Source organism: Durio zibethinus, chromosome 19 (assembly GCF_047325235.1).
Source record: "Durio zibethinus cultivar Kanyao isolate XHJ-2024 chromosome 19, ASM4732523v1, whole genome shotgun sequence".
Classification (NCBI taxonomy): domain Eukaryota; kingdom Viridiplantae; phylum Streptophyta; class Magnoliopsida; order Malvales; family Malvaceae; genus Durio; species Durio zibethinus.
Window position 1 is genome coordinate 21,763,546 of NC_143180.1, and position 72,089 is coordinate 21,835,634.

The 72,089-nt window shown below is 29.4% G+C and overlaps 2 protein-coding genes and 2 pseudogenes across 2 annotated transcripts; all 4 read right to left on the reverse strand.

Annotated features, from left to right (window-relative positions):
* Positions 1 to 12,602: 12,602 nt before the first annotated feature.
* Positions 12,603 to 21,487, reverse strand: LOC149513539 (MDIS1-interacting receptor like kinase 2 pseudogene; annotated as a pseudogene).
* A 12,738-nt stretch (positions 21,488 to 34,225) lies between these two features.
* LOC111309379 (uncharacterized) lies at positions 34,226 to 38,738 on the reverse strand. The gene is made up of 2 exons (XM_089748205.1): positions 35,203 to 38,738; positions 34,226 to 34,701 (listed from the first exon to the last, which is right to left on the reverse strand). The coding sequence occupies exons 1-2, from the start codon at positions 38,714 to 38,716 to the stop codon at positions 34,298 to 34,300; spliced, it is 3,918 nt and encodes a 1,305-aa protein (XP_089604331.1). The 5' UTR covers positions 38,717 to 38,738; the 3' UTR covers positions 34,226 to 34,297.
* A 6,781-nt stretch (positions 38,739 to 45,519) lies between these two features.
* Positions 45,520 to 45,972, reverse strand: LOC149513540 (MDIS1-interacting receptor like kinase 2 pseudogene; annotated as a pseudogene).
* Positions 45,973 to 55,605: 9,633 nt separating this feature from the next.
* On the reverse strand, positions 55,606 to 60,081 carry LOC111275480 (uncharacterized). The gene is made up of 2 exons (XM_089748206.1): positions 56,672 to 60,081; positions 55,606 to 56,167 (listed from the first exon to the last, which is right to left on the reverse strand). Exon 1 carries the CDS (start codon positions 60,039 to 60,041, stop codon positions 56,808 to 56,810), a length of 3,234 nt encoding a protein of 1,077 aa, XP_089604332.1. The 5' UTR covers positions 60,042 to 60,081; the 3' UTR covers positions 55,606 to 56,167; positions 56,672 to 56,807.
* Positions 60,082 to 72,089: the final 12,008 nt, after the last annotated feature.

The window sequence follows — 72,089 nt, forward strand, 5'->3', positions numbered from 1 at the left end:
AATGAAATGCATTGACTTGCCTTTATTAAAATGATAACAAGTGAAGTCATATTGCAAAAAGAAATCTAACATTATTTGAAAAGAAATCTTAAAATGATAAAAAAAAACCTTCAACCCGCCTTATCTCCATTAAAAATTAGCCCCCTATATGATCAGGTGAAGAAATCCCCATTGACATCTTGCGCCTCAATCATTGTGACTCTCCGGCCCCTTTCTGTTCTTGACTTTCACTCAGGGCGCTAACATTGGATGTTGTTGTTTTTCCTTGATCAAAACTTACCATTCCATCATTGATCAACCGTTGCACCTTATACTTTAAAGCAGTGCAATTTTCAGTAGAATGGCCAGTAATTCCATAGTGATAGTCACAGTGGGCTGTAGGATCATACCACTTTGGATAGGGTGGTTTAAGAGGTTCCACATGGCTGGGGGCAATCAAGTGGCTATTATAGAGTTCTCGATATAACTCTGTATAAGTCATAGGGATTGGATCAAATACAGATTTTTCTCGAGTAGTCCGTTGTTCTCGCGAGCCACTGGCTGGGTTAGTAGGGCGAATTTGGGTTCTTACAGGAGCTTGAATGTTAAGGCGATAAGTGGATGAATAAGATGGTTGAGGAGCTAGCTGGTATGGGTAGGATGAGGCATTATTCACAGCGGGATAGTATGGAGAGTAGCCTTGGGATGGATAGGGTTGATAACCCCTGAATTGTTGTCTATCAAAGCTCACAGCTTGAGCTTGAGCTTCTTTCTTTTCTGATGCCTTCTTGATTTCTCCTCCTTTCAACTTACCATTTTTTATGGCACTTTCAATAATTTCTCCAGAGATCACCATGTCAGCAAAATTCTTTGTCGCATTTCCTATCATCTTTTCATAATAGGGAGGTTTCAAAGTGCTAACAAACAGCACTGTGGTCTCTTTTTCTGTCAGGGGAGGTTGTACCTATGAAGCTATATCTCTCCATCTCTGGACGTATTCTTTAAAAGACTCGTTTGCCTTTTTCTCCAGATTCTGCAAAGACAAACGATCAGGAGCCAAATCGATAATGTGTCGATATTGACTGATGAAGTCGTGTGCCATATCGCTCCAAGAGCGAATGCGAGTCCTATCCAGCTGAACATACCATCTGGCCGCTGAGCCTGTAAGGCTATCCTGAAAGACATGCATCAAAAGTTTTTCATCATGAGCATGAGCTGCCATCTTCCTACAGTACATGGTGATGTGGGTTTTGGGGCATTTTGTACCGTCGTATTTTTTAAATTTCGGTACTTTGAACTTATAGGGGATAACCACATCAGGAACTAGGCAGAGCCCTGCAGCATCTACTGACCCATAAAAGCTAAATCCTTCCACAGCCCTTAGCCTTTGTTCTAGCATGTTAATCTTGGAATTTTCTTCAACTTCTACTCTCATCTTTTCCTTTTCCTTCTCTTTTAGATCATCCAGATCAAGAATTGGTTCTACTGCCTTTTCAGTGAAGACAGGATTTATATAGCTGTTATACTGCCCTGGGTTGAAGGATGATGGCATTCCAGGATATGCAAAGTGTTGTGGCGGGACCTCTTGAGCAGACTGAGCCTGAGGTGGGCCAAAACCTGGAGGGTACAAAGGGTCAGCCACTTCTTGTAATGGGGGAATTTGCTGGCTTGTATTTCCTTCAACTCCTTTCCCCTTATTCATGCTATTTAGAGCCTCCAGAATCTTGCTTAGCTCACTTTCAATCTTCTCTTGTGCTTTTTCTAGCTTTTCAAATCTATGGGAATTTTCCTCCTCCATTTGCCTTGCTCTGGATCTTGTGTTGTATGGATGAGTAGGATTTTCACTAGATGGAGCTATTCTGGGACCTTGAGTACCATACTTATGATTAGAAATGTCATGCTGTGCCTTATGTATGATGCTTTGATACACAAATGAAATGTACATTTTTCTGAATGAAATTTAGTATGAAATGAATGCAAATGATTGTGTTAAAACATGGTCATGAAAGTAATGCGGATGCATACAATCAGACAAACAACATAGTTAGTTCCATGGATGAAATGAAAGTGATGCTGATGCATAACATTACAAAAAATAATACACAAAGTTAAGCAATCAAAATGATTAGATAAACACCCTTTTTGTGTCCTAATTTCAGGGCATATCTATCATTGGGTAGAAAGGGCTCTATCCTAGGTGTAGGCACTCTTAAGGTTCACTACATGCGGTTTTAAGGTCAAAGTCTAAAGGCCCTCAAATTGTTCCTTACATCCTTGTCCATCACAGACTAGTAAAGCACCCTAATCCTCACCCATTACAGGCTACAAGCGGAAAATGTTCAATTTGAGTGGGAGTATTTCGCTAGCCACTGCGGAGGTATTAGACCTCACGAAAGCAATAGGTACTTTACTCCCTCCTAGAGGGACGGAGCTCGGGTATAGAGCTCATGTTATGCACATGCACATGAATGACATAATTAACATGGTAAATAAACATGACTAAAAAAAATTACACATATATACAACAAGGTTCAATTTTATTAGGCTTTTGGATAACACAAATTATTTGCTGGCCTGACTCTCAAAGTCCCCAGCGGAGTCGCCAAGCTGTCATAACGTCTAGATCCGGGGATCTATCGCTCGACATTGACTTTAGGGAGTCGCCACCAATCTTTTTTATCTAGGTGCGATTGGCCACCTAAGGAATCTGTCCTTTTAGGGAACACCTAAGTTTAAGAGTCCCCAAAAGAATAGGTTCAGGTCTACTAACCAGAACAGGGTTCGGGAGTTCGGTTACGTGTGAGGAAGGTTATAGCACCCTCACAACGCCCATCAAAAGATGGTACCAGCTTAAATTTGTGTTATCCAAAAGCCTTAAAATTTTACCAAGTAATTAGTTGTTGGAAATGATTCTCAATTGACTCTAATACTTTTAGCAGAAAATTGAGAAAATTCCCTCACCTCAGGAGTATGCAAGAAAAACTACTGTTTCACTTGCAGGGGCTCCGTCGTCGGATTTATTAAAGAAAAAACAAAATCATCCAATTAATTATTGGAAATTATTCTCAATTAACTCTAATACTTTTAGCAGAAAATTGAGAAAATTCCCTCACCTCAAGAGTATGCAAGAAAAACTACTGTTTCACTTGCAGAGGCTCCGTCGTCGGATTAATTAAAGAAAAATCAAAATCATCCAATTAATTATTGGAAATTATTCTCAATTGACTCTAATACTTTTAGCAGAAAATTGAGAAAATTCCCTCACCTCAGGAGTATGCAAGAAAAACTACTGTTTTTACTTGTAGAGGCTCCGTCGTCGGATTAATTAAAGAAAAAAGAAAAAAAAATCAAGATCAAAATCAAAGTCAAATAAAAAAAAATTCAAAAAAAAAAAAAAAAAAAAACCTGGAGCGGCTCGGATCGCGGCTCGGCTCGGCTCGGCTCAAGGAAGAGAAAACGGCTCGGGGGAGCGGCTTGGCGGCTTGGCTCGGCTCGGAGGGGTGGCACGCGCGGGTCAGAAAGCGGGTCGACGCCCGGGTCGGGTCGGGTTCGGCAAAACGCGCGGATCCTCTGAGTTACTTAAGGCCAAAACGACGTCGTTTTGGGAGGGTATAAAAGGCAATCCCCTTCGTTTTTTCGGCAGAATGCTCCTCCCTCTCTCTCTCTTCTTCCCTTTTTCTCTTCCTTCTCTCTAAAAACCGAAGAACACCGGTGCCGGATTCTGGGAAATTTGGCCGGAATCTGGAAATTTCGCCGGAAGTTGGCCGGAAGATCGCCGGTTTCTGGGATTTTTCGTCGGAAACTGGGTTGGTCGCCGGAAACTTCAATGTTCGTCGGAATTGTTGCCGGAAAATTCAAATTTCGCCGGAATTTTCGCCGGATTCTGGAAATTTCCCAGAAATTTCCAGAAAAATTTTTCGCCAAAAATTTTCTAGAAATTTTTTTCTCACTCCCAGAGCACTCCTAAACCTTTTTTAGCTTCCTATACGCCTCCTTTTCTTTCAAATCAGTAGCTTTGCTTACTGTTTTCTGTCTTTCATTCTGTTCCAGGAGGTGCTTTATATAGGGATTGATCAGGAGTTTCTGATCAATCCCAACTCCTCCTTGGATGGGGATTCAGTCTTTGAATCCAATTGGACTCTTTAGATTGAATCCCCACTCCCAGTAGGATTCTTCAGCTTCAATCTCAACCTTCCAAAAAAAATCAAATAAATATAAAAAAATAATAGATAATTAGAACAGATAAATAAAAAAAATAGATATATTATAGGATAAATAAAAAAATAACAGATATATAATTAGATAAATAAAAATACAAAAATAAATAAAATAAAAATAATAATAATAATATAATAATAAATATATAACTATATACATATAAATCTATTCTAAATAAAAAAAATAAATAAATACATATATACATATATTAATACATAATAATAATAAATATAAAAATACATAAAATATAAAAGAAAGAAAAAGAAAAGAAAAAAAAATACAGGATTGAAATGGGCCTTACCCATTTGGGCCAGGCCCAATTGATCTGGGCCCGGACCCAATTGGGTGTCTACACTTGACATTACAGATTTTTTAGTATTGAGCTAGCAAAGTTCTAGGTAATTAATCCTAACGCTATTCAATGTAAATCTAATATAAGTTATTTTTTACGTTTATGTGATTTGTTATGGCTTTAAATGAAAAATCTCTCTTCATCGTAAATTTTTTAGTACAAAAAATCGATGTTGATTTAATCAATGAATTAAAAATTTAAAGAAAGAAAAGTGAAAACATTAAAAATATGTAAATATGTTTTTTTTAATGTATATTTTGATAAGAAAATTTTAAAAATAGATAAAAAAATAGTTTTATTTATTTTTTAATAAGTATATTCTTTAATTTGTAAGCTAAATCGAGATATAACACATGCAGTAAAAAAAAGTTAAAATTAAATTTATTCCATATATGATTTGAAGTTTTGATTCTTATGATATTTTATTTAATATCTTGGTATCAAGTTATTTGGTAATTAAAACTAAATTATAACTTTAAAATACATATAGATTTTTAAAATATAAATAAATTGCTTAAAAGTTTTTGATCAAATTATTAATTTTAACACTAACTTAGTAAAAATATATCAAATTTGACTTGTAAATTCTTAAGTCAAGAAAAATTGATGGTTAAATTAGATTATTTTAAGTTTAAATTTTAAAAATTAAATAGTTCCAAATTTAAGTCATTTTATAGATTCAATATTATCTAGAAGAGTTAAAATTCTATAAGGATTTACAATTCTACAAGGATTTACATAAAAACAAAATCTTTGAACTAAGCATATTCTTTGAACTTATTCTATCATATTTTTTGAACTAATCAAACATATTAATACAAGTTCCTTCTTTGATCTATTATAATAATAAAATTTCACAAATACATATTTTATTCTATTCCTTTTATTTTTTATTCTCACAAAATACAAATCCTATTCCTCCTTTATTTCATTCTGCAAACCAAATGTGCCATGAGTTCTTAGATTTTTGACAATCCATAACTTAAGGTATGAGCTAGACTCATGTTTGGAAATCATATTCATACCCATTATGATATTCACAACAAATAAATTCGTTTTCGGATTTGGTTTTGTATGTTAATTTTAGCTACTTATTATATTAATACATGTATGTTTGTGTGACAACTATAGTCAAATTGCAACAATTTTAAATGATTAATTTAAGTTATTTATATGAATATATAAACAATTATTGATCAAATTTATAAACTTGTCCTTCAAAAGCATAAAAAATCTTTCAAAAATTTCTAAATTCACCAATAATATACATTTCCAAATTTTTAATAACTTTTAAATGATTAATATCTAAACGATAAATTTTGATAATGTACAGCCTTTCTTTAAGGTGCCACATGTCATTCATCTCTTTTTCTTTTTTTATTTAATAAATATTTTTATTTAATTTGTTTGTGTGTGGACTCGTAATCTAGAAGGCTTAGATTGGTGATGCTTCTAGCCTTATCGCAGGCAATTCCAACCCAATTGTAATGGCTGTCTCCAACGCACAAAGAAGAGAGCAAAGTTTGGGTGTTGTCGTCAACTCTAGCTTTCCATTTTAGACTATTTAACTTTCTACGAGACATTCATGGAAAAATGCAACTTTAATACCAGCGGGTCTTATACGTTTAAATTAATTTCGTTGAATTTTTTTATAAAAAATTTATAACATAAAAAATTTTAAATATTGATATTTAAATTAAGTAAATTAAATTTTAAATTCTCTTATAAATATTGATTATTGGTTTTTTTTCTATTTTTTATAATAAAAAATTTTCTAATTTAGTTCGTGCTTTTTTTTAATCAAAAGAATGGGTTATAAAATTTACATGATAAATTTTTTAAAATGAAAATTATATGATACATCATTCTAAATTTTAAACTTGATAAATGAGTTTATAAGATTATTACATATCATTAGGTCATAATTAAAAAATTAAGTACATAGACAAATTAATGAATTAAAAATTATCTGATACAATTTTTTTTTCAAATTTTATAAAGAAAATTAAAAAATTGACATTTATTTTATAATAATATATTTATAAAAATTAATAAATTTTTAAAAGCTCTATCATATACATATATATAATAATAAATCAATTATTAAATGAAGATACCAATCCTATAGACCATAAATCAACAATAAAGTCAATTTATAAAGTAACAATTTGAAAATATATATAAATTTTTATTCATTTAACTTGGTTTAAACCTATCTTTTATTCAATATGGAGTCTTATCCAATTCTTTTGGCCTCTCATTTCTAACGTGTTCATGGTGCTAATTAAATTATAGGTTGAAGGATATGCAAAAGTTAGTCAACTCTGAATAGAAAAGATTTTAAATGAATTAAGTGAAATTCTGTAAGTAAAGATTTAAAATCATATACATCTTCGTCTTTATCTCTTAAATTTAATAAAATTGTTTATTTTCGTTCAAATAAAAAATCAAATTTTTATCAAATTTGGATAAAATTGACATCTCTAGTATAATGAAAATGATTTAGAATTCATTTGAATGGATGATAAAATTAACTTTTGTGATATTAAAAACAGCGATTAGATTAGGCACTATATCAATTAGATTAAAATCAATTGTCAAAACATGTATTTCCTTGCAAACAAGAGATAGAAGTGAGGTAAATTATAATTAAAAAAGAAATCAACATTAAATGTAATAAGAGTTTTAAATTATTTAACATTTTATAAAATTAATAAATTATTTAAAAATTAATAAATTATTTTTATGTAAAATAATAATTTTTTTATAAAAAATTAAAAACTAATAAAAATAATAATGTATCAAATGATATTTTTCTTTAATTTTTTTATTAATGATGTAGTTATCTATTTTTAGTTAAAATAATAATATAATATAATAATAAATTTTATTTTTAGTTAATTAATTTTTTTATAAAATAATAATTTTTAGTTCATAATATAGTTATAATTTTATTTATTTATAAGTTTATTATATAACAAAAAATTTCATTATATTAAATTAAAATATTATTTCATAATTTATTAATTAAAAAGTAAGAAAAAAAAGAGAGCAAAAATGTTTAAAGTGTCAAAAGTATGGTGTGGTGGAGCCACGTAAACATAGTCATACCGTGTCTTCACTATCTAAACAACAAAGCACGTTACAATTGCAACAAAAAGGTACTTAAAACACATTGAATAGTAGCATCAATTCATTCTAAATGAAACTTTAGATAAAATTTGGTAAATGAAATTTGTGAAGTTTTTTATTGAAAATATTAAATAAAATTGATAAAATAAAAAAATCTTATTACATCAATCAAATTAAGCATTTAAAAGAAAATCATAAAAGCATAAAATAAAGAAATTTTTTAGAAGGCATCCGATTTAAAAATAATTGACCTTAAATAAAGAGTTTTTCATAATAAAATAAATTGTTGTGTTATGTGGTATTAATAAAAATAATAATAGCTACTAAATACAAAAATATACAATATGAATTGTATGACTTATAATTTTATAATAATATTTGTTTGAAATTTATAAATTATAACAATAATATAATTTATAATTGATTTAATGACATAAAATTATTATCAATTTCAACAAATGCAATATAATACATAAAATTGCTGGTAATAGAAAACCAAAACAAAGTGCAGCCTTACCATTAAATTTATTGAGCGCTGAGCTAGCAAAATTTTAGCTAACTAATCCTAACGCTATTCAATGTAAATCCAATATAAATTATCTTTGACTTCTGCGATCTGTTTTGATTTTGAATGAAAAACTTATTTTCATCAAAGATTTTTTGTTTAAAAAAAATCAATGTTGATTTAATCAATGGATTAAAATTTCAAGGGGAGAAAGTGAAAACATTACAAATATGTTATTTTTTAATGTGTGTTTGATAAGAAAACTTGAAAAATAAATAAAATATACATTATTTTCATTTATTATTTGATAAATTTAATATGTAAGCTAAATAGAGATAAGATGAAGTGAAAAAGTTAAAAGTTGAATTTATTTCAAATAACATTTGAAGCATTGATTCTTATAGTATTTTATTTAATATCTTTGAATCAAGTTATTTGATAATTAAAATGAAATTATAACTTTAAAATCCATATTAAATTTCAAAATATAAATAAATGGATTGACAATTTTTAATCAAACTATTAATTTTAACACTGAAATAAATGTTATGGTTGAAATTTACACCACTTGCAACTTAGCAATTAATTTGTTTTTGCGTCACCTCCCTCACTTTGTATTTACATTGTAAAGTGAACTGCAATTAAGAGTATATCTCTAATAGGGTTTAGGAAATTCCTATACACGGCAATTAATTAATTATTTTTGTTTTTTAAATTATAAATTTATTTTATTTTCATTTGAAGGATCATTATTTGTATACATTTAAGTAATTGTAATCAATTTAATTAATAGAGAAGTATTATAATGTCAATGTCTCTGAACAGTAAGTAAGAATTAAATATACCTATATAATAATTTATGGAGAGGAGTTAACTTACACCACTGTAAAACTAAAAAGTTAAAATGATTTAATCTTATCCTTTGGATCTATTAAAATTAATAATTAAAAAAAGTTAAAAAAAGTAGTAATTATAAAAGAAAGATAATTATTTCAAAATATTAATTTTTAAAACAAAAACAACTATAAAAAATTAAATTAATTTAAAAATGGATAAATAGATAATTTTAAAATTTAATTCACAATTAAATATTATAATCAATTTTAATTTTTATTTATGCAATTCTTTTGACACATAAATAGTATGCAAAGCTATTTAATTATATAAAAATAAATAAATTTTCGTGGAAAAATCATTTTCATTATAAAGAAAAAACTTTTTAAAAAATTACATTTGACAAATCTGTCATTTCAACCTATTAAAAAAAGTAAGTAAATAATAATAATCTAGAAATTAAAAAATCACGTCATACTTTCCCCACAAGCTAAAAACAAAAAATAAAAGGAAAAAACTCACTCATCACTATTCTTTTTCTATCACCAAAAAAAAACCCCCAAAACTTATACTTTTCCTCTCTTAAACCCCATTTTCTTGCAACGAAATTTTGACTTGATGGCAAAAAGAGATTTTGTGGATATCACGTCATACTTTGAATTCAATTACACATTTGAAATTTGCCAAAATTTTGAAATTCCTTCTTCTTTTTAGCAAAATAAATGAATTTTATTTTTTGACTTTTGAAAAGCCTGCTTGAAATATATTACAACCTTCAAATACTTCATCCAACCATAGCCTAGAAGAAGAAATTTAGTAAGGGCTTGATCCCAGTTTCAGCAAGAAATAGAGGGTGATATTGCTTTCATAAAATCATGCAGAGAAATATTAGTGTTTTCACATTTAGATTCTTTTAATTCTTTTACCCATAACTTATGCTTAACACTCATTGGTTTAGAAATAAAAAAGAAGCCAACATTTCAAAAAATAAAAAATAAAGAAAAAGTAGATAGAATGATGCATTTTCAAAAGAAAAGGAGATAAAAGATAAATCAATTGCTTTAAGAAATGCAGACTTTCCAACTTTTAGAAACTTTGCATCATAATCATATTTTTTCTAAAGGCGTTTGATTCAAAAGAAAGAAGATTATTAATCATATTTTTATTTTCGATTATTTGATTATTACATTTAGTTATACAATATTTTTGAGCATTAGTAATATAAAAATTAGGCTTCAATATCAAATAAATTACATACTAAATCAATACCCAAAAATATCTTAGCCACAAACCTTTTTTGACACCTAACTATGTTCATAGTTAAATTTCTTTGTTTTTTCTTTTTTAGGAAAATAGATTCAAATTTTTTTTTAAAGAAGAAATAATACATCATTCAACTTAATAAAATATTTTAATAATTTTTATTTTTCTTGCTTTGCATACCCTTTTAAATGCACTCTGATAACCAAAAATACAATATGCATGAATCCAAATAAATTTGTTTTGCCAAAATAGGTAAAAACTTTGATTTTAGAAAAAAAAATCATAGTCTAATATAAAAAAAACTATAACTTAAAAAAAAAATCGTAATCTAATGGTAAAAAACCGTAATTGTTAAATTATTTTTCAAGTACCCTAGCTGCTCCCAATCAACCGTGTTTCTTTTTTTCCACCACAATAAAGAAATGAAAAGAAAAAAAAAAAGGTTAGAAACATCTCAATTGACACCAACGTCAATTGGAGGAAGACTTCATAAGTCTTTTGGGAAGTCTTTTAAAATTAGTATAAGAGTAATATATATACCACTAACACCCTACCTGCTCCCACCTAGTTAGCTGCCTTTCTACGTAAAAAAGAAAAAAAAAACGTAAGAAAGGAAAAGAGAAGAGAAAGTAGAAATATCTAAAATCGACGCCAATGTCAATTGGAGGAATAAATACCTAACCATTCGTGCTAGTCAATGTAATTTATACTTAAATAATTAATAAAATATATATTCCTTTGAACTATCCAAATCAGGGCTTCTTTCTTAATATCATTTCAAGTTTCGTTGTTTTTCGTGCTTGTGTAGGTTCGGTCATCTTATGTTTATCTAAATGAAATCATAAAATATTATTTTTATGAAATCATAAAATATTATTATTTTTTATTTAATTAAACCTTATTTTACATAAAAACTTAAGGAAATTTCAACATTTCACACACTCAAACTAAAATTTTAATATTTTAAATATAGTAGGTTCATTGTTAGTGTTAATTTACACAATTCCTTTATTTAGGATTATTACACAATTTTAATATATGATTTCAAGAAACAAAACTTTTGAACATGAACATTTAGCTAATAATCACTGACCTACCTCCAATTCAAGAAAGAAAAAAACAAAAACAAAAAATGTTCGATACAAATGGGAAAGAAGCTTTTAACCAAAAGTTTCCATACAACAATGTTACCATCCAACAATACTGTGAAACTAAAGCTAAAAAAAAAATCCCTAATCTCTCTTTTTATGTTAATTTCTGATTAAATTCTCCCTCTACTATATTTAAGTAATTTGCTTTTATTTAACCCATTGACCTTACATATGTAAGAAGTAATTTATTTTTAAAGATTTAACTAATTTTGATTTTATTTATTAATGAAATGTCACCATTAGTGAATCAAATATTTAACTACATATTTATAAGATTGCTTAAACATTTGAATACAAAGGAGAGAAAGAAGGAGATTGAGAAAGCAAATTATACTCGTACCAAGAATTATTATCCAAATTGTTAGCACCTAATTAGCCACAAACTCCATGACCAACAGTTCTCCCAATTCGATGATCGTGAAAAGATTGGGACATGGAAACTATTGACTGGTAATGGCTTGAGCAGCCTATTGCGTGGTTGACCAAAGTTGGGGTTTGTCATTCAATCATGCAAATACTATCTTTCTAGTAAATACTACATCCTCTGCAACTTGGTTTTCTGGTGGTGAGAGACATTGGTCTATTGCATCTTTAAGTAAAATCTATAGGTCATTAGATACCAATGCCGACGTCGATGCCAACGCTGATGATGATAAACATGATAAAAGATCACCAGGATGTCTTCCCATAAGAACTTCCATTGTTAGAATCCCAAAACTATATACATTGCATTACTCATCTACCTTCATTGTATAAGCGAACTTTACTTGAAGAAATATATCTAATCAATGTGCTCTGTTAAGCAACAAATATATCTAACCAATACACGATTATCTAAGAATATTGAAAAGATTATAAAATACATGTTGAAAAGAAATTGTGAATGTTTAGAAGATTACTCGAAAATTGAAATTCAAAGGTTCATATAAAATTTTGCATTTAGTTTATCAGTTTGATATATTGAATATTGAAAAATTAAGTGTTAAACTTTAAAAATTAATTACACATTTGATACTTGAATTATAGTCAAATTCTTAATTTGATACTTAAATTTTGAAAAGTTACAATCATAATACTACTTGAACTTTGTTTTAACGCATCAATTTGCACACAAAACCAACACTTTTAATTCAATGATTACATGTTTAAAACATCTTAAAAAAAGAGATCAATATATACCTGAAACTATGTACCCAAAAGTGCCAGCAAGTAAAGTCCAATTGGAGGAGTCGGGCTTTAAAAGCTTGGCTGTGCCAAAATCTGAGACATGAGCCTCATAGTCCAAATCCAGAAGAAAATTATTGCTGGAAATGTCTCGATGAATTATAGGTGGTGAATGGTCATGATGCAAATAAGACAACGCATTGGCCACTCTTTTTACAACATTTAGCCTCCTCTCCCAATCCAATTCCATTGCCTTATCCTTGTTGCTTAACACCATTCTCAAACTTCCCCTTTCTACAAACTCATAAACAAAAAATGAGTACTTTGGATGTGAACAAAAGCCATACAGCTTCACAATGTTACGACGTCTGATTTCTGATAAAGCATGAATCTCGCTTTCAAAGGCTTTCAAGTTGTTGGAAATTATGTTATTTTCAGATTGGTGAAGTTTCTTCACCGCAACCACCTCAGCAATGGGTAGCACAGCTTTATAAACAGCTCCGTAGCCTCCTGAATGCAATTGCTAGAACTGAAATCTCCAGTGCCTTCAATAATGTTCTCATAGAGTATTCTTCCATTATATCCCCACAATGTGAAAAATCTCCAAGTTTTGCCTCCATTGACTCAGATTTTCTAGTTCGATTCTTTTGGTAAAGAATAAAGAAACTTCCAGCCATGATACAGAGTAAAAGAATAGACCAAACAGTGAAAGCACAATGAAAATGATGACCTTGGTGCTTTTTCTATGACCGACGTTGTTGCTAGCAGCAACGACGACACAATGCATTAGTCCAGTGGCATTACCACATAGGCCCTTATTGTTTCTTAAGGCATCAAATGAAGCCTCATGAAATGACTTAATGTTGGTGTCATAACATCTAGATCCGGGGATCTATCGCTACATTTAACAAATGAATGGAGTTGTCACCAATCTTTTTTTTTAGGTGTGATTGGTCACCTAAAAAATCTATCGTCTTAAAGATCTCCTAAGCTTGACTAAGGATCCCTAAAAGAATAGGTTCGGGTCTACTAACCAAAACTGGGTTTGGGAGTTCAGTTACATGTGGGGAAGGTTATAGCACCCTCACATGCCCATCTGAAAGATGGTACCATATTATTTTAAATTTATCCTATGGTCTTAGTTCTAATTGTTTTATATTTTATGTTAAATATTGAAAATAATTTTTAAGATTCTTCATCAATCTGGTAAAACTCTTAAAAAAATATTTTCTCACCTCAAGAGTATTCAAAAATCCCATTTGATATCTTGAAGAGGCTCCGTCATCGGAAGATTTTAGTTAGCTTTATTTTTTTGTTGAAAATATATCTAATTATTCCACCATTTGGGCCAAATTAAAAATATTTTTTCTTTCTTTGAATTTCTAAAATTTTCACCATTTGAGCCTATTTAAAAATTCTTTTTATTTCTTTATTTGGTAAGAAAATAATATGACAATTATTTTTATTGAAATTCCACCTAAATTATTCCTCCATTTGGGCCAAATTTAGAGAAAATTTTTTACCTAGAGATTACTTAGGAATTTACTATTTGAAATTTCTAAGAATCTCATCATTGGATAATTATCACATTTTTTCAACCAAAACTTTATTTGGAAAAGAATACAATTACTTTTATTGAAATTTCATCTAAATTATTCTACCATTTGGGCTAAATTTAGATATAATTTCTCACATAGAGAATTCTTAGAAAATTTACTATTTGAAATTTCTATGAATCTCATGATTGGGTAATTTGTATTTAATTCAAAAAAAAATTTACATTTTTATATTTTTCATTTTTTACTATTTTTTTGCTGGAAAATAAATATTAATTATTGTTATTAAAATTTTATCTAAATTATTCCACTATTTGGGATAAATGTGGATAAAATTTTTCACCTAAAAATTTTATAAAAATTTACCATTTAAAATTTATATAAATTCCATCATTGGATAAATAATATTTATTTCTAAAATATTATTTTTATTATTTTACCTTCTTTATTTTTATTCTTATTAAATTAAATCATGCAAAAATACTCCTAAAATAAACAAACACAAAAAAATAATAATTTAAAAAAATTAAAATTAAAAATACTAAAAAAATGAAAATGGCTCGACTTATAACTGGGAACGGCTCGGCTCCAGAAAGAAAAATGGCTCAAAAACATGACTCGGGAGTGCGCGGCTCGGCTCAGCTCGGCTCCAAAGATTGACTGGCATGGGGGTTAGTGAATCGGGTCGCGATCGGGTCGAGTTAACCCAGACAAAAACGCGTGGATCCTAGGAACTTACTAACGCTAAAACGACGTCGTTTTGCCCTGGTATAAAAGCCTAAGTCCAGTCTTTTCCTTCAGAATTCTTCTTTCTTGCTCTCTCTCTTCCCCTCTTTTCTCTCCCTCTCTTTATTAGAACCTAGAATCCAGTTGAAGTTTGTCGGATTCTAGAAAATCACGTCGGAATCTGAACTAGAAAATTTAAGTTTCGCCAGAAAAGTCATCGAAAAATTGATCTGATTCTGGAAAATTTCTAGAAATTTTCTAGAAAAAAGACCAAAAAAAGTTGAAAAAAAATCCTAAACTGCTTTTACGATCGCTACTAACCCCTTTGAGTATTTTGCCTCTGTTTTCTTCTTTTCATGTGTTGTTTGATCCTATTTAAGCCTATATTTATAGGCATTGATCAGAAAGATTTCTGATCAATTCCTATTCCTTATTTGACTGGGATTCAATCCTTGAATCCCAGTCCAATCCTACCACTTCACCTTTTAAAAGGAAAATAGAAATTAAAACCCAATTTCGGACTAAGAAACCAAAAAAAAAAACCAAAAAAAAAGAAAATAAAATAAAATAGAAAACCAATAATAAAAAAAATAAAAAAAACTAAAATCGGGCCAATCTACCCATATTTAGACTCGATCTGAGCTAAGCTCAATGGACTTAGACCCAGCTCCTATCGAACCAGGCCCAATGGGCCTAGGCTTGGGCAAATTATGGTGTCTACAGCTACCCCTCTTTGTACTTTCTTGTGCAACAAGCATTGCGCAAAGATATAGACACCCTGTATGTGTCCATCTCAACAAATTAATGCTTTTTTTTTTAGTAAACAAAGCTTTTCTAAATAGAGGTGAAACATCTTTGGAAAAATAAATTGCTCCTCTGAATAGAGGCAACTGAACTTTGAAAAAATAAATTGCTCCTCTGAATAGAGGCAACAAACTTTGAGAAAATAAATTGCTCTTCTAAATAGAGGCAAAAAGGCAATGAACTTTGAGAAAATAAATGGCTCCTCTGAATAAAGGCAACGAACTTTGGGAAAATAAATGACTCATTGACAATCATGTCCAGCAAAGTTGTAGATCAGATCTGATGAAATTTGTAATGGGAACTCAAAGATTCGCAATTTGAGTTTGAAAATCAAAGGTTCAGATTCACAAAAACCTTTCAACTTTGTAAAAAATTCATTGAAATTTGATTCTCAAAATTTCAATTTCACAAGAATTTGATTTGCAAGATTTCAAGATTTGTATTTGCAAATTGCAAGACTTGCATCCACATTCAAAGAGTCTCATTTGAATTTTGGAGATTCACATCCAAAAGTTCAAAGTTTTTCATTCAAGTTCAAAGGCTCACATGCCATAGAGTTTCACATCTAAGTTCAAAGGTTCTCACTCAAAAACTTAAAGATTCGTATCCAAAGATTGAGTTCAAAGCTTTTCGTTTGAATTTTCATGATTCACATCCAAAGTTCAAAACTTATCATTCTAGTTTAAAGATTCACATTCGACAAACTTTAGGGTTTCACACCTTGAAGATTCTCATTTAAGTTCAAAGACTCCCATTTGGGAACTCAAAAATTCTCATCAAAAGATTCACAATTTGTTTTTCAAGTGACTCAAAATTTTGTATGCAATGAATGTCATGATAAATGATGCAAATATTTTCTTAATAATGCAAATGCAACAACCTAGATTCTCATTTGAAACTCAAAAATTCTCATTTGAGTTTAAAGGATCACTTTTAAAAAGTCTTAGAGTTTGACATCTCAAATATTCTCATTTGAAACTTCAAGATTTTTCTTTGAAATTCAAAAATTCTCATTTAAAATTCAAAGATCAAAAGGTTCATAATTTCTTTTCAGGTGACCCAAAATTTTGCATGAATGAATGTCATGATCAAAGATGCAAATGCCTTCTTAATGATGCAAATGCAACAACCTAGTTCTCATAATGTCATGCATGTCCAAACATTAAATTATGTGCATGTACTATTCAAACAACGATGCCAACGCAATGCATGGAATGAGAACATTAATAATGTCATGAGATCTTGTGGTACTCAAGCTTCTCAAGTCTTTTCCTTGGGCCCTAAATCCCCTTCAACCTTCGAGTGCTGCGGCCAAATCAAAGTAACTCTAGATCATTTCTCCTATTTAATTCTCATCTTCTCTTTTTTGAGAAATTCAATATCCATGTTAGGAACTGAACAATTCAAATTTGCCTTTATCGATCTTAACCTTTCCATTGTAGTGTAACAATATTTCAGGCTATTATTCATTTATCAATCATTATTTCAATCTCAAAAAGTAAGAATGTAGTCATACATTTCCCCATTGTAAGGTATTGAAAATAAATGAATAAAAATGGCTAAGAAATAATCAACATAAGAGACACCTGAAGAATGAAATTGAATGTCTTTTATTAGAATGATAGCAAACTTTGGTCAATTGGCAAAAAAAGAATTACAAAGACGGGTATAAGGACAAGGCCCAAAAATAAACTATCAAACAATCATGATAACATATCTTGAAGTCTTTTTCAAAAAGTTCAACCACCTAATACACTCAACAACTTAGAGCTTTTCAGAACTTGTTAGCTTTTTACCAAGGAATGTTCAAATCTGATGCTGTATTCTTCTTATCTAAGCTGCCTTTTCAGGTTTTAAACTTAGATAAACCCCCTTTGTGACTCAAATCACCCTCTCAGGGTTTTCACCTTGAGTCCTCATTTTTCTTTTCCTTCTTTTTTTTCTTTTTCATTTTTTCATTTTCATTTTTTTATTTTTCCTTTTTTCTTTTTTTTTCCTTTTTTTCCTTTTTTTGCTTTTTTTTTTGAAACATAGTACTTCTTCACAGCATCAAAATTTATAGGATGAGGTAGATCATTTCCATCCATCTCAGCTAATATCAATGCTCCACTAAAGAAAGCTCATTTCATGACATATGGCCTTTCCCAATTCAGAGTCTATTTCCCTCTATTATCGTGTTGACTTGGGAGAATTCTTTTTAAGATCAACTCACCTTCTCGAAAACACTGAGGTCGAACTTTTTTATCATGAGCCCTCATCATCCTTCTTTGATATAACTGGTCATGGCATAATGCTGTCAGTCTTTTTTTTTCAATAAGATTTAACTATTCATAGCATTTTCGAATCCATTCAACCTCTTCTAGTTTAACTTCTTTTAGAATCCTCAAAGATGAGATTTTTACATCTACTGGTAATACAGCTTCTATTCCACAAACAAAAAAAAATAGGGTTGCCCTAGTAGAGGTGTGCACCGATATTCGATATGCATGCAATGCAAATGGTAACTTCTCATGCCAGTCCTTATAGGTCTCAGTCATCTTTTCAAGAATTTTTTTTATATTCTTGTTTTTCGCCTCAACTACCCAATTCATTTTCGGACGGTATGGTGCTGAATTATGGTGCTTAATCTTATACTAGGCACATATCTCTTGCATTATCTTGTTATTTAAATTCTTGGCATTATCTAAAATAATTCTCTCTGGAAGTCTATATCTACTGATGGTTTTTCTCTTAATAAACTTGTAGACCATAAATCATGTCACACTTTCAAAAGATGCTACTTCCACCCATTTTGTGAAGTAATCTATCATCACGAAAATAAACCTATGCCCATTAGAAGCTTTCAGGGTAATAGGGCCAATGACATCCATGCCCCACATAAACAATGGCTAGGGTGGTGCTAAAACATATAAAGCAGATGGCGGAGCATGAATCTTGTCAGCATAAATCTAGCATTTATGACATTTTCAAGTGTAGTCAATGCAATCACTCTCCATTGTCAACCAATAATATCTTGCTCTCATGATTTGCCTTGCCATCATATGTCCATTGGCATGTCCCCCACATATCCCATCATGTACCTCTTTAATAATCTTCTTAGTCTCAACCTTATTTACACACCTTAACAATACTTAGTCATGGCTCCTTTTGTATAAAACATCTTCATCCAAGAAAAAGCTCATAGCTAATCTTCGGATGACCTTTTTATCATTCTCTATTACTCGGACAAGTTATTGTTGATTTTTAATGTACTGTAAGATATTATAATACCAGGGTCTCCTATCCTCTTCCTTTTCTACATTAGAATAATGAGCTGGCATATCTTTGACATCTAACTTGATAGGCTGAATGTTAGCACTATCATTAATTCGAACCATTGCTGCTAAAATAGCTAAAGCATCAGCAATTAGATTCTCCTCTCGAGGCAAATGATCAAATTGAATATCTTCAAACTACTTGATCAACTCTAGGATATACTTGTAGTATAGGATGAGTTTTGAATCTCTCATCTCCCATTCTCTTCTCAACTGATATATGACTAGAGTTGAGTCTCCAAATACTTTTAATGCTTTAACTTTTCTATTTAAAGTAGCTTGTAGACCCATGGCGCATGCCTCATATTCAATGATATTATTTGTGCAATTGAAATTCAACCTCGCTGTTATAGGATAATATTATTCCTCTGGAGAGATTAAGATTGCCCTAATTCCATGTCCCAAGGCATTGGTAGCTCCATCAAAATACATTTTCCAAAGGTTCGCTTCTTGCTCTTCCTCTTTTAGCTAGGACACAGCCATCAAATCTTTATCAAGGAATTCCAATCTCATCAGCTCATAATCTTTCATAGCACAATCTACGAGAAATTCAGCTATGGCACTCTCTTTTATTACCTTCTGATTTACATATATGATATCATATTTCGAGAGCATTACTTGCCATCTAGCAATTCTTCCAGACAGAGAAGGTTTCTCGAAAATATATTTAATTGGATCCAATTTTGCTATGAGCCAGGTGGTATGATAGAGTATGTATTGTCTAAGTCTTTTATTGGTCTAAGCTAATGCACAACATATTTTCTCCAAAGAAGAATACTTAGATTCATATTCTATGAATTTTTTACTCAGATAATAAATAGCCCTTTTTTTTTGCTAGACTCATCTTGCTACCCTGGTACACATCCCTTTGAATTCTTGTATATCGTGAGGAATAGGATTAATGGTATCTCTTAAATAGATGGCACTAATACTAGATGATTGGATAAGTATTGCTTAATTTTATCAAAAGCCATTTGGCATTCCTTATTCCATTCTCCAAGGTTATTTTTACGGAGAAGCTTAAATATAGGTCACACTTGTAGGTCATCTGAGATATGAATTGAGAAATGTAGTTCAATCTACTTAGAAATCCTTGAACTTCTTTTGGCATGCTGGGAGGTGACAAATTTTGCATGGCTCATATTTTATCAAGGTCGACTTCAATCCCTTTTTCACTGACCACAAAGCCTAGCAACTTCCCTGACATTGCCCTGAAGGTGCACTTGGCTGGGTTCAACTTGAGTTAGAATTTTTTCAACCTCTCAAATAGCTTTCTGAAGTTGGTGACATGATCTTCACCTTCTTGAGACTTTGCAATCATATCGTCTACATACACCTCAATCTCCTTGTGCATCATATCATGAAAAAGTGTAACCATAGCTCTTTGGTATGTTGCCCCAGCATTCTTTAGACCAAAAGGCATGACTTTGTAGCAAAATATTCCCCACATGGTCACGAAAGTGGTTGTTTCCATATCGTCCACAGCCATCTTTATTTGGTTATACCCTGAGAACCCATTTATAAAAGAGAACGTTGAATGTTTAGTCCTATTGTCCACCAGTGTGTCGATATTAGGTAAAGAAAAGTTATCCTTTGGGCTAGCCTTATTCAAAACACAATAATCTATGCACATTCGTACGTTTCATCCTTTTTAAGAACTTGTACAATGTTAGCTACCCACTATGGATACTTAGCCACTTGCAAAAAACTTGCATTAAATTGTTTTTTCACCTCTTCTTTGATCTTTAGTAGCATTTTAGGCTTCATTCGCCTCAGTTTCTATTAGACTGGCTTACATTTTGGCTTTAGGGGCAGTCTATGCTCTACTATCTCCATACTAAGCCCTGGCATATCCTGCTAAGACCAAGCAAACATGTCTATAAATTCTCAAAGTAGATCTTCCAAACGTTGCCTATCTCTCAATAAAAGTGAAATGCCAATTCTGACCTCTTTTTTATTCTCCTCATCTCCTAGATTCACCAAGTCAATTGTCTCTTGATGAGGCTCAATGGGTTTACTTTTTTGCTCAACCAATCTCATTAGGTCCGGAGGGATAACACATTTTTCATAATCATCTTCATTACCAAGTGCATCAGTGTTAATTGATTTTTCAAAATTAACCCTTTGAGTATTATCATGATTATTTTTCTGTTTATTTAAAGACTTGAAATTGAATGAAATGGGATGTGTTGGCGAAATATATGGAAACAACAAAAGAAAGTACTAGAAGAAATGAATAAAAATGCATCCTTCCTAATTTATTAAAATAATAATAGATAAATGGCCCAAACAAGAAAGACCATCCTAAGGCCTTGGGCATAAGCTATTGGGATATTTAATTACATTGAATCGATCTTAAGGATAGCAGGCATTTCAATAATGCTCCAATTGTTCAGCTCATAACCTGGTGGGCAAGGATAAACCCATGTTTCTAGCTTACACCCACTTCCAATTGCATGAATGGACAACTCAGCAAATATCTTCTCCATGCTTTATTCCAAATCTTCTTCTATAATTAGGTAGATGAATCCTTTAGGCCTAAAAGTCTCATATAAGTGTGGGATGATCCTTATTGTCTTGATGGCTTGTCTCCCTTTAATTCCTCAGTTTTCAATTTCATAACCAAGGCCCAGTCTTTCCCTATTATCTATCATCGTTAGAGGCTCCCTTATCCCTTGTAAATTTTTGCCCAATCCTACTCTGAGATACCACCCTCTATTGATAACCTGACACATTACTATCTTTGAACATTATTTTCTTTTGGGTCCCTTGCCTACATAGTTGACCAACTCAAAGGACTGATAAGAGCATTTCGTTGCTTTCTCAGTAGCTTTCACATATGGAGCATTCAAAGGCTGAGTTACTAACATGTCTTCTTCTCCAAACACCACTATCAACTGCCTTTCCACATTGAACTTGATCTTTTAGTATAGGGTAGAAGGAACAGCACCTACCATGTGAATCTGTGGTCTTTCCAACAAGCAGCTATAAGATAGGGAGATGTTCATCACTTGAAATTTTACTTTCAAAGTACAGGGCCTAATTTGTAAGGGCATCTTTATATCTCCTAGAACTTTTTGCATAGTCCTATCAAATGCTCGAATAACCATTTAGCTATCTTTCATATGTGAGTAATCAACAGGTAGCCTTACCAAGGCTGACATAGGCATGACGTTAATAGCAGAACTTTTGTTAATGAGGATTTTAGCTATAATATGGCTCTTGCATTTGACAGTGATATGTAGAGCCTTAGTGTTTCCCCCTCTTTTTAAAGGAATCTCATCGTCACTAAAGGATATTTGATTTGGCATGACCAAGTTTGCAGCCAAGTGATTCACATATTCAACTAACATATTATTTGGCATATATGCCTGGTTTAATACTTTCAACAAGGCATTTTGATAGGGTTTTGAATTCAATAGTAATGAAAATAATGAGATTCTTGTCGGCATCTTATTTAATTGTTCCACCACTGAATATTCACTTTGTTTTATTAATTTTAAAAATTTACATGCCTCTTGTTCGAACATCGACTTTGGACAGTACTCTTCAGGTACCACTTTTGGGTTATTTCGTTCTTCGCCTACCTTGGTCTTTTTTTTTCTAGCTTTTTCTAGCATTTTTGGAGTGTAGCACTTTTCATCTCGAGTAATGCCCCTTACACCAGTTATATTGGTAGCATTAGTTTGGGAGACATTATTTTCTTACCACAGGACTATTGTGTCACAACCATATTTTCATGACACAGCCCTATTGCTCTTTTAAGGGAATGGAGCAAGGACTTTAAAAGTTACTGGCTTAGGGGCAAACTAGTCCACGATTGGCCTTAGCTTATTCCTATAATAAATTGTTAATGGTCTTGGGAATAACTTCGATGATTGGTTGATCATAGACACTTTAGCATTCTTTGAACCATACCTTTCTTTGTAGAATTCAATCTGGTATGAATCCATGAGCTTTTGCACCTCATTATGAAATTGTTCATAAGTTTCAACGGAATGGCCAGATGCCCCACTTTGATATTTACAGCTTTCACCTTCTACATATGTTCCATGATAAAATATATAGACTGATTGGCTGTATCATGTCAGCTTTTTACAAAACATCAAATAGCTGACTAAGAGGGGTCTTGACCTCTGCTACCTTTTTCTTCAAATAATGCTCTCGTTTTTCACTGAGAGCATTCACATGATGATTCGGTAAAGGATTACCACTAACATTTGGTGTATTTTCTCTCCTTATATCAAAATTGAGCATTCCATTATTTATCAATCGCACTTTGTGTTTAAGGGCTATGCAATTTTTGGTGGAATGACCAACAACCCCTTAATGATAGTTATAATGGACTGTAGAATCATACCATTTTGGGGTATGGTGGCTTGGGTGGCTTTACTCAGCTAGGAGCAATTAGATGATTATTATAGAGCTCTTGATACAACTCCGTATATGTCATGGGAATTGGATGAATATCAATTTTTCACAAGTAGTTCGTTGCTCTCGTGTACCACTCGTAGGATTAGCCAATCGGATTTGAGGTTTAGGAAAAGGTTGAGTGTTGTGGTCATATATGGCAATCTGTGATCTAAAAAGAGATCGATAAGTTTAGGGGTAAAGTTACTACGAATTTGGTTGGTACTGGTAAGCATTATTCACAGTGAAATAATTTTGAGAATAGCTCTGTGGTGTGTAGGGATGATATCCCCTGAATTATTGTTTACCAAAGCACATAGCTTGAGCTTCAGTCTCTTTTTTTCTTGGGGCTCTTTTAGTGGACACCTCTTATTTTTTTAACTTGCCATTCTTGATGGCACTCTTAATAATTTCGCCAGAGATTACCATGTCGGCAAAATTCTTGGTTGCATTCCCTATCATCTTTTCATAATAGGGTAATTTCAGAGTGCTGACAAACAACACTGTAGTTTTTTTCTCAGTTAGAGGAGATTGCACTTGAGAGGCTACATCCCTCTACCTTTAGGCATATTCTTTAAAGGACTTATTTGCCTTCTTTTTCATATTCTACAAAGATAATTGATCATGAGCCAAATCCATAATATGTCGGTATTGACTGATGAAATCATGAGCCATATCACTCCATGAATAGATGTGGGTTCTATCTAACTGGACATACCACCTAGCGACGAAGCCAGTAAAGCTATCTTAGAAAACATGCATTAATAGCTTTTCATTGTGAACATAGGCTGTCATTTTCCTACAGTACATGATAATATGAGTATTTAGGTATTTTGTACCATCATATTTCTCAAACTTTAGTACCTTAAACTTATAGGAATAACCACATTTGGGATCAGATAAAGCCAAGCAGTATCAATAGAACCATAAAAACCAATTCCTTCCACAGCTCGCAACCTTTGTTAAAGCATACTAATCTTTGAGTCTTTCTGAGATTCAACCACATTTGCCTTTTTTTTTATTTTTTTTTCATGTTATCCAGATTAGGAACTTGAATTGTTTCAACTACCTTTTCAGTAAAAATAAGATTCACATAGCTATGGTAATGCCTTGGATAAGGCTGATGGCATTCCAAGATATGTAGGATATGTGAATTATTATGGTGGTACCTTTTATGTAGACTGGGTTTGATGTGGACCAAAACCAGGTGGATATAAAGGGTCAGCCACTTCTTGTGATGGAAGACCCTATTGGCTAGTATTCTCTTCTACTCTTTTCCCTTTGTCTAACTTGTTGAGAGCATCTAAAATTTTACTCAACTCATTCTCAATCTTTTCCTATGCTTTTTCCAATTTTTCAAATCGATGAGAATTTTCTTGCTCCATTTGTCTAGCTCTAGCTCTGGTGTTGTATGGATGAGTGGGATTTCTACTGGATGGAGCTATCCTTGAACTTTGAGTATCACAATTATATGGATATTAGAAATTATGCGTTCTATGTTTAGATGTGCAGATGCATGTATGAAATGTACTAATATTCACCACATCACCATTATTGATAAAAGAAATCTCTATCTGAAACTTTATTTCATAAAATTTCAAAATTACATATAATAAAGTCAAAACAATACTCTAAAATCCTAAACATCATCATTTCTTCTTTTAATGCCTCCTAACAAATTTCCTAGTTTGCTAGTAATGATTTTGTGCCTCGTCTAGGAAATCAAGCAATTGTCTCCTATGGGCTCCCACTGGTTGCACCATAGCCTTCAAATCTTTCATTTTTTCTTCCATTTATGATGTTTTATCCATGACAATGCATAACTGATAAAAAAAATGCCTTAAATGCAGTTGTTTTTTTGTGTACATGTCTTTCCATAGCTCATTGTGCCTAGCTTACCTTCTGCATTCATCAGACAAGGCTTCTACTTATGCCTTGCATCGATCCACTACTTCTTGTAGCATCTGACTATGTCTGTGTGCCCTAGCAATAGCCTTTTGTTCTTCTTCTATCTTTGTTTTTAGCAATTCATTTTTCTTTAAAAGTTAAGCAAGCTCGAGTGTGACTGACGAATGTGTCATATCTAGATCATTAAATAAGGCTCTCCACTAATTTTTTTGCTCAATGAGGCTCTGGATTTTCAGCTCTTGAAGTCATGAACACTCTTCCATTTCTATCTTCAATCATTTTTTTCTTGTTCCAACTCGTCTTTTTTAGACTGGAGTTTTCTCTTAACTGTTTCCATTTAAGCAAATGATCTTGAAGAATGGGTTTTAGGGAGTGCCCTAGCTGTTCACTGGGGATCACAATGTCTTTTCCCCTCTTCACATGCTATACACTATACTCTACATTGACGTCATAAGTAAGCCTCTCTTGGTTAACTCTGGTGGTTTGCTTTCATGCCTTTTTAACCTTTTCGACCATTCCATATGCCCCTTAATCAGTGAAAGAGAATTCCCACTAATTAAGTTCATAAGTTTTTGGAATGAACTGCTTACATCCAGATTGTCTTCTTACTAAAGTTAGGGCATAAGTAACAACACCCCATAAGCCTAATAGGAAAACCCATGGCTGATCTCCACAACTGTATAGCATTGTATCATGATGCATCCAAAGTGCTCTCCAAACTATTCTTTGACTATCGAGGGCTCAAAAGTAAGAAACCCATTCTTCTTTTGACTTTGTTTGAGGCCATGTGTTGCAACAAAACTCCTTGATTAGGATACTAGAGTGAAGGTATGGTTTATGGAACTGACTTTCTTTACATTCTGTATGACTCTTCATTCAAACATAAAGCAACGTTAAGCACCCATTGAATCGACCTTTATCATTTTTAAGACAAAAGTTTAGAAAACGAATGGTTTCTACTAAAATGGTTGGTACTGCAATGACCTGGTATGCTAACTGATCCATAAAACATCAACATACCTGATGACTTTTGAGAAGATCACTAGTCCATATAAAGCTATAGCCATAGCCACTAACGCCTGATCATCATCTATATGTCCCTGGATTAAATCTCATAGAAAACTCCATGGAATAGCCTTACTTTCACCTTTTATCTTGACACATGCATCGACTTAAGACAGGTTAAGTCCAAACATTTGCACTAACTTTTTATGATAGCCCACCTTATTTGACCAATAGATCTTATCTGGGATTGGCAAGTTGAAGTGAAGTAAGACTATATACTCTTCGATTGTGGGTACCATATCTGCTTCATTAAAGACAAACATTTATAAGAAGGATCCCAGAACTGGATGAGGGCCCTAATCAAATTATTGTCCATATCCACTTGAAGTAGAGAAGCTATGTCTCCATATCTGCTCTCGAATGCCTTTTACCTTGTCTTACTCATGCATCCCCATACACTGCTTAAGTCTGCTAGATCATTTTACTGTAGCTTGAGATAAACTTTCTCGGGCAATGATGAGATAAACCCTTCAATAAAATAATTTCCTTATTTTTTTTGACCCTCCTCTAACTTGATTTTCAATTGATGAGTAGACTCATAATGAACTGATGCGACTTTGATTACGTTTGGCCTTCCATAGATGTATGTGGGAGATCTAATTTATCAATAACTGATAAGTGGCAAATACTTCTTACATGATAATGATGCAAATGATAATATGAACACGAGAATGATGCATAGAATGAAATGATGATATGGAAATGTTGCAGATGCACAGAATCAAACAAACAGAAGGGTTAGATAAGCAATATACAAATTGTTCCTTCTTATGTCCTATTTTTGGGTTGTATCTATGGATAAGGAGGAATGGTTCTATCTTAAAGTTGGCCACTTAAGAATGAACTATATGCAGGGTTAGGTGATTTTGACTATTAAAGGTTCCCAAATTGTTCCTTACATTATATTTCATCATAAACTAATAAAGCAGTCCAATCCTCACCCATTACAAGGTACTAATGGAAAGGATTCAATTTGAATGGGAGTATTTCACTAGCCATTACGTAGATTATTATCTCACGAGAGCATAGGTACTTTACTCCCTCGTAGGAGGGTCGGAGCTCGGGTGTAGAGCTCATGTAATGTAAATGCATGTGATAATGTGTGTGAAGGAACACATAAGTTTCATGCCCCAAAATCCAAATAAAAGACAAAAAAGGAAATATGTTAGTAAACACAAATCATTAAAACCATTAGACGAAAGGGTAAGATAAATTCAAAAATTATGGCTTGACTCTCTCGCAGTCCCCAATGGTGTCACCAAACTATCATAACGTCTAGATCCAAGGATCTATCGCTAGATTTAACAAATGAATGGAGTCGCCACCAATCTTTTTTTTCTAGGTGTGATTGGTCATCTAAAGAATCTATCCTCTTAAAGATCTCCTAAGCTTGACTAAAGATTCCTAAAAGAATAGGTTCGGGTCTACTAACCAAAACTGGATTCAAGAGTTCGGTTACATGTGGGAAGGTTATAGCACCCCCACATGCCCATCTAAAGAATGGTACCATATTATTTTAAATTTATCCTATAGTCTTAGTTCTAATGGTTTTTATATTTTATGTTAAATATTAAAAATAATTTTTAAGATTCTCCATCAATCTAGTAGAACTCTTAAAAAAATACTTCCTCACCTCAAGAGTATTCAAGAATCCCATTTGATATCTTGAAGAGGCTCCGTCGTCGAAAGATTTTTGTTAGCTTTATTTTTTTTTGTTGAAAATATTTCTAATTATTCCACCATTTTGGCCAAATTAAAAATATTTTTTCTTTCTTTGAATTTCTAAAATTTTCACAATTTGGGCCTATTTAGAAATTCTTTTTATTTCTTTATTTTGGTAAGAAAATAATATGACAATTATTTTTATTGAAATTTCACCTAAATTATTCCACCATTTAGGCCAAATTTAGAGAAAATTTCTCACCTAGATATTTCTTAGGAATTTACCATTTAAAATTTCTAAGAATCTCATCATTTGATAATTATCACATTTTTTCAACCAAAACTTTATTTGGAAAAGAATACAATTACTCTTATTGAAATTTCATCTAAATTATTCTACCGTTTGGACTAAATTTAGATAAAATTTTTCACTTAGAGAATTCTTAAAAAATTTACCATTTGAAATTTCTAAGAATCTTATCATTGGGTAATTTGTATTTAATTCAAAAAAATTTTACATTTTTATATTTTTCATTTTTTACTATTTTTTTGCTAGAAAATAAATATTAATTATTGTTATTAAAATTTTATCTAAATTATTCCACCATTTGAGACAAATTTAGACAAAATTTCTCACCTAGGAATTTTATAGAAATTTACCATTTAAAATTTCTATAAATTTCATCATTGGATAAATAATATTTATTCCCAAAATATTATTTTTATTATTTTACCTTCTTTATTTTTATTCTTATTAAATTAAATCATGAAAAAATACTCCTAAAATAAACAAACACAAAAATAATAATAATAATTTTAAAAAAATAAAATTAAAAATACCAAAAAAATGGAAACGGCTCGGCTTACAATTGGGAGTGGCTCGACTCCAGAAAGAAAAACGGCTCAAAAACACTGCTTGGGAGCGCGCGGCCTGGCTTAGCTCATCTCCAGAGATCGATTGGCACAAGGGTTAGCGAATCGGGTCACGATCGAGTCAGGTTGACCCAGACAAAAACACGCGGACCTGGGAACTTACTAATGCTAAAACGACGTTGTTTTGCCCTGATATAAAAGCCTAAATCTAGTCTTTTCTTTCAGAATTCTTCTTTCCTGCTCTCTCTCTTCCCCTCTTTTTTCTCCCTTTCACTCTCTATCAGAACCCAAAATCTGGTTAAATTTTCACCGGATTTTAGAAAATCATGTTGGAATCTGGAAAAACCTGTCGAAAAATACAAGTTTCGTCAAAAAAGTCATCGAAAAATTGATCAGATCTGGAAAATTTTTGAAAATTTTCTAGAAAAAAAACCAAAAAAATTCAAAAAAAAATCCTAAACTACTTCTACGATCGCTACTAACCCCTTTGAGTTTTTTGCCTCTATTTTCTTCTTTTCGTGTGTTGTTTGATCCGGTTTAAGCCTATATTTATAGGCATTGATCAGAAAGGTTTTTGATCGATTCCTATTGCTTATTTGACTAGGATTCAATCTTACCACTCCACCTTCTAGAAGGAAAACAGAAATTAAAACCTAATTTCGGACCAAGAAACCAAAAAAAATAAAAAACCAAAAATAAGAAGATAAAATAAAAAATAGAAAACCAAAAATAAATAATAATAATAATAAAAACTAAAATTGGGCCATTCTGCTCCTATTTAGACCCAATCTAAGCTAAGTTCAATGGACTTAGACCCAGCTCTTATCAAACCAGGCCTAATAGGTCTGGGCCCGGGCAAATTATGGTGTCTACAGTTGGGAATAGGACCTTCTAATTGATTGTAAGAGATATTCACAACAGTCAATCTTTACAAACCATTAAAAGAAATTGCGATGGAACCATTAAGCATATTGTGAGAAAGGTCCAATATTTCCAAGGAAAGTAATTTTGCAAGCTGTTGTGGTATCTCCCCGATAAGTAAATTCTGACTTAAAATCTAGATTTTCAAGACCGTATATGCAGCTTATTGAAATTGGAATGCTTTCTCCAAGTCTATTCTTGCCCAAATTCAGGTTCAATAACTTAGAGTATTTTCCAAGTCGATTAGGAATTGATCCACTTAAGTTGTTTGTTGCCAAGTTAAGATGTCGTAGGTTTGAAAGAACTCCAATCTCTGGTGGAATTTTGCCTGAAAGTTGGTTACCACTTAACAAAAGATTGAACATCAATGTCAATGCTCCCAATTCCCTGGGAATCTCAACCATGAGATGATTTGAAGAGACATCGAGTTCTTGTAATTGAGTTGCATGTTTCAGCTCAGGTGGTATCTTTCCGGAAATGTTATTATTGGAGATTCATGGGCTTGTTAGACAATGGCATTGCCCCCAGTTTGGCGAAAATCCTCCATAAAATTTGTGGTTGCTTAATGCAATATAATTCAAATTAGGATATATACCAAAAGCTTCTGATATATTTCTTGTCAACTGCTTTCCTTCAAGCCTAACTCTGTAAAAGCTTTTGCAGTTTCTTAAACTTGATGGGATCAGACCTGTCAAATTGTTGTTGATAGCCCCAAGATATAAGAGTTGTCCACCGAGGCATACATTCTCGGGTAATGGACCACCGAGACGGTTGCCTGACATTTGGAATGATTCCAAATGAATAAGATTGCTGAACGAAGTCCCTGATAAATGATTAAATAGAAGACTTATAAAGGTTTTGATGAAAGTTTTGGATTCTGGAGTAAAAAAAAATCGACGAATATAGAAGATTAAAACCTAATTAATTTGTTTTTGCATCACCTCCCTTCCTTTGTATTTACAATGCAAATCGAACTCCAATTAGGAGTATATTTCTAATAGGGTTTAGGAAATTGTTATATGCAGCAATTAGCTAATAATTTTTGTTTTTTAAATAAAATATTTATATCATTTTTATAAGCATTTAAGTAATTCTCATAAATTTTATTAAAAGAGAAGTATTATAATGTCAATGTCTCTGAGCAATATGTAAGAATTAAATATACATATATATTGCTATAAATGCAAAGTTTTGATTTTTTTTATAAAATAAAGTTTGAATTGCTAATTTTAAACCAAAGCAAAGGAATAAATATATACACATATACATAGGGAACTTTGGTGCTAATTTTAATATAAATGGTTATTTATTAATATATATATATAATTCCTATACAGTTATTCAATTAAAATTACAATAGAAATATACAGTAATGTATTTAAACTGATAAAGAAATTAAAAAGTTCATAAAATTATTTAAAAGAAAGTAATTTTCATCAATTAATCATCATTACTGTTATCTCTTTATAAATCTAATAACAAAAATATTATTGTTTAAACTTTTAATTACCTTTATTTGATGAATACTCTAATATCTATTTTATTTTAATATGCCAAACATGTTTTTATTTGTTCAAAGAAATTATAGTCATTTACCATGGGGGTATTAAATTACAATATCTATGTAGATTGTACACATATATTCATAATTAAACCAATATTCAATTATATATTCATGTACCAATTTACTATATAAACATATATTTATTGAAATTAAACCAATTTTTCAAGTTAAAGTTTGGAACAACATTATCTAAAAGTGAATATCAACTTATTGATTATTTAATTACTTCTTATTGCAGGCTATAAGGGTTATTGGACTGGAACTTGAGCTTAAATGAATAAATGCGGGCCATGTTAGTAGGCTATATTTCTTACAGGCCTATTTAGTTTTATTTGTTTCTTTCATTAAATATGTTATTATTGTTATACTAGACGAGGAGAGAGAGAGAATTATGACCTGCAATGTCCGATGTTTACGGATTACGGTTATGTTGAGTATTCTGCTAAGAATTACAAATGATGAAAAGGAGCATTGTATACGATTTTGTCGAGAAATATCAGCAGTTATTCTCTCTTCTAGAAATCTTTCTTCTTTTTTCTTTCTCCTTCTTTCTCTTCTTTTTTTTCTTCTGCGATCTATCCGTTGTCGTTACTTTGGAAATTTAAGCTGTGTCATTTTCGTATCAAAGCATCGACTTGGCAATCATGGCGGATGGAGTCTCTACCAGGATGCAAAAGGAAATCCAACAAAATGAAGAGGAAATTGCTAAGCTTTAGAATGAAATCTAGTAGATCGATGTCAAGATGGAGAAGAAATTTGGGGAGATAGATGTCAAGATGGAACAAATGTTTGGAGTGATGCAAAATAAGGTACTAGAATATTTGAAAGAGTTGTTGGAGATGGCTCCTAATGATGGTAGCTGGATGCCCAACAAGCAAGAGGAAGACTTAGTCTCTGTTTGCAAAACACAGAGGAAGCAGGGAATAGAGCCTGTTTCTGATTGTGATACAGACAAACCTTCCTCTGATGGAATGGTACTCAACAGTTCTTCACATTCAGATCAACCCCGGTACCTGTTTTCTAATTCATGTAAGCTGTTTAATGGTCATGATTTCAACAGTTGGGTTTTGAAACTAGAATAGCACTTTGAAGTTGACAGAATACCTGCGATTATATTGACTAACAAAGTTTTTTAAAAAATTAACACTTGTCTTATTAGAGTATATTTATAAAAAAATTAACAAATTGATTAATTATTTAAATAGCTATACTGAATTCTTAAAAAATACTGTATAAAATAATAATCCAAATATTAAATGGATATAACAATTTTAAAAATAATTTGTCTAATAAAAAATTATCATAGTAATTCTAAAATGTGTATAATTTTTTTAGTATTGTGTAGAGTTCATAAAAAAATTATGTAGAGCTCACACTTTTAAATGACGGATTCTTACACAAATTTTTTTAATTGGCTAATTACAAAATTGCAATAAAAATTATAGGGGTAATTAGCCTTTTTTTGTGCAATTAATTTTGTTCAAAGCCTATCGTTTCTCCAAACAAATAAAACAAGAGTACTGTTCACCATAATATAAACAAAAAAAAAAAAAACAGAGAAAAAAGTTATGAAAGGTCATTGGTATTTAATTTGAAAACATTTCGGACTAATTTCAACTATAATTTAGTTTGGGAAAAAATGTTTTGTATTTTTGTTAATAATTATGTTTTGTATTTTATTGGCTATATATTATTATTATTATTATTATTGAAAATTTAGATTAAATTTAATTACAGTCAAACTCTAGCTTTAATTATATATTAAAAATGAAAAATATTTTGTGATGATAAGCCTTTGAACTTTTCATATAAGCCTCTGTCCTTTTATTATATCCAATTAAGTCTTTAAAAATTTAATTTTATCTAATTAAATCTTTAAGCTTAATTTTGTTCCACTAAGCTCTTTTTTTTAGATGAAAATTGCAAAAAATATATATATATATATATATTTCTTGCCAAATCAACATAGATGTCATAGTTCTTTCTATGATGCCAATATTTGCATAGCATATATTTGAAAATAAAAAAGCTTTTTAAATGCTAATGTGATCTATTATATGAGCCATTTATTATATATTATGTAAACAATAACTTGACTTAAATATTTATATTTCGCAAAGCAAATATTGATTTACCAAAAAAAACAATTATTACCATTGACATGGTAAAAATAATGAATTTTAATAGTTTTCATATAAAATAAATTTAATTAAATAAAAATAATGTTTTATGCTTTTAATTGGATAAAAAAAGATAAAAGTTTATTTGAGGAATTTGAGAAAACTACAACATTGTTTAGCATTTTAGTTAAAAAAAAGTACAAATTGAAGTTATATAGCTTAAAATCATCACTCAAATCCATTTTAAGTATACTCAATATAATTACAATTAAATTTTAAATGATTTAAAAGGTAGGAAATGCAGAAAGTTTAGAAAGATAAATTGTAAGAAACAATGTGTACGAGTGTGTGTAAGAATAAATGACCAGTAAATAGTATAATTAAAAGATTATTGTGTAAAGTTGTGTTTATTGTAATTTGGTGTACTCACCAATTGTATTCTTTGTTTATTCAAACAAATAAAAAGGTGATATTAAAATTGCTGTAGCATTCCAAAGCAAAAGTAGTATAGCAAATCGGGACTACAGCAGAATATTACAATTGATACTGAAAGTTGAAATTCTACTTTTGGCCATTAGTTAAATTTTAGAAATAGGAAATTTTGAACATACGAATTAAGTGCTTAAATACAATTGTTCTATATCACAACCGATTCACTACAAAAACTTTATTACTAGAATGCATAAACATTTTCAATACAAAGAAGCAAAAAAGAAATAGATTGAAAGTAAATACACGTGCTTAGAATTGTTATTCAAATTGTTAGCACCTTAATATTAGCCACCGTAGACTTCATGACCCCATAATTCTCCCAATTTTATGATTGAGAAAGGATTAGGCAATGGAAGCGATTGACGGATAAGGGCTTGAGCAACTTGTTGCATGGTTGGCCGAAGTTGGGGATTGCCATTCAAGCATGCAAATGCTAGCTTTGTGGTAGAGACTACGTCCTTTGCAACTTGCCTTACTGGTGGTGAGAGACGTTGGTCTATCACATCTTTAAGTAAAATCAGTTGGTTGTCATTTGGTATCAATGTCGATGTTGATGTCGATGCCAATGATGACGATGGTAAATATGAAATCAAATCACCATTATGCCTCCCCATAAGTATTTCCATTGTTAACACCCCAAAACTGTAAACATCACATCTTTCGTCTACTTTCATTGTATAAGCCAACTCTGCTTAAAGAAATATTTATAATCAATGTGCTCTAATAAGCAATAAATATATCTAAATCAAATACACTATTATGTAAGAATATTGAGAAGATTATAAAATAATGTTGAAAAGAAATTGTGAATGTTTAGAAGATTACATGAAAATTAAAATTCATAGGTTTAAATAAGATTTTATATTTAGTTCATCAGTTTGATATATTAAATATTAAAAAATTAAGTGTTAAACTTCAAAGATTAATTACACATTTTATACTTGAATTAAGTAAAATTCTTTGAAACTTAAATTTGAAAAGTTACAATTAGGTGTTAAACTTCAAAGATTAATTACACATTTGATGCTTGAATTAGAGTAAAATTCTTTGATACTTAAATTTGGAAAGTTACAATCTTAAAACCACTTGTACATAGTTTTAACGCATTAATTTGCACACAAAACTAACACTTCTAATTGAATGATGAAATATTTAAAGCATCTTAAAAAAAAGAGATATTAATAAATACCTGGAGCTATATACCCGAAAGTGCCAGCAAGTGAGGTCCAATTGAAAGAGTCAGGCTTTAAAAGCCTGGCTGTGCCAAAATCTGAAACATGAGCCTCATAGTCCAAATCCAAAAGAACATTATTGCTGGAAATGTCTCGATGAATTATAGGTGGTGAATGGTCATGATGCATATAAGACAAGGCATTGGCCACTCCTTTTACAACATTTAGCCTCTTCTCCCAATCCAACTCCATTGCCTCGTCCTTGTTGCTTAACACCTTTCTCAAATTTCCCCTTTCTACAAACTCATAAACCAAAAATGAGTTCTTTGGATGTGAACAAAAGCCATACAGCTTCACAATGTTACGATGCCTTATATCTGATAAAGCATGAATCTCGCTTTCAAAGGCTTTCAAGTTGTTCGAAGTCATGCTATCTTCAGATTGGTGAAGTTTCTTCACAGCAACCACCACACCAATGGGTAGCGCAGCTTTATAAACAGTTCCATAGCCTCCTGAACCAATGCAATTGTTGGAGCTGAAATCTTCAGTGGCTTCAATAATGTTCTCGTAGAGTATTCTTCCATTATATCCCCACAATGTGAAAAATTCTCCAAGTTGTACCCCTATTGACTCAGATTTTCTGGTTCGGTTTTTTTGGCAAAGAATAAGGATACTTCCAACCATGATAAAGAGAAAAAGAAGACCAAAGAATGGAATCACAATGAAAATGATGACTTTGGTGCTTTTTCTATGACCGTTGCTAGCGGCAGTGACAGCACAAGGCATTAGTCCAGTGGCATTACCACATAGGCCTTTATTGTTTCTTAAGGCATCAAATGAAGCCTCATGAAATGCCTTAATGTTAGGAATAGGGCCTTCTAATTGATTGTAAGATATATTCACAACTGTCAAGCTCTTCAAATCATTAAAAGAATTTGGGATGGAACCATTGAGCATATTGTGAGAAAGGTCCAATATTTCCAAGGAATGTAATTTTGCAAGCTGTTGTGGTATCTCCCCAATAAATAAATTCTGACTTAAATCTAGATTTTCAAGACCATTTATATAGCTTACTGAAAATGGAATGCTTTCTCCAAGTTTATTCTTGCTCAAATTCAGGTCCAATAACTTTGAGCAGTCTCCAAGTTGATTCGGAATCGGTCCACTTAAATTGTTTGATGCCAAGTTAAGATGTTGTAGATTTGAAAGAACTCCAATCTCTGGTGGAATTTTGCCTGAAAGTTGGTTACCATTTAGCAAAAGTTTGTACATCAATGTCAATGCTCCCAATTCCTTGGGAATCTCACCAACAAGATGATTTGAAGAGAGATCGAGTTCCTGTAACTGAGTTGCATGTTTCAACTCAGTTGGTATCTTTCCAGAAATGTTGTTATTGGAGATTTGTAGGCTTGTTAGATTATGGCATTGCCCCCACTTTGGAGAAAGTTCACCATAAAATCTGTTATTGCTTAATGCAATATAACTCAAATTTGGATACACATCAAAAGCTTCTGATATATTTCCTGTGAAGTAGTTTCCTTCAAGCCTAACTCTGTATAAACTTTTGCAGTTTTTCAATCTTGGTGGGATATGACCCCTCAAATTGTTGTTGACAACTGAAAGATATGCGAGCTGTCCACCTTTGCATACATTCTCAGGTAATGGACCACTGAGATGGTTATATCCTAATTGTAATGACTGCAAATGAGTAAGATTGTTGAGCGTTGAAGGAATTGGCCCTAACAAATGATTATGGTTAAGTTTTAACGCCATAAGCTTTGTCATGTTTCCGATTGAAGGAGGGATTGAACCAGAGAATATATTTTGACTCAAGTCAAAGGAAGTGAGAAATTTAAGCATCCCTATCTGTTGAGGTATCATCCCAGAAAACATATTTTGATAGAGATAAAGAGTGGATAGACTGGCCAAGTATCCTATGGAAGCAGGGATTGGACCGAAGAAATTATTTTCACTCAAATCAAAGTCAGTGAGAGATTTAAGCATCCCTATCTCTTGAGGTATGGACCCAGAAAACATATTTCGATAAAGGTAGAGAGTGGATAGGCTGGTCAAGTTTCCTATGGAAGCAGGGATTGAACCAGAGAAATTATTATGACTCAACTCAAAGTCAGTGAGAGATTTAAGCAACCCTATCTCTTGAGGTATGGACCCAGAAAACATATTTCGATAAAGGTAGAGAGTGGATAGACTGGTCAAGTTTCCTAGGGAAGCAGGGATTGAACCAGAGAAAATATTTTCACTCAACTCAAAGTAAATGAGAGATTTAAGCATCCCTATCTCTTGAGGTATCGACCCAGAAAACATATTTCGATAAAGGAAGAGAGTGGATAGACTGGTCAAGTTTCCTATGGAAGCAGGGATTGAACCAGAGAAATTATTATGACTCAACTCCAAGTCAGTGAGAGATTTAAGCATCCCTATCTCTTGAGGTATGGACCCAGAAAACATATTTTGATAAAGGTAGAGAGTGGATAGACTGGTCAAGTTTCCTATGGAAGCAGGGATTGGACCAGAGAAATTATTTTCATCCAACTCAAAGTCAGTGAGAGATTTAAGCATCCCTATCTCTTGAGGTATCGACCCAAAAAACATATTTCGATGAAGGTAGAGAGTGGATAGACTGGTCAAGTTTCCTATGGAAGCAGGGATTGAACCAGAGAAATTATTTTGACTCAACTCAAAGTCAGTGAGAGATTTAAGCATCCCTATCTCTTGAGGTATGGACCCAGAAAACATATTTCCATAAAGGTAGAGAGTGGATAGGCTGGTCAAGTTTCCTATGGAAGCAGGGATTGAACCAGAGAAATTATTATGACTCAACTCAAAGTCAGTGAGAGATTTAAGCATCACTATCTCTTGAGGTATCGACCCAGAAAACATATTTCGATGAAGGTAGAGAGTGGATAGACCGGTCAAGTTTCCTATGGAAGCAGGAATAGAACCACATAGATAGTTATCAAAGAAATAGATCTCGGAAACTGAACTCAGCCTCCCCATCTCTAATGGAATGGAACCACTGATCTCATTACTTGCTAAGGAAATCAACTCAAGACCTTTCAATAAGCAAATTTCGGATGGAATATTCCCCGAAAAGTTATTGTTTGACAATTTAAGGAAGGTGAGCTTGGAAAGGTTGCCAATGTGTGAGGGAATGGGCCCATACAGTGAGTTGTTATGAAGGTTAAGCCCCATCAGGCTAGGGAAGAAAAGAAAGTTAAGACTATGAAGTGTACCTCTCAACCCATAATCTGGAAGGCTCAGATTGGTGATGCTTTCAGCCTTGTCGCAGGTAATTCCACCCCAGCTACAATGGCCATCTCCAACCCACAAAGAAGAGAGCAAAGTTTGGGTGTTGTTGTCAAGGCTTGCTTTCCATTTTAGAAGAGCTTCCGCTTCTTTACCTCTTTTAAGTGCAGCAATGGAGGATGAAGAAGCAAAGACAGAGGAAGAGTGAAGTAGGACAAGTATGAGGAAGAACATGACTTTGAATGGTATTAAGAAAGATGACATGATTTGGATAGTTCAATAAGGATCTTTTGTTAATTGTTCTAAATTACATTGGCTAGCATGGTCAGGTATTTATGTAGAATAGAAGAGCATTTCTGTCACTATGAAACATCAACATCAAGTGAAAAAATCAAACTTCAAGACTACGTTTAAGTTAATTTTGTTACATGATGATTATTAGTCTTTTAAGTTTCAATTGTAAAATGTTTTTGAATACAAAAATAATGATGATGGTAAGATGCATTATAGTAAAAAAAAGATAATTAAAAATATTAAATCAAAATTATATGTAATAAAAATTTTAAATTATTTAATATTTATAAAAGTAATAAATTATTATTAAATTATTTTATGTCAAATAATGATTTTATTAATAAATAATTAAAAGTTATTTATTAATTTATTATATAATAAATTTACAAAATTATTTTATAATTTTTAAGTAAAAAAAAGAAATAAAAAAATTAAGTGATTAACTTGAAACTGCAAACAAATAAATAAATAAATAAATAAAAGGGCAAATGAGTACTAGAACTCAAACCTCCATTGAGCAGTGAAAATCACATCACACTATAAAATTATTTGGATTGCATTTGACAAGTATGTCATTTCGACCAATTAAAAAAAAAAGGTAAGTAAACAATAATAATTAAGAAATTAAAAAATACCGTCATACTTGTTAGGCTAAAAAGTTTTAATCCAATCACATCAACAGAAGTGAAATCAAATAATTAATCAAACACATAAGAGATAATAATTTAATGTGATTTGGTACAACTAACCTACGTCCATGGATGATAAATAAGATCCACTAGTTGTAGAGAATTACAAACATACAAATCAGATCATCTACCTCACTTAACAATCAATACTCATAAGACACTCCCAATCTCTTCTAGTTTTATGGAGTATTATTAACCCAAACAAACGCGTACCTATATGCACCCCTTCAATACAACTAAATACATACTCATATACACTAATACGTCATACCTATATGGACCCTCTCAGTCTCCTCTAGTCTATTCACAAACAAACATACACACCCATAAGATGTAAATCTCTAATACACTATGGGGTATCTATCCCACAAAATCTTACAACTCTCTTACATCTTTTTCTCATACCCAACCCTATAGAGATTTTATCTATTTATAAGCATACAAACTTGCCTATTAAGAATCATTTTTCTCTTAAATTTTTCTTCTGCAAGTTAAACTTATCTATTAAGAATCTCCTTTCTCTTAGAATTCTTCTTTTGCAAGTCTTCTTGTACATCAAGCAATAACTAATAAATCTCAAACAAATCTTTTATGGGATTTGAGTCATTATTCCTAACAATCTCCACCTTGATTCAAATTTCATCAATCATCTGTCTTCATGCTAGATATGCTTGGCTTCACTTGCAATAAAAGTCTCACAATTATCTTCTCTTATATGTCTTCACATTTCATGAAAACCAATCTTTAATCCTTAAAATATGAATTCGAACTCTTTTCTTGAATCGAGCTCCTCTGAACTTACCTCTTCCCATGGCTCAAACTTTCAGTGTTTTTCACATCTCGAACCTTCAACTCTTATACCACTTGTTAGGGATCACCATAACTCTGATACCACTTGTTAGGTTAAAAAACCTCAATCCAATCATACCAGTAGAAGCAAAATCAGACATATAAAAGATAACAATTTAACATGGTTTGGTCCAATTAACCTATGTCCACGGATGAGAAACAAGATCCACTAGTTGTAGAGAATTACAAACATACAAATCAAATCATCTACCTCACTTAATAATTAATACTCATAAGACACTCTAAATCTCTTCTAGTCCTATAAAATATTTTTAACCCAAACAAATACGTACTCATGTGCACTCTTTCAACATAACTAAACACATACCCATATGCACCCATACCTCATACCTCTGTGGTCAGTCTCCTTTAGTCCACTCACAAACAAACATATATACCTATAAGGCATAAATCTCTAGTACTCCTATGGGGTGTCTATTCTATAAAATCCTACAACTTTTTTATACTTTTTTCTCATACCCAATCTTATAAAGACTTCATCTATTTATAAGTATACAAACTTGCCTATTAAGAATCATTTTCCTTTTAGAATTTTTCTTCTGCAAGTTAAACTTGCCTATTAAGAATTCCCTTTTCTTTAAAAATTCTTTTTTTACAAGTCTTCTTGTGCATGAAGCAATATCTAACTAATCTCAAACAAATCTCTTATGAGATTTGAGTCATTATTCCTAACAATTTTTACCTTGACTCAAATTTCATCAATAATTTATCTTTATGCTAGATATGCTTGGCTCCACCTGCAATGAAAGTCTCACAATCATCTTGTTTTATATGTTACCGATCCTCAATCCTTAAAATATGAACTTGAACTATTTTCTTGAATTGAGCTCCTCTGGACTTACCTCTTCCCATGGCTCAAACTTTCAGCTTTTCCCATGTCTCAAACTTTCAGCTCTGATACCACTTGTTAGTGATCACCACAGCTTTGATACCACTTGTTAGGCTAAAAAACCTCAATCCAATCACACCAGTGGAAGTGAAATTAAACAATTAATCAAATACATAAAAGATAACAATTTAATGTGGTTTGGTCTAACTGACCTATATCCATGGATGAGAAATAAGATCTACTACTTGTAGAGAATTATAAATATACAAATCAAATCATCTACCTCATTTAACAATCAATACTCATAAGACATTTTCAATCTCCTCTAGTTCTATGAAGTATTCTTAACCCAAATAAACATGTACCCATATGCACCATTTCAACACAACTAAACACATACCCATATGCACCTATACCTCATACCTATGTGGACCATCTCAGTCTCTTCTAGTCCACTCACAAACAAACATACACACTTATAAGACGTAAATCTTCAGTACTCTTATAGGGTATCTATCCCACACAATCCTATAACTCTCTGATATTTTTTTCTCATACTCAACCTTATAGAAACTTTATCTATTTATAAGCATACAAACTTGCCTATTAAGAATTCTTTTCCTCTCAGAATTCTTCTTTTGCAAGATAAACTTACCTATTAAAAATCTCATTTCTCTCATAATTCTTCTTTTGCAAGTCTTCTTGCCCATCAAGCAATATCTAACAAATCCTAAATAAATCTTTTATGAAATTTGAGTCATTATTCATAACAATACTTTCTCCACAGGCTAAAAGCAAAAAAAGAGTAAAAAACTCACTCATCACTAATGTCTTTCTATCTTAAAAAAAAACAAAACAAAACAAAAAGAAAAGCTTAAACTTTTTCTCTCTTAAACCCTATTTTCCTACTATGAGATTTTGACTTGATGACAAAAAAAAGATTTGGTGGATTTGATCCAATTTTGAATTCAATTACACATTTGATATTTGCCAAAAAGTTGAAATCCATTCTTCTCTTTAGCAAAATAAATGAATTTATTTTTGGACTTTTGAAAAGCCTGCTTGAAATTCATTACACCCTTCAAATACTTCATCCAACCATAGCCTAGAAGAAGAAATTTAATAAGGGCTTGATCCACTTTCAACAAGAAATATTAGTGTTTTCACATTTTAGGTTTTTTTAATTCTTTTAGTCATAACTTTATACTTAACACTCATTGGTTTAGAAATAAAAAAGTAGCCAACATTTCAAACAAATAAAAAAGAAAGAAAAAGTAGACAGAATGACGCAGATCTTGCTGCATTTACAAAAAAAAAAGTCATAAAAGACAAATCAATTGCTTTAAGAAATGCAAACTTTTCAACTTTCAAAAAATTTACATCATAATCATATTTGTTTATAAAGACGTTTGATTCAAAAGAAAGAAGATTATTAATCATAGTTTTATTTTTGATTATTAGATTATTACATTTGGTTATACAATATTTTTAAGTATCAAGAATGTAAGATTATTAGTAATATCAAAATAGGGCTTCAATATCAAATAAATTACATATTAAATTGATACCCACAAATATTTTAACCACGAGCCTTTTTTTGACACCTAACTATGTTCATAGTTAAATTTTTTTGTTTTTCCTTTTTTAGGAAAATAGATTCAAATTTTATTTTAGAGAAGAAATAATACATCAATCAACCTAATAAAAATATTTCAATAATTTTTATTTTTCTTGCTTTGCATACCCTTTTAAATGCACTTTGATAACCAAATATACAATATGCATGAGTCAAAATAAATTTGTTTTGCCAAAATACATGACCGCCGCTAATTTCCCTTCCATAAAGAAAGAAAAATAAAATTTTAAGAAGGATTAGTGCAAATAAAACTTGAAACTGAATTAAGCTCACTGCCATGCATAACGGATCTAGGAATTATAATTGGTGATGCAAATTAATAAATATGTACAGTATTATGCATAAAAAGGATATAAATCAAAATTAATTCGTGTAATAAAGATGGACATCTAAGCTCATAGTAATTTAGTTTACTTAAGTTTTTATTTTTATTGAGTGTATGTTTTAACTTCATTTGAATTTTTTTAATGAAATATAATAATTAATGATAACTTTTGTATATATTTTTAAAATATTTTTAATTTATAAATTTAAAATATGTTAAACAAATTTTAATTATTTAAAATTATTATTTTATTTTAAAATAATTATTTTTATTATTTAATTAATTTTATTCTTTTTTTAAAAAAATAATTTGATAAATTTAATTCATACATAAAATTAGAAATTAAATAAATAAAAATGTGCCAGATAGATAAAAATATAGTTTATATAAAATAGTTTAGTACGAAAAATATAGTTTAATATTAAAAAGATTACAATTTTCATAAAATTATAATCTAATATATAAAAGGACGACGATTTGTTAAAAAATCATGGTCTATATAGATAAATTTGTAGTTTAATATACCTAAAAACTTTGATTTTTGAAAAAAATCATAGTCTAACATAAAAAAATTATAACTTTTAAAAAAAATCGTAATCTAATAGTAAAAAAACCGTAATTATTAAATTTTTTTTCAAGTACACTAGCTGCCTCCAATCAACTGTGTTTTTTTTTTTCCCACCACAATAAAGAAATGAAAAGAAAAAAAGAAAAGATTAGAAACATCTCAATTGACGCCAACGTCAATTGAAGGAAGACTTCATAAGTCTTTTAGGAAGTCTTTTAAAACTAGAATAAGAGTAATATCACACCCTACATGCCCCAGCCTAGTTAGCCGCCTTTCTACGTAATAAAGAAAAAAAAAACGTAAGAAAGGAAAAGACAAGAAAAAGTAGAAATATCTAAAATTGACGCCAATGTCAATCGGAGGAAGACTTGAGATGTCTGTCAAGAAGTGTTTCACGTCATTCATGATTTACTTGGGTTTGCAATGATTTGATCACAACCTTCCGGTCTTGAGTTGACTCGCGCGTGTAACAGATTTACTAATTTATTATTGCCATGAAACACGTTAGTTTGTTAGTCTTTGTGGAAATTAACTGGAGAGGGGTTGAATAAATACCTGACCATCCGGGCTAGTCAATGTAATTTATACTTAAATAATTAATAAAATATATATTCCTTTGAACTATCCAAATCATGGCTTCTTTCTTAATATCATTTCAAGTTTTGTTGTTTTTCATGCTTGTGTAGGTTCGGTCATCTTATGTTTATCTAGATGAAATTATAAAATATTATCCAACAATACTGTGAAACTAAAACTCAAAAAAAAATTTCCCTAATCTCTCTTTTTATGTTAATTTCTGATTAAATTCTCCCTCTACTATATTCAAGTGATTTGCTTTTGTTTAACCCATTGACCTTGCATATGTAAGAAGTAATTTATTTTTAAAGATTTAACTAATTTAGTTTTTATTTATTAATGAAATGTCACCATTAGTGAATCAAATATTTAACCACATATATATTAGATTGCTTAAACATTTGAATACAAAGGAGATAAAGAAGGAGATTGAGAAAGCAAATTATACTCATACCAAGAATTATTATCCAAATTGTTAGCACCTAGTTAGCCACAAACTCCATGACCAACAGTTCTCCCAATTTGATGATAGTGAAAAGATTGGGAAATGGAAACTATTGACTGGTAATGGCTTGAGCAACCTATTGCATGGTTGGCCAAAGTTGGGGATTGTCGTTCAAGTATGCAAATGCTTCCTTTGTAGTAAATACTAAATCCTCTACAACTTGGTTTTCTAGTGGTGAGAGATGCTGGTTTATCGCATCTTTAATAAAATTTGTAGGTCATTAGGCACCAAAGCCGATGTCGATGCCAAACGCCAATGATGATAAACATGATATAAGATCACCGTGATGTCTTCCCATAAGAACTTTCATTATTAGAATTCCAAAATTATATACATCGCATTTCTCATCTACTTTCATTGTACAAGTGAACTTTGCTTAAAGAAACATATCTAATCAATGTGCTCTATTAAGCAACAAATATATCTAACCAATACATTATTATATAAAAATATTGAGAAGATTATAAAACGTATGTTGAAAAGAAATTGCGAATGTTTAGAAAATTAATTGAAAATTGAAATTCAAAGGTTCAAATAAAATTTTACATTTAGTTCATCAGTTTGATATGTTGAATATTGAAAAATTAAGTGTTAAACTTTAAAAATTAATTACTCATTTGATACTTGAATTATAGTCAAATTGATACTTAAATTTTGAAAAGTTACAATCATGATACCACGTGAACTTTGTTTTAACGCATCAATTTGCACACAAAACTAACACTTTTAATTCAATGATTACATGTTTAAAGCATCTTTAAAAAAAAAAAAGAGATCAATAAATACCTGGAACTATATATCCGAAAGTGCCAGCAAGTGAGGCCCAATTGGAAGTATCAGGCTTTAAAAGCCTGGCTGTGCCAAAATCTGAGACATGAGCCTCATAGTCCAAATCCAAAAGAACATTGTTGCTGGAAATGTCTTGATGAATAATAGGTGATGAATGGTCATGATGCACATAGGACAAGGCATGGGCCACTCCTTTTACAACATTTAACCTCTTCTCCCAATCTAACTCCATTGCCTTGTCCTTATTCCTTAACACCATTTTCAAACTTCCCCTTTCTACAAACTCACAAACCAAAAATGAGTTCTTTGGATGTGAACAAAAGCCATACAGCTTCACAATGTTACGTTGCCTTATTTCTGATAAACCATGAATCTTTCTTTCAAAGGCTTTCAAGTTGTTGGAAATCATGTTATTTTCAGATTGGTGAAGTTTCTTCATTGCAACCATCTCACCAATGGGTAGCACAGTTTTATAAACAGCTCCATAGCCTCCTGAATGAAATTGTTGGAGCTGAAATCTTCAGTGGCTTCAATAATGTTCTCATAGAGTATTCTTCCATTATATCCCCACAATGTGAAAAAATCTCCAAGTTGTGCCTCCATTGACTCAGATTTTCTAGTTCGGTTCTTTTGGCAAAGAATAAAGAAACTTCCAGCCATGATAAATAGTAAAAGAAGAATACCAAAGAGTGAAAGCACAATGAAAATGATGAACTTGGTGCTTTTTCTATGACCAACGTTGTTGCTAGCAGCAGCGACGACACAATGCATTAGTCCAGTGGCATTACCACATAGGCCGTTATTGTTTCTTAAGGCATCAAATGAAGCCTCATGAAATGCCTTAATGTTGGGTATAGGACCTACTAATTGATTGCAAGAGATATTCACAACAGTCAAGCTTTGCAAATCATTAAAAGAATTTGGGATGGAACCATTGAGCATATTGTGAGAAAGGTCCAACATTTCCAAGGAATGTAATTTTGCAACCTGTTGTGGTATCTCCCCAATAAGTAAATTCTGACTTAAATCTATATTTTCAAGACCATATATGTAGCTTATTGAAATTGGAATACCTTCTCCAAGTTTATTCTTGTTCAAATTCAGGTTCAATAACTTAGAGCATTTTCCAAGTCGATTAGGAATTGATCCACTTAAATTGTTTGATGCCAAGTTAAGATGTCGTAGGTTTGAAAGAACACCAATCTCTGATGGAATTTTGCCTGAAAGTTGGTTACCACTTAGCAAAAGATTGAACATCAATGTCAATGCTCCCAATTCCTTGGGAATCTCACCCATGAGATGATTTGAAGAGAGATCGATTTCTTGTAATTGAGTTGCATGTTTGAGCTCAGGTGGTATCTTTCTAGAAATGTTATTATTGGAGATTCATAGGCTTGTTAGACTATGGCATTACCCGAAGAAAGTTCACCATAAAATTTGTTGTTGCTTAATGCAATATAATTCAAATTAGGATATATACCAAAAGCTTCTGATATATTTCCTGTCAACTGCTTTCCTTTAAGCCTAACTCTGTAAAAGCTTTTGCAGTTTCTTAAACTTGATGGGTTCAGACCCGTCAAATTGTTGTTGATAGCCCCAAGATATATGAGTTGTCCACCGAAGCATACATTCTCGTGTAATGGACCACCGAGATGGTTGTCCGATACTTGGAGTGATTCCAAATGAGTAAGATTGCTGAACGAAGGAATTGGCCCTGATAAAAGATATATAGAAGACTTAACCCCACAAGCTTCGTCATGTTTCCAATTGAAGCAGGGATTGAACCAGAAAACATATTTTGATCAAGGTAGAGAGTAGATAAGCTGGTCCAGTTTCCTATGGAAGCAGGGATTGAACCAGAGAAATTGTTATCAAAGAAAAAAAGTTCTGTAAGAGATACAAGCATCCCTATCTCTTGAGGTATTGACCCGGAAAGCTTATTTTCAAAAAGGTAAAGAGTAGACAATTTGGTTAAGTTTCTTATGGAAGCAGGGATGACACCAGTGAGGTTATTACTTAACAACTGCATTGTGATAAGAGATCCAAGCTATCCTATTTCATTAGGGATAGAACCAGAGAGGTTATTACCATACAGATAAAGCCATACCAAGTTCCTTAGGTTTCCCAGAGATGTTGGGACAGGACCAGTTGGTTGGTTTATTGAAAGATCAAGCATATTGAGTAACTTCGTCATCCCAACTTCTCTAGGTATGGCACCATTGAGACTATTGTCAACTAGGACAAGTTGGGACAAATTATGCAAGCTTCCAATAGAAATAGGTATTGGACTGGTGAGATTGTTTGCATCAAAGAGAAGTAGAGAAAGTAAACTCAACCTTCCGATTTTAGGTGGAATACTTATAGAGAAATTATTCTGTGACAAGCCAAGACCAGTGAGCTTGGAAAGGCTGCAAACCTCTCCAGGAATAGAACCACGTAGATGGTTATAAGAGAAAAAGATGCAGGAAATTGAACTCAACCTCCCTATTTCTCGTAGAATGGAACCATTGATCTCATTATTTGATAAGGAAATCAACTCAAGACTTTTCAATAAGCCAATTTCGGATAGAATATTCCCAGAAAAAGAATTTTATGACAAGTGAAGGTAGGTCAAATCAATATATAAAACAATAATTCTTACATATATGTAAAATTTTTTTTCATTTAATTTGATTCAAGCCGATCTTTTATCTAGTATGGAAATCCAATTCTTTTGCCCATTCATTTTTAACGTGTTCATGGTACCAATTAAATTTTAAGTCGGACTATAAGCAAGAATCATCAACATTATGGTACAATAAAAAAGACTTAAATGAATTAAATAAAATTTTGTAAGTGAAACTTTAAAATCATACACATTTCAATATCAATTTTTAAAATTTAATATTTATTTTATTTTTATTAGGATAAAAAATTAAAATTTTCATCGAATTTGGATAAGATTGACATCTTTAGTGTAATGAGAATAATTTAGAGTCTATTTAAATGGGTAATAAGATTGATTTAGGTAAAATTAAAAATAACGGTGAAATTAGATACTATATTTATTATATTAAAATCAATTGTGAATATAAATATTTCGATGCAAATGAATCGTTGAGGTGAGTTGAATTATAGTTAGAAAAGAAATAACCATTAAAGATATTAGATTAAAATTTATATATAATAAAAATTTTAAATTATTTAACATCTATAAAATTAATAAATAATTGAAAATTCATTAAATTATTTTTATATCAATAATAACTTTGTTGATGAATAATTAAAAACTAATAAAAATAATAATATATCAACTGGTATTTTTCTTTATTTTTAATTAATGACATAGTTATCTATTTTTAGTTAAAATACTAACATAATATAATATAGCACTAAATTTTATGTTTAGTTTATAATATAATATTTAGTTAATCTTTTATATAATATTAAAATTTATAAAATAATAATTTTTAATTAAAAATATAATAATTATTTTATTTATTTATAAGTTTATTATATAATAAAAATTTTCATTATATTAAATTAAAAAATTATTTCATAATTTATTAATTAAATTAAAAAAGAAAAGCAAAAATATCAATCACCACCATACCCTTTCCGCCTTTCCCATCAATTGAGTTTAAGTCTTACATTGATGCCATGTAAACACAACCAGATCGGGCCTTTTTGATCCAAACGACAGAGTACAGTGACACCAATTCATTTTAAATGAGGTTTTAGATGAAATTTTGTAGGTAAAATTTGGGAATTTTTTATTAAAAATATTAAATAAAAATTTATAAAAAAAATTAAATTGATGAATTAAAAAAATTATGTTACATAAATTAAATTAAATTCGGCATCTAAAATAAAAGCATAAAAGCATAAAAAAAAAATTATGAGGCATCCGATTTAACAATAATTGATCTTAAACAAAGAGTTTTTTCATAATAAAATAAATTATTATATTGTTTGATATCAATAAAAACAACAATAGCAACTAGATACAAAAATTATAGTATGAATTGTATGACGTATAATTTTATAACAATATTGGCTAGAATTTTATAAATTATAATAAGAATATGATTTATAATTGATTTTATGACATATAACATTATTATCAATTTCAATAAATGCAAAAGGATACGTAACTAGTTGTTGCTAATGAAAAGCCAAAACAAAGTGCAACCTACCTTTATAGATCTATTGAGTGTTGAGCTAACAAAATTCTAGGCAACTAATCCTAATGTTATTCACCGTAAATTCAATATAAGTTATCTTTGACGTTTATGTGATCTGTTCTTATTTTAAATGAAAAATCTTTCTTCATCATAGATTTTTTAGTACCAAAAAAAATTGATGTTAGATTAATTAATGGATTAAAAATTTTAAGGGGAAAAAGTGAAAACATTAAAAATATGTAAATATGTTATTTTTTAAATATGTGTTTGATAAGAAATTTTGAACAATAGATAAAAATATATATGTTTTATTTATTATTTGATAAATATATTCTTTATTTTGTAAGCTGAATTGAGATATAATGAAGTAAAAAAGTTAGAATTGAATTTATTTTATATGAGATTCTTATATGGAGTTTTGATTCTTATAATATTTTATTTAATATCTTTGAATCAAGTTATTTGATAATTAAAATGAAATTATAACTTTAAAATCCATATTGATTTTTAAAATAAAAATAAAACGATTGAAAATTTTTAATCAAATTATTAATTTTTAGACTGACTAATTATTAGTTCCACCAACAAATACTTTTCCATGTTTATACTACAGGAAGATACGATATTACTATATTTTTCGGCCATAATCGTTTGTAGACTCGAGAATTGGTTGAGGACATGAGATCTTCAAGAGGCAAGCTAGGTGCTGATAACCAGACTTTACTGAGAATATTATGCCACAGTGCAGATTCAGAGGCATCCCAATTTGTCAAGAAGCAATATAAGATGCCTAAGTCTTCTGCGTAGGCTGATACTTGCATCTTAAAGTCGACTCAATCGGCAAGTTATGCCACTTTTAAATTAGTTTGTTCTCTTCTTTGTATGTGTAAATGATTCACATTTGACATGTCTATTTGAGATGGAAACCATACCCTGAATGCTCCACGGCCAAGTAGAAATGCTTTGAGCTAAACCTATTTGCTTCATGAACTGCCATTGATTGGTTATCTGTAATCCTTACACTGGAAAGCGAATTTCTTTGTCCTAACTTTTGGATTATCTCATTAGAATTTATTGTAAAAATTTTTCCAAAAGTAATTAATATAGTTTACTTTATGAACTAGTAAATACTTCCTATCCAAAAAAAATGAACCAAATATGCATTCCTACTTCATATTCCATGTTAATATGGTAACTTTTGGTTTATTTCCATTTTTTAAACTTTTGAATTTTAATTAAAATCTCAAAGTTTTGGGTTTAGTGGTTACTGTGTCTCTCTTACGATGGAAGAAGGGGTGAATCAGGTTTACAACCCCCACAATCATCCCCTTTCTTCCCTCGTGCTTGTCACCAAAAAATAATAATAAAAAATAAAAAAGGGGTTTGAATTTTAATTAGCAAGTGCCAAATGTAAAAAACAAAGCTTGAAAAAGCAGATGGGAAGGATAACGACCATACATGGATTCCAATGGTTCATTGGGCAATGATGGTTCTACCAAATGTGATTCATATATTTTCACTGGAAAAAACAAGTGTTATAATGATACTAGTTAGCAAGTTGAACTTATCCATAAAAATAGAATACTGTCCATTTATTTAAGTCTTTATGTATTATATATTAAGAAAAAAATACCAGCGTTACACGGTGTGATTTATAATTATTAAAAGATGTAATTTTTTTCAGTTGGTATTAAAGAATATTTTTAATGTTTTTGCAATATTCATTTTTTTTCTTATATTTGGAGAAATATTCATATACGATAATCTGTAGGACACAAAAGGGAAAATAAAGAGACACAACAATATGACTATTAATATTGTAGGATGTAATTCCAGTCGAATTGAGTTGATGAATTGTCAGGTTTGATTCAATTAGACTAAAAAATTTGAGATTCAAATTTTGATTCAAGTTGGATCAAATTTGTCTTTTATTATTTATATTTTAACACAATTTGTAATTTAATTGTACCATTCGAGTTTGTCTCAATACACTCAATTAAGTTAGATAAAATTATAAATATATTAAATATTAATTTTATTATTTACTTATATATACATTAAATATATTAAAAATAAGTCTTATTAGACACTCAAATCTGTTAACTTGAATATTAAACTACTCTAACTAAGCTTGACTCATTATTTGAGTAGCTCGAGTTTGAGCTTAATTCGACAATAAGTAAATCCAACTGAATAATTCACAAGTAACTTGATTTGTTTTGACTCTTATAAGATTTCTTTTAAATCATAATTTAAGAGATTTATACACATGTATGAGAAAGAATGACATACCAAATCAAAATCAATTTTGTTGAACTCAGTTTTTATTCTTTAAAATTTGCTATATAACTCAGTTTATATTCAATTTATTTTTGAAATTTGCTTTGTCTTGTTTAAATCACAACACAATAATAATGATAAAAGAAATTTGTTTTTTTATCCTTTTCTTATCTTATTCACATATACTATTTTTTTTTTTTTACTTGGGCAATTAAATAATTAAAAATAAATTTATTTTAAAATTTCTAAAAATTTAAAACGTATATTTTTCTTATCAACCATAAAGAAAAAGTAATTGAAATGGTATTTTTCTTAAAAAACAGAAAATAAGTAAAGCATTAGCCTCAAAGCCAAATGCCGAAACGTTTTTTAATTGAAAATAAGCTCGAAAAATTTTGAAGTAACCTATTCCAGGAAAAATGTTTTGGACCGTTGATCTGAACCTTTTTAAGTTACAACCGTTGATTTGCTCATAAAAAAGCCATTTTTCCTTTTATTCTAAATTTGTCGTTTTGTCAATGATTCTGATGCTTTGTAGTTTTCATGGTTTTGTTTGGTTGAAAATATAGTACTGATTTTTACATTTACAAAGATTCATAATGGATTTTGCTTGTATGGTCCTTATGGCATGTTTGGTCATTATTTTTAGAAGGGAAATTTGATTATTAATGATGGTTTTTCTTAATTGTTTTTGAACATTTGCTTTGATCATATTTCTGGGAAATTAAGATTGTCTGAATCTTTTTGGTCAAGGAATTTTTTTGGTTATAAACTTTCGTCACATGATTAGTGAGTGAAACATTTGTTCTCGTAATTTTGGTTGGTTTAAACTAGTATCCATTTGTAGTTTAAAAGATATGATTTTCAATAGGATTTTGTTTGACCGGCTTGTATTGAATAAGATCATAGAAAAGTTTTTGCCTGTTCTTGAAGGAAATGCCATAGTTTTCCTTTGGTACTATCTGTTTATTATTGCTTTATTTTGATTCTGGGTTTGCTGCTATCCATATTCGTGGAATTGAGCATTGCTGATCATGTGAAATGGGCAATGCAGGTCATATTTCATTACAATCTGGTAAATTTTTAATTAGTTAAAAACTCATCTCTTTCAATCTTTTCTGTTTGGATTGTTGAAATTTGGTTTTAATATAATTGATATTGGGATAAGTCTAAATCGATTTTTGAGTTCTTCAAGATTGATATACTGTTTCCCGTACTCTAAGGACATTCGGATGTACTTGTTACTGCTTTCTTAGAAAGTAGTTGACAGTAAGAGTGTTGGATGTTGAACTATTCTAGTTGTTGTAAATTCGATTGGACAAAGATGTTGAATTCTAGAGCTTACTTATGATGTTAGCTTTGTATAACTTGGTTCGGTTAAGTTGGTTCTTGGGTTTTTAAGTTTTTTAAAACTGAATTGAATCGACCAATTGAACAAATGCTCACCCCTAGTCAAGTCTAGCTTTCCATTTAAGAAGGGTTTATGTTTCAATGGATGGAGCAATAACTGAAGAAGTAGTTTGAAAGGATACCAATTACCAAGGCAAAGACTAGCGTAGATTGAAGCAATGCAAGGATGAGAACGAAGAAAAGTTGGGACACAAAAGATGATACCATTGTTAGATTGATCGAAAAAGCTTTGTTGCACAAAATTACCTTTGGCTTGCTATGCTTTAGTTAATTGTTTATAGAATCAATTTTATTTCTCATGTTTTAGTGCTTCTGCTTCTAAGATCATACTTTGTTTCTCAATCAAACCTCTTTCTATGTTTGGTTAATTCAATTTAGATAGCAATCAATAAATAAAATTTTAATAATTTTTCTAAAGAACATTAATATTTTCATCTTACAATACTAATAATTATAATAATATATAATCTTAAATCTGTCTAGATATGGACCTAATCCAATCTAATTTGATTAGGAAAAAATTAACAATCTAAATTTGCTCAACTCAAACTCGAAATTATTTAAACTTGAATTAATATAAATTTGAAATGATTCAAACTCAAATAACTCGAAAATTGATTGAAAATTATTATTTAAAAATAAATTGATTTTAAAACATAATAATTTAAACTCAAAATAATCCAAATCCAATAGTCTCAATTTCAAATAATCTGAATAATCTGTACCCACAACCATCTAAAATTTCTTTTACTCTAATAATTCAATATAAACTAAAACGACACAAAATTGCCACCACTATATCTATAAATCTTTTCCAAAAATTATTTGTACAACTAAATTCAATATTTCAAAAAATGTCCATTTTGATGTGTAAATCAATTAATGTAGAGATAATTGGCAACACTCCGAGAATTTTGAGTAAAATGTATTCATCATCGATTGCCATAAGATTTTATACAGTTATATCAAAGCAAGATTGTTTATTGTATTATCTCCTCATTTTAAATACTGTAAAGAAGTTTGCAAAATTTCTAAAAATCCCCCTAACAATGCAATCATCATGGAAAACATGCCTGCGAGGCATCAAGGCAACTTCGTCTCCAACCAAGAACTCCTCCAAACAAATGGTACATTGTTTCTTGGAACTCAAATGGTAAAAGACTATCTTATCGTATCACCAAATTTTAATTTTTTTCAAAATTTGAATAGAAGACTAACTAGCAGGCTTGATATTCAATGTCATCAATGACTCGTCAATCACATGAATTTTTCATATAAGCCTCCATCCTTCTATTGTATTCAATTAAATCCTTAAAATATTTATTTTTGTCTAATTAAATCTGAGTATAGTTTTGTTTCATTAAGCTCTTTTTCTTAGATGAAAATTGCACAAAATAATATTATTTCTTGTCAAATCAACATATATGCCATATTTCTTTTTATGATGCCAACATCTACATAGCATATATTTGAAAATAAAAAAGCCCTTTAGATGCTAACATGGCTTATTATATGAGCCATTTGTTACATATTATGTAAATGACAGTTCAATTTAAATTTTTAAATTTTTGCAACGTGGAAATTGATTTAACAAAAATAATTATTACCTTATGATATGGTAAAAATAATGAATTTTAGTGGTTTTCATGTAAAATAAGACTTAATTAAATAAGAATAATGTTTTATGCTTCCAATTGGATAAAAAAAAAGATAAAAATTTATTCGAGAAATTTGAGAAAAGTACAACATTTTAGCATTTTAGTAAAAAAAGTACAAGTTAAAAGTATAAATTTCAAAATCATCACTCAAATCCGTTTCAATTATATTCAATACAATAACAATTAAATTTTGAATGATTTAACAGGTAGTGAATGGTGAAAGGTTATAAAGATGAAATTGTGAAAAATAATGTGTATAAGTGTGTATAAGAATAAATGGCAAGTAAATAATAAAATAAAAGAGTCATTGCGTGGAGTTGTGTTTATTGTAATTTGGTGTGCTCACCAATTGTATTCTTTGTTTGTTCAAAGAAATAAAAAAGTGATATTGGAATTGCTGTAGCATTCCAAAGCAAAAGTATTGTAGCAAATCGGTACTATAGTAGAATATTACAATTGATACTAAAAGTCGAAATTCTAAGTCTTGCCATTAGTTACTTTTCAAAAATAGAAAATCTTGAACATACAAATTAAGTGATTCAACGTAGCTCTTCTATATCATAGGCTTAAACGCAGTTGTTCTATATCACAGCCGATTCACTACAAAAGCTTTATTACTAGAGTGCTTAAACATTTCAATACAAAGAAGAGAAAAAGAAATAGACTGAAAGCCAATACACGTGCTTAGAATTATTATTCAAATTTTTAGCACCCTAATATTAGCCACTACAGACTTCATGATCCCACAATTCTTCCAATTTTATGATTGAGAAAGGAGTAGGCAATGGAAGCGATTGACAGGTAAGGGCTTGAGCAACTCGTCGCATGGTTGGCCGAAGTTGGGGATTACCATTCAAGCATGCAAATGCTAGCTTTGTAGTAGAGATAACATCCTTTGCAACTTGCCTTACCGGAGGTGAGAGTCGTTGGTCTATCACATCTTTAAGTAAAATCAGTTGGTTGTCATTTGGTATCGATATTGATGCTGATGCCGGCGCCGATGACAACAATGGCAAATATGAAATCAAATCAGCAGGATACCTCCCCATAAGTATTTCCATTGTTAGCACCCCAAAACTGTAAACATCACATCTTTCGTCTACTTTCATTGTATAAGCTAACTCTGCTTAAAGAAATATTTCTAATCAGTGTGCTCTATTAAGCAATATATATATCTAATCAAATACACTATTATGTAAGAATATTGAGAAGATTATAAAATAATGTTGAAAAGAAATTACGAATGTTTAGAAGATTATATGAAAATTGAAATTTAGAGGTTTAAAAAAGATTTTATATTTAGTTCATCAGTTTGATATATTAAATATTGAAAAATTAAGTGTTAAACTTCAAAGATTATTACACATTTGATACTTGAATTAGAGTAAAATTCTTTGAAACTTAAATTTGAAAAGTTACAATATTAAGTGTTAAACTTCGAAGATTAATTACGCATTTGATACTTGAATTAGAGTAAAATTCTTTGATACTTAAATCTGAAAAGTTATAATCTTAATACTATTGTACTTTGTTTTAATGCATCAATTTGCACACAAAACTAACACTTTTAATTAATTGAATGATGACATGTTTAAAGCATCTTAAAAAATGAGATATTAATAAATACCTGGAGCAATGTACCCGAAAGTACCAACAAGTGAGGTCCAATTGGAAGAGTCGGGCTTTAAAAGCCTGGCTGTGCCAAAATCTGAAACATGAGCCCCATAGTCCAAATCCAGAAGAACATTGTTGCTGGAAATGTCTCAATGAATTATAGGTGGCGAATGGTCATGATGCATATAAGACAAGGCATTGGCCACTCCTTTTACAACATTTAGCCTCTTCTCCCAATCCAACTCCATTGCCTCGTCCTTGTTGCTTAACACCATTCTCAAACTTCCCCTTTCTACAAACTCATAAACCAAAAATGAGTTATTTGGATGTGAACAAAAGCCATACAGCTTCACAATGTTACGATGCCTTATTTCTGATAAAGCATGAATCTCGCTTTCGAAGGCTTTCAATTTGTTCGAAGTCATGCTATCTTCAGATTGGTGAAGTTTCTTCACAGCAACCACCTCACCAATGGGTAGCGCAGCTTTATAAACAGTTCCATAGCCTCCTGAACCAATGCAATTGCTGGAGCTGAAATCTTCAGTGGCTTCAATAATGTTCTCGTAGATTATTCTTCCATTATATCCCCACAATGTGAAAACTTCTCCAAGTTGTGCCTCTGTTGACTCAGATTTTCTGGTTCGGTTCTTTTGGCAAAGAATAAGGATACTTCCAAGCGTGATAAAGAGAAAAAGAAGACCAAAGAATGGAATCACAATGAAAATGATGACTTTGGTGCTTTTTCTATGACCGTTGCTAGCAGCAGCGACAGCACAAGGCATTAGTCCAGTGGCATTACCACATAGGCCTTTATTGTTTCTTAAGGCATCAAATGAAGCCTCATGAAATGCCTTAATGTTAGGAATAGGGCCTTCTAATTGATTGTAAGATATATTCACAACTGTCAAGCTTTTCAAATCATTAAAAGAATTTGGGATGGAACCATTAAGCATATTGTGAGAAAGGTCCAATATTTCCAAGGAATGTAATTTTGCAAGCTGTTGTGGTATCTCCCCAATAAGTAAGTTCTGACTTAAATCTAGATTTTGAAGACCATTTATATAGCTTATTGAAAATGGAATGCTTTCTCCAAGTTTATTCTTGCTCAAATTCAGGTCCAATAACTTTGAGCAGTCTCCAAGTTGATTAGGAATCGGTCCACTCAAATTATTTGATGCCAAGTTAAGATGTTGTAGATTTGAAAGAACTTCAATCTCTGGTGGAATTTTGCTTGAAAGTTGGTTACCACTTAGCAGAAGACGGAACATCATTGTCAATGCTCCTAATTCCTTGGGAATCTCACCAACAAGCTGATTTGAAGAGAGATCGAGCTCCCGTAACTGAGTTGCGTGTTGCAACTCTAGTGGGATCTTTCCAGAAATGTTGTTATTGGAGATTTGTAGGCTTGTTAGATTATGACATTGCCCCCATTTTGGAGAGAGTTCACCATAAAATCTGTTGTGGCTTAATGAAATGTAATTCAAATTCGGATACACAGCGAAAGCTTCTGATATATTTCCTGTAAAGTTGTTTCCTTCAAGCCTAACTCTGTATAAACTTTTGCAAGTTTTCAAAGTTGGTGGGATATAACCCATCAAATTGTTGTTGAAAGCCGTAAGCCTTGCGAGTTGTCCACCCTTGCATAAATTTTTGGGTAATGGACCACTGAGATGGTTATCTGCTAATTGTAATGATTGCAAATGAGTAAGATTGCCGAGCGTCGAAGGAATTGGCCCTGATAAATGATTATAGCTAACATGTATCCTCATAAGCTTCGACATGTTTCCTATGGAAGCAGGGATTGAACCAGAGAAATTATTTTGACTCAACTCAAAGTAAGTGAGAGATTTAAGCATCCCTATCTCTTGAGGTATCGACCCAGAAAACATATTTTGATTGAGGTAGAGAGTGGATAAGCTAGTCAAGTTTCCTGTTGAAGCAGGGATTGAACCAGAGAAATTATTTTCATCCAACTTAAAGTCAGTGAGAGATTTAAGCATCCCTATCTCTTTAGGTATCAACCCAGAAAACATATTTTGATCGAGGTAGAGAATGGATAAGCTAGTCAAGTTTCCTATTGAAGCAGGGATTGAACCAGAGAAATTATTTTCACCCAACTCAAAGTCAGTGAGAGATTTAAGCATCCCTATCTCTTTAGGTATCGACCCAGAAAACATATTATGATGAAGGTAAAGAATGGATAAACTGGTCAAGTTTTTTATGAAAGCAGGGATTGAACCAGAGAAATTATTATGACTCAACTGAAGGTTAGTGAGAGATTTAAGCATCCCTATCTCTTGAGGTATTGACCCAGAAAACATATTATGATGAAGGTAAAGAATGGATAAACTGGTCAAGTTTTTTATGAAAGCAGGGATTGAACCAGAGAAATTATTATGACTCAACTGAAGGTTAGTGAGAGATTTAAGCATCCCTATCTCTTGAGGTATTGACCCAGAAAACATATTATGATGAAGGTAAAGAATGGATAAACTGGTCAAGTTTTTTATGAAAGCAGGGATTGAACCAGAGAAATTATTATGACTCAACTGAAGGTTAGTGAGAGATTTAAGCATCCCTATCTCTTGAGGTATTGACCCAGAAAACATATTATGATGAAGGTAAAGAATGGATAAACTGGTCAAGTTTTTTATGAAAGCAGGGATTGAACCAGAGAAATTATTATGACTCAACTCAAAGTCAGTGAGAGATTTAAGCATCCCTATTTCTTGAGGTATCGATCCACAAAACATATTTTGATAGAGGTGGAGAACAGATAAGTAGGTCAAGTTTCCTATGGAAGCAGGGATAGAACCACGTAGATAGTTATCAAAGAAATAAATCTCGGAAACTGAACTCAGCCTCCCTATCTCTGATGGAATGGAACCACTGATCTCATTACTTGCTAAGGAAATCAACTCAAGACCTTTCAATAAGCAAATTTCGTATGGAATATTCCCCGAAAAGTTATTGTATGACAAGTCAAGGAAGGTGAGCTTGGAAAGGTTCCCAATGTGTGAGGGAATGGGCCCATACAGTGAGTTGTTACAAAGGTTAAGCCTCATCAGGCTAGGGAAGAAAAGAAAGTTAAGACTATGAAGTGTACCTTTCAACCCATAATCTGGAAGGCTTAGATTGGTGATGCTTTCAGCCTTGTCGCAGGAAATTCCAACCCAACTGCAATGGCTGTCTCCAACCCACAAAGAAGAGAGCAAAGTTCGGGTGTTGTTGTCAAGGCTAGCTTTCCATTTTAGAAGAGCTTCCGCTTCTTTACCTCTTGTAAGTGCAGCAATGGAGGATGAAGAAGCAAAAACAGAGGAAGAGTGAAGCAGGACAAGTATGAGGAAGAACATGACTTTTAATGGTATTAAGAAAGATGACATGATTTGGATAGTTCAAAAAGGATCTTTTGTTAATTGTTCTAAATTATATTGGCTAGCATGATCAGGTATTTATGCAAAATACAAGAACATTTCAGTCACCATGAAACGTCAATATCAAGTGGAAAATTGCAACTTCAATATGACGGGTTTTTTACGTTTAAATTAATTTTGTTAGATGATGACTATTTGATTTCTTACATTTAAAGAACGATTGTAGCTTTAGTGTGCACTTATTATTTAATCAAATGTTAAAAAAATCATGATAATTATTTTAAATGAAAATCTATCCTATACATCAATAAAATTTTTAAATTCTCTAAATGAGCTTATAAGATTACTACATACCATTAGATCATAAATACAAAAAAATTATGTAAAGAAATTAATGAATTAAATATTTTATATAAAATTTTTTATTTTTTTAAAAAAATTAAAAAATCAACATGTATATTTTAAGAATATGTCTATAAAAATTAATGAATTGATTATATGTTATACAAATATATACATATAAATCATTTAATTTATTTGTAAAATTTAAAAGTTTTATCATCAATTTACATTAAAGAATAATTAAATTATTAAATGAAGATGCGACAGTTGTGTAGACTATAAATTAACAGTGAAGTCAATATATAAGATAATAATTTTAAAATGTATAAAGTTTTATTCATTTAATTTGGTTCAGACCAATCTTTTATTCAATATAGTCTTATCCAATTCTTTTGACCTCCCATTTCTAACAAGTTTATTGTGTAAAACAAATTATAGGCCGAAGGATTTGCAAGAGTCGACAACATTATAATATACTTAGAGGTGTTGAACAAGTTAGACAGTTCATTACACGATATGCTTCAATATGATATTGTTTATGTTTGGCACAATTCATTATTAAGTAGTTAGATTGAGCTAAGTATGATTCATATATGTGTATTTTGTTGGACTAAAAGATTTCTCATCTATAGATTGATATGATATAGTCTGTTAAAGGCCATTTCCAGTACATGGCACGTAGGTTAACATAACACAATACACAAGTCCAATCATGCCATGTTTACCTATAACTGTTTTAAATGGGCTTATAGGTTTTAAGTGTATTTATGTTAATTTTTATATTGCAATGAAATTATACCTATTTTTAATATTTTGTTGGTAATTTATAAAAAAAAACTATATTAAATAAATATATTTATTAAATATTTAAATTATTAATAAGTAAATTATATTTAACTAGTGATTAGAAAAATAAAATGATAAAACTAGATTAAGACTTCAAGTTAAAACAAATTCAATTAACAAAATAAATTATTATAGGGTGAAAAGTATAAAATAAATGCACATGATAAAACACACTATATAAGTGAATCGCCATAAAAATGAGAATAAAAAATAGAACAATAACTTTGTGTTTATAATATCTTTTATATGTGTGTGTGTGTGTTTTTTTTTTAAATATTAAGATTGTAATTTTAATATTTTTATTTAGTGAATTTTATTATCCTTCTCTATGAATGTAAATATTTTATCAAATCACATAAATTATGTGTCCTTTTTTATTTCATTTTACTTTTATTTAACTCACGCATATTATTTTTAATAATAACTGATGATTTTCTTAAAAATAATTATTAAAATTTTGAAAAAACATTAATAGAATATACTTGACCCATCTCTATATGAAAAATAGGGCCATGTCTGGCACGATATAACCAATGAAGATTACGGGTCATGCACCTTGCTGGATTATATCTTTAGTCTTCATAAGCCGTTCCAGGAAAGATAATTTTGTTGATAAATAATTAAAAACTAATAAAAATAGTAATATATCAAATTATTTTTTCTTTAATTTTTTATTGATGTTATAATTATCTATTTTTAGTTAAAATAATAATATAATATAATACTAAATTGTATTTGAGTTTATAATATAATATTTAATTACTAATTTTTTTACAATAATAAAATTTGTAAAATAATACCTTTTATTTCATAACATAATAATAATAATTCTATTTATTTATAAGTTTATTATATAATAAAAATTTTCATTATATTAAACTAAAAAATTATTTCAAAATTTATTAATTAAAAAATTAAAAAAAAAAAAGCAAAAATGTCAAATGTGTCAAAAATATGCCACACCCCATTGCCATCAATGAGTTTAAGTCCCACTGAGCCGACGAAAACATAATCCCTGTCCAAACAGCAAAGAATAGTGTAATTGCATTAAAAAGATGCTTAAACGCATTAAATAATGACATCGAGAGTTTAAATGAAATTTATAATTAAAATTTGTGAAAATTTTTATTAAAAATATTAAATTAAAATTAAAATTAATTAATTAATAAATTTTTGTTGCATAAATTAATTTAAGCTTTTAAAATAAAATAAAATAAAAGCGCAAATAAAAAAATTAGAAGGCATTCGATTTTAAAATAATTGACTTTAAATAAAGAGTTTTTTCGTAATAAAATAAATTATTGTATTATTTAGTATCAATAAAACAAACAATAACAATTAGATACAAAAATATACGGTATGAACTCTATGACATATAATTTTATAATAATATTGGTTAGAATTTTATAAATTATAACAATAATATGATTTGTAATTAATTTTATGACATGTAAAATTATTACCAGTTTCAACAAAGGCTGAAAAGTACATAAGTAGTTGTTGCTAATAGAAGGCCGAAACAAAGTGCAACCTTACTATTACAGATTTATTGAGTATTGAGCTAGCAAAGCTCTAGGTAATTAATCCTAATACTATTCAATGGATTAAAAATCTGTTCTAACTTTGAATGAAAAATCTCTCTTTATTAGAGATTTGCTAATATAAAAAAATCAGTGTTAATTTAATCAATGGATTAAAAATTTAAGAAGAGAAAAGTAAAAACATTAAAAATATATAAATATGTTTTTTTCAATGTGTGTTTGACAAGAAAAATTGAAAAATAGATCAAAACTATATATTTTTTATTTATTGTTTGATAAATATACTTTTTAGTTTGTAAGCTAAATTGAGATATAACATGAAATGAAAATGTTAGAATTGAATTTATTTCATATAAGATTTAGAGTTTTGATTTTTATAATATTTTATTTAATATCTTGGAATCAAGTTATTTGATAATTAAAACAAAATTATAATTTTAAAATTCATACCAGTTTTTAAAATATAAATAAATTAATTGAAAATTTTTAATCAGATTATTAATTTTAACATTGGCTTAGTATTAGTTCCACAAACATGTTAAAAATGACAAATTTAGATGAACTTTTTAAAGTGAAATTTGGAAAATTCCTTACTTAAAGTAGTTTAATAAAAAATTTAAAGAGTGCAAAAAAATCAATAAGAATGTAAATAAAATTAAAAACATCATTTATAATTTAATTTTGATCGATACTTATTTAAAGGTAAAAATATCTATCTAAAAAATGGATCCAAAATTTTTTTATTTTTTTAAATTTTACATATTTGATTTATGAAACAAAATCTTTTAATCTATCGGTTTTGATTTTTAATTTTAATTTTAATTTTAATTTTATCATTTTGAAATAAATTTAAAATAATTTTAGATTTTCTTTGAATTCGTTTGAACTTTTTTTTATTGGGTTTATCATGTTATTTCACATTGGATCCAATTATATACTAGTTTAAATCAATTTATGCAAAATACAGGACCATTTCACTTTCTATTAAACATCCACGTCAAGCAGAAAATGCAACTTTAGGTCGGCAGGTTTTTTATGTTTAAATTAATTTCATTGGATTTTTTTATAAAAAAAAGTTATAGAAAAATTGTAAATACTGATATTTAAAATTTAAATTTATTGTGATTATATGAATTAATTAAATTAAATTTTAAATTTTTTTCATAAATTTTGATTATTAATATTTTTTATTTTCTTTTGTAAAAGAAATAAAAGAAAATTTTAGTCTAAAGTACAAGTTAAAAAATTTCATGACAATTATTTTAAATGAAAATTAACTAATATATCAATTAAAATTTTAAACTCGATAAATGAGTTTATAAGATTACATTAGATAATAATTAAAAAAAAGATAAGTATCGTAGAGTAATTAATGAATTAAAAATTATCTAATATAAATTTTTTAAACTTTATAGACAAAATTAAAAAAATTAGCATGTATCTTATAATAATATATTTTTAAAAATTAATAAATTTTTAAAAACTTTATGATCAATATATATGTATATAAAATAATAGTTCAATTATTAAACGAAGATACCAATGCTATAAACCATAAATCAACAGTCAAGTCAATATATAAAATAATAATTCTATAACATGTGTAAATTTTTGTTCATTTAATTTGGTTAAAGCAAATCTCTTATCCAATATGGAGTCTTATCCAATTATTTTGGCCACCCATTTCTAATATGTTTATGGTACCAATTAAATTATAAGTTGAAAGATACCTTAAAATTGTCAATATTATGATGCAAAAAAAAAATTTACTATTCATTTGGATGGGTAATGAGATTTAACTATGATGAAATTGAAAATAATGTTGACAGTAAAATTAAATTCTGTAATGGTAAGATTAGATATTATAACTATAAGGTTAAAATCAATGTTTGAATGTGTATTTAAATACAAAAGCAATGGTAGTAGTGATGTGAAAGTAAAAAATGATTATTATGGATATTAATTTATTAATGAATTAAAAAATTATTTTAATACATATTTTAATTTTATTTAATATTTAAAATATTAAAAATTAATTATTTAAAAATATAATTAAAAATAATAATGTGAGTAGAAATATAATATTATTTTTAATTTGATTAAAATTATTTTAATTTTAATAAACTTTTAACGATTGGGTAAAATGGAATTAAAAGAATTTTATGAGGACGAAAATGTCCAAAATAAATTGCAATGAGTCACTACATCCTTTTTCACACCAATGGAGATTATTCCTCCAACTTATGCCATGTAGAATAAACCGTAATAAAGTTATCCAAATGGAGAATCATAGTGAGATTATAGCAAAAAGGTACTTGTTCGGACCACAACAAGGTGTAATCTAAACTAAGCCTTAAATAAATTAAAAGAAAATTTGTAAGTACCTTTAAAATCATAAATATTTTCATCTTAATTTCTAAAATTTAATATCTATTTTAGTTTTACTTAGATAAAAAATTAGATTTTTTTTGTCAAATTTAGATAAGATTGATATCTTTAGTGCAATGAAAAATATGTAAGTTCCATTTAAATAGATAATAAGATTGATTTAGATGGGATTAAAAATGATAAGATTGGGTACTATATCTATAAAATTAAAATTAATTGTGAATATATGTGTTTCAATACAAATGAATGGTGGAAGTGAGTTTAATTATAGTTAGAAAAAAAAATAACCATTAAATATATTACATTAAAATTTGTATGTAATAAAAATTTAAAATTATTTAACATTTATAAAATTAATAAATAATTGAAAATTCATTAAATTATTTTTATATCAAATAATTTTTTTTGATAAATAATTAAAAACTAAAAAATAATAAAATATCAAATAATATTTTTTCTTTAATTTTTTATTAATGATGTAGTTATCTATTATTAGTTAAAATAATAACATAATACTAATATTTATTTTAGTTTATAATATAATATTTAGTTATTATTTTTTATATAATAATAAAATAATAAATTTTAATTCATAATATAATAATAAATTTATTATTTATAAGTTTATTATATAACAAAATTTTTATTATATTAAATTAAAAAATTTATTCATAATATATTAATTAAAAAATAAAACAAAGAGCAAAAATATTTAAAGTCTCAAAAAGTATGGTGTAGTAAGTCACCACACCTCTTTCCCATCAGTGGAGTTCAAGTCTTCCGTTTAAGCATAATCAGACCGTGCCATCACGATCCAAACAGAAAAGCACACTGTAATTATATAAAAAAAAAAAACGCTAAAATGCATTAAACAGTGACGTCAATTCATTTTAGAGGACTGCTAGGGGCAATTGAACAAACGCTTAGATGTTGTGAAGCCACGTCAGTCAAGTTATGCAACTTAAAATCGGATACCTGTTATTACAAGTTGTCTAATATCTTTGATTGTGAGATGAAAAGGACATATCATTATTTTAGACCTTTTCAAATATCAACTTAATGCACTGCACCAATCAAGAACGGAAAATCTGACTAAGATTTTCCCATACTTAAAATTAAAATAAAATTTAATAATAATTAAATTTTAATTTTAATTTAATTAATTTATACAATAAAATAATATTTTATTAGTTTATAATTCAAATTCAAATACATATAATTTTTTTTCTTTTATTTTCAAACTATGACCTTTTATATACAGCCAATGGTTTTCTCTATACAAAACATCCAAACGTTTAGAGAACAAAAATTTTAGATTTTTCTTTTCTTCGAACACTCTCACTATTTAATATCCAATCACAATCTACCACCAACCAACCCCAACACCCAACAAACACTAATTATAATAAATAAATACCTCATAAAAATCCTAAATTCATTAGTAATACTTTATTATTTGATAATTTAGATTTCATTTATTGTGCTCAATATTTTTTTTTGTAATAATAGAAATGACTTAATTTTTTATTTTTAATTAATAATATATATTGACTAATTAAATTGTAAAAAAAGTTTAATTGAAAAAACAATAGGAATATATTTATTTCTTTATGTAATTAATAATATATATTGGCTAATTAAATTGTAAAAAAAATTTCAAGAATTAAAAAAATGTTTAATTGAAAAAACAATAGGAGTGTATTTATTTCTTTATGTAATAAACATTTAAAACAAATCCAATGAAGATATACTCCACAGCAAAAGAAAGCCTTTGAAAAATGTCTTTTATGAAGTTATGACATATAAAATTATGTCATTACTGAATTTTATAAATTATAACAACTATATGATTTATAATTGATTTTTTGACATATAAAATTATTATCAATTTCAACAAATGCAGAAAGATACATGAGTAGTTGTTGCTGATAGAAAACCAAAACAAAGTGCAACCTTGGCATTATAGATTTACCGAGTGTTGGGCTAGCAAAGTTCTAGAAACTTGATTCTAACGATATTCAATTTAAATATAATATAAGTTATCTTTGACATCTATGTGATCTATTCTGACTTTGAATAAAAAATTTATCTTCATTGTAAATTTTTTAATACAAAAGGTCAATATTAATTTAATCAACGGATTAAAAATATAAGGAGAGAAAAGTGAAAACATTAAAAATATGCAAATATGTTTTTTTTTAATGTGTGTTTGATAAGAAATTTTGAAAAATAGATAAAACAATATATTTTTTATTTATTATTTGATAAATATATTCTTTAATTTGTAAGCTAAATCGAGATATAACATGAAGTAAAAAAGTTGGAATTAAATTTATTTCATATAAGATTTGAAATTTTGATTTTTATATTATTTTATTTAATATCTTGGAATCAAGTTATTTGATAATTAAAACTAAATTATAACTTTAAAATTCATATAGATTTTGAAAATACAAATAAATTGATTAAATTTTTTTAATCAAATTATTAAATTTAACACTGACTAATTAGTAGTTCCACCAACACCTTAAAAATGACAAATTTAGGTGAACTTTTTAAAGTCAAATTTGGAAAATTCTTTATTAAAGTAATTTAATAAAAATTTAAAATTGATAGAATTCAAAAAAATTGATAAAAATGTAAAAAAAAAATCATTTATAATTTAATTTTTATCAAATTTATTCAATGGTAAAAATATCTATCTAAAAAATATATCAAATTTGACTTATAAATTTGTAAGTCAAGAAAATTTGATAGTTAAATTAGATTATTTCAAGTTTAAATTTTAAAAATTAAATAGTTTAAAATTTAAGTCATTTAATAGATTCAATTTTTGTCTAGAAGAGTTAAAATTCTACAAGGATTTACATACAAACATACTTTTACATCTTCCACTTAAAGACATCATATTATTTTTTTTTTCACTTTTATAATAGATTACTTCACTCTCAATCACTCTTTTCAAAATTTTTAATACTATTCAATCACTTTCAAAATTATTAATAATATTTAAGACTAATTAAATTAATATTTAATATTACTAATTTAATATTAATTCATATTTAATTTTTATATTAAATTACTTTTAATTATTTATTTATTTTTCCTAATTGATAATTTTTATAATAAATTATAAGGGTAAAATGATCTTTTGAACTTATTCTATCATATTTTTTGAACTAATCAAATATATTAATACTAATTCCTCGTCTATTCTTTTATAATAACCAAATTTCATAATATATATATATATATTCTATTCTATTCCTTTTATTTTTTATTTTCACAAAATACCAATTTCATTCCACAAACCAAACATGTTGTGAGTTCTTAGATTGTTGACAATCCATAACTTGAGGTATAAACTAGACTCATGTTTAGAAATCATATGCATGCCAATTGTGATGTTCACAACAAATAGATTTGTTTTTGGATTCGGTTTTCTATGTTTATATTTTCATTACTTACTATGTTTATACATGTTATATGTTTGTGAGACAAATATTATCTAATCACTACAATTTTAAATGATTAATTTAAGCTATTTAAATGAACATATGAACAATTATTGATCAATTTGATAAAATTTCCCTTTAAAAACATAAAAAAATCTTTAAAAAAATTCTAAATTCACCAATAATATACATTTTTAAGTTTTTAATAACTTTTAAATGAATAACGTAATTACATGAGTATCTAAACAATAAATTTTGATAACGTTCGGCCTTCTAAAGATGTCACATGGCATCAATCTCCTTTTATTTGTTTTTTTATTTTTTTATTTAATATTTTTGTGTGTGGACCCATAATTTAGAAGGCTTAGATTGGTGATGCTTTCAGCCTTATCGCAAGTATTTCCGATCCAATTGCAATGGCAGTCTCAAACTCACAAAGAAGAGAGCAAAGTTTGGGTGTTGTTGTCATCTCTAGCTTTCAATTTTAGAACATTTCACTTTCTATGAAACATCCACGTCAAGCGGAAAAATGTAACTTTAATACCAACAAATTTTTTACGTTTAAATTAATTTTATTGGATTTTTATTTTAAGCAAAGTTAATTGCAACATAAAAAATTATAAATACTGATATTTAAATTAAGTTAAATTTCAAATTCTCTTATATATATTGATTGTTGATTTTTTTCTGTTTTCTTTTATAATAAAAGAAGTTTTAGTTTAGTTCATACTTATTTTAATCAAATGTATGAGTTATAAAATTTCCTGATAATTTTTTTAAATGAAAATTATATGATACATCAATCCAAATTTTAAACTCAATAAATGAGTTAATAAGATTACTACATATCATTGGGTCATAATTAAAAAAATTAAGTACATAGACAAATTAATGAATTAAAAATTATCTAATTTAATTTTTTTAAAATTTTCTAAACAACATTAAAAAAATTGACATTTATTTTATAACAATATATTTTTAAAAATTAATAAATTTTTAAAAACTCTATCATCTATATATATAAAATAATAATTCAATTATTAAATGAAGATATCTATGGATGACAACAGGTCAGGTCAGGGTGGGTTTTTGCTCACTTTGAACCTAACCTGACTATATACATATAATACCTGAACTTGACCCGGCTCGACCCGACATTATATGAAATCATACCCAACCCAACCCGAAATTAATAAAATATTATTTTTTAAATATAAAATATTATTTTTAATATAAATATAAAATTAAATAAATAAAAATATAAAATAATTAATTAAAAAATAATTTTTTATGTATATCAAGTTAAGTCGGGTTGAGTTTGCTTAAAACCCAACCTTGATTTTTCTCTTCCATTACTTGACTTGACTTAATATTCGATTTTCAAAAAAAAAAATTAACCTTAAAAGATCGAGTCCAATCAGAACTCGTCGAGTATGGGTTAAACTACCTTCCTTAAATATATCAACCCTATAGACCATAAATCAATAGTCAAGTCACTTTATCAAATAACAATTCTAATATATACATATATATATTTATTGTATAAATTTTTATTCATTTAATTTGGTTCAAGCCTATCTTTTATTCAATATGGAATCTTATCCAATTCTTTAGGCCTCTCATTTTGACCTCTCATTTCTAACGTGTTCATGGTGCTAATTAAATTATAGGTCAAAGGATACTTAAGAGTCAGTCAATGTTGAATAGGAAAGACTTAAATGAATTAAATGAGATTTTGTAAGTAAAGTTTTAAAATCATACATATCTTCGTCTTTGTCATAAAAAATTTATTTTTTTTCATGATTTTTTTTTCATTTTCATTCAAAAAAAATTGAATTTTTTATCAATTTTGGATAAGATAAATATCTCTAATGTAATGGAAACAATTTAGGATTCACTTGAATGGGTGATAAGATTAGCTTGGGTGAGATTAAAAATAACAATTAGATTGGGTATTTTATCAATGAGATTAAAATCAATTGTCAAGATATGGGTTTCCACGCAATCAAGTGGTAGAAGTGAGATAAATTATAATTAGAAGAGAAATCACCATTAAATTTGTATGTAATAAACATTTTAAATTATTTAACATTTATAAAATTAATAAATAATTTAAAGATAGTAAGATATTTTTACGGCAAATAATAATTTTTTGATAAATAATTAAACACTAATAAAAATAATAACATCTCAAAAGGTATTTTTCTTTAATTTTTTTAATAATGATGTAATTATCTATTTTTTGTTAAAATAATAATATAATATAATACTAAAATTTATATTTAGTTATTAATTTTTTATATATTAATAAAATTTATAAAATAATAATTTTTAATTCATAATATAATAATAATTTTATTTATTTATAAGTTTATTATATAATAAAAGTTTTCATTATATTAAATTCAAAAATTATTTCATAATTTATTAATTAAAATGTAAAAAAAAAAAAAAGAGCAAAAATGTCAAAAGTGTCAAAAGCTAACTACGCCCCTTTCCCATCAATGCAGTTTAAGTCTTCCACTGAAGCCGCGTGAACATAATCAGACCATGCCGTTGTGATTCAAACAGCAAAGTACAGTGCAATTGTATAAAAAAGTGTTTAAATGCATTAAGCAATGGCACCAATTCATTTTAAATTAGGTTTTAGATGAAATTTAGTAAGCAAAAGTTGTGAATTTTTTATTAAAAATATTAAATAAAAACTAAAATTAATTAATTTAAATTAATGAATTAAAAAAATCATGTTTCATAAATAAAATTGAACATTTAAAATAAAAGCATCAAAGCATAAAAGAATATTTTTAAAAGGCATCCGATTTAAAAATAATTGACCTTAAATAAAGAGTTTTTTCATAATAAAATAAATTATTATATTGCGTGGTATTGATAAAAACAACAATAACAACTAGATACAAAAATATATAATATGAATTGTATGACTTATAATTTTACAATAATATTGGTTAGAATTTTCTAAATTATAACAATAATCTGATTTATAATTGATTTTATTGCATATGAAATTATTTTTAATTTCAACAAATGCAAAAATATACATAAGTAGTTGTTTTTATGGAAAGTCAAAACAAAGTGCAACCTTACCATTATATATTTATTGAGTGTCAAGCTAGCAAAATTCTAGGTAACTAATTCTAACGCTATTCAACATAAATTTAATGTAAGTTATTTTTTACGTATGTGTGAACTTTTCTGACTTTGAATAAAAATCTCTCTTCATCATAGACTTTTTAGTACAAAAAAAATGGATGTTAATATAGCCAAAAGATTAAAAATCTAAGGGTACAAAAGTGAAAACACTAAAAATATGTAAACATGTTTTTTTTAATGTGTGTTTAATAAGAAATTTGAAAAATAGATTGTCGTAACGTCTAGATCCGGGGATCTATCGCTAGACATTGACTTTAGGGAGTCGCCACCAATCTTTTTTATCTAGGTGCGATTGGCCACCTAAAGAATCTGTC

Coding starts and splice junctions, on each gene's coding strand:
- LOC111309379 (XM_089748205.1), bottom strand. CDS start 38,716: ATGTCATCTTTCTTAATACCATTCAAAGTCATGTTCTTCCTCATACTT. Junction 34,702..35,202: donor TTTCGGGTATATAGCTCCAG/GTATTTATTAAT, acceptor TTCTTTAAGCAG/AGTTGGCTTATACAATGAAA.
- LOC111275480 (XM_089748206.1), bottom strand. CDS start 60,041: ATGTCATCTTTCTTAATACCATTAAAAGTCATGTTCTTCCTCATACTT.